This window comes from Cupressus sempervirens, chromosome 5, assembly GCF_028749045.1.
Source record: "Cupressus sempervirens isolate cs-2001-9-10 chromosome 5, ASM2874904v1, whole genome shotgun sequence".
Taxonomy (NCBI): Eukaryota; Viridiplantae; Streptophyta; class Pinopsida; order Cupressales; family Cupressaceae; genus Cupressus; species Cupressus sempervirens.
This window is the reverse complement of record NC_143122.1, coordinates 841690687-841762775: the sequence shown is the minus strand read 5'-3', so window position 1 is coordinate 841762775 and position 72089 is coordinate 841690687.

Genomic DNA, 72089 nt, shown 5'->3' with positions numbered 1-72089 from the left:
TTTGTGGGGACCCTTGTTTGTGATGTTGTATCTTTGATCCCGTGATTGGTAAGATCGAACGGATTATACCACTATGTTGTCCTCTGAAAATACTCCAAGTGTGTTAGTTTTTAAGTCTTGATGAATTCATTTGCACACTTTTCTAGGTCCATTCCATTTGCAAAAATTGCTTTTCTGTCATTGTTTCCAGTTGTCAAAATCCAAGTAGCCCACTTTGATCGCTCACCATTTGTGTCATGTTATTTTTCATGAGCCCAAATCATAGATTTACATTCACCTCATGATAGAGAACCAATGCCCTAGTTTTCATTTTCCCAAGTGTCAGTTAGCCCAGTTTTTGAAGCTAATTTCGAATGGAATTTAGTGGTTTTTTGACATGTTTTCTTGCAGGCAATTCTGAGAGATCAACTTTGGTGGTCAATATCTTTTGACCCCAAATTCATCATGAGACGAGATTTGACAGGGTGCAAGAGTGGAACAGAGAGTCAGTATGCTAGTTTTCAGAGCACAATCAGGTATTTGGGTAAGTTTTTAAGGCCAATCAATAGACCTCCTAACACAAAATTGACAGTTTGCAAATCAATGAAAAAATGAGTTTTAATGATGTTTCAATGATGGATTTTGTTTCAAATCAGTGCTAGATAATCAATGGGCTAGTTTGAAGGTTCAGTTGTTTGGAAACGAATTTTTTTTTAGCCGGGCCCACTTTGGGGCCCGACTAATTCAACTTGGATTGACAGGTTTTGAGGCAAATAGAGGATGTTTTAAAAATAAAAAGTTATTCATAATTAGATAAGAGGAAAGTGCATGTAACTAGAGAAGCAATATAAAACATCCATGTCCTGAGTATCATGAGATTTTAAGATGCTAGAAAATGGACAACAAAGAGGCTTTGCGAGGAAACAAATATAGAGGTTGTTTGTAAAAACCTTGAATAAGATGTACCTTTGAGAACTGGATTTAAGATGTAGAAAGGAATGGTAGGGAGTATGATGAAGAATGCTTTTGAGCATTGATGTTACCTGCTCATTTTGAAATGGATATGAGGGATAAAATAGATGAAGTGCCCATGTTATCAAATAGCTAGTTGCAAGATTCTTCACAAGTAGATGTGGAACTACAATTCTTTCCAATGAATGGGAGTGCATCCTTGTCCTTACCTACATTGAGGGGCATGAGATAAAAAATAGAGGAACACACGTGGTTGGAGAAAGCCACAAGTTCGAAGCAAAAACATATGAATGGAAAGGGAGAACACATCCATAGGCACCATGGAAGGAGCAAGTAAATGCATGGGGAGTTTTCAAATGAAGATGGTATCTATATTGGGGACAATTAAGTCATTCATTTCATTTGAGGAAGATATGAAGAAGTGACAGATTGGAGTAATGGTGTCAAATCGGCCCTGTTTGTTGCAAAAGTTCATGGAGGAACTTGCACACTTGTAGAGACAGACTCTACGAAGATAGTCCTACACAGGGAAAAATGCTTTTTTGAGAGTGGATTTGATTGCTTGATTTATCACCTGCTAAGTAGAATCATGGTGTTGATTTATCAATGGTGGTGTTAAGTTTCAGGATTTGCACCCAATACTGAACTAAAAAAGTTCAATAATCCTGACTTAACATGGGAATCACTTCAGTTCGTAGGACATGCAAATGAAATGAGACCTCTAGATTCTAGGCTGGCTCCTATTGGATATTTAATGATATTTCCAAGATCCTAACTTAAACTTCAGGGAAAAGGGAAGAAGTTTCTTAAAATAAACCTAAACCTACAGCCTAAACTAGGAGATGGTGATACACCAAAATGATATGGAAAACTCAAACACACTTAACATAGAAGGAGTATACAGCTACTTGACGTACAACAAAACACATGTTTCTGTAAAGATCTGCACAAGTGATTTGTAATAAGGTTTAAAGGATAAATTAACAAAAGTAGGAAAACAAATGCCTCTCATTTACTAATTTCACCTTTACAACACATATTATAACCTACAAATAAAATTACTTTCCTACAAACAGGTGTTGGAATGATATAGAAAGACAAGGAATAATGAACATTCTCAAGTTAATCTATCAAATCATTCAAAAGGATGCACACATAACTTGTAGAAAGAAAGAAGGCTAAATAAGTAACACCAAAATAACATGAACAAAATTCTATCACCTGTATTGAATTTCCCAAGTTGAATTACAAATTCTGCAAAAAAGAATAAGGATTGAAAATAGAAGTCACATCCACTTCTCTACATAATCAGAACTCCCCTTGGAGACCATGATATTCTTCCTCGTGTTCAATTTTGGTAGTAATTGCACCAGCATAAGCTTCCAATAAAACATCTATCAACTCTTCAAGTTGCTCAATTAATGCTGACTTCTTTGAAGGCTCTGAAATATCTGCTTCTGTTTTCAATTCAAAAATGATTGAAGCCACCTTCCATAGTCTAGCCCTCATAGTTAGTTCATAGTACCAAGGTGTCAATCCTTCCGGTGATGGATACTATGAGTGTTGAACATCTCTATAGTGAACGAAAAATTCGTACAACACCTGTACAAGCAATTGAGACTTGACAAAGACGTTCAATTTGCAGCCTAAGTGGCATCTCCCTTCCAATGACATAAGATAGATGCTGGTTAACACACAAAAAGAGCTCCTCCAAGTATGAAACTTGATTGTAAAACACTTTGGCCTTCTCTCTATCTATCAGCATTACATTTTCACGGTGAGCTTTCTCCCCAACTAACTGAACATGATCCCAAAGAGAGCTATTGAGTTCAATGGGCTTGGAGTCTATAATTATCAACCATGCTAGACAAATTGTTTATGGGAGCTTAACTAGTTGCTAAATTATTCAAGTTTTAATTCAAATTTGAAGCTTGCTCTAGAATATAGAACTAAAAGCTCTTTGCTGCTCTCTTGCTGTTACTACTACATTACCCTTCACTATTGTGATATTTGAAAGAGCATTTCATAAGGTTTGAGCACGAGCTCGTGACACTCATGAACTATCTTTCTATAATTTTCATTTGAGCACTGAGACTACTATTTTGATATGTATTCAAATTAAGAGAAATATGACATATGCAGGTACATAGTTATAGATTATCAGTCATTGCTTATATCGTAAAGATCTAACCCCACTTTTTCCAATGCAAGAGAACAAAGACCCAAAGCTTATTGGATGAAGAGCTGAACCGGGAGTGGCAACAAACGACATTTAACCAGTCAAAGGCTGAAAGAAAATGATTGGTTATCTCTGACTTTACTTGCTTGTGCTATGTTTTTCTTATTTTAAATATGTATAGAAGCAGTAGTCAGACTCATGACTTGTGTGAGATTTTTTCCTTTTAGCATATCAATTCATTTCATTGTTTTGAAAACATCAATGTATATTTGAAAGTAAATAATACAAGGACACTTGTATTGCTTTTTTTTTTAAAAATGAAATGAATGGCACTACTGTACTTTCATTGCATGTATACTTAAATTTTACACATGCAAAATTTTAGTAACAGGTGGACAATGAAAATAAATGCTTGAATGCTACTACTAAAACAAGAAGTGGATCTAGAGAAATTATAGAAGTAGCAAAATAGGTGCAAGGAAAGGAAGCTACGGTAGTCCCCAATGGGGTAAATACACCTCCAACTACACCTGCAGGCAACTTTGCTCAAGCAGTTTTGAAAGCATTCGTTGGAAAAGTTTATGTTGACTACAACATTCTAGAAGATGAAAGGGAAGATGAGTATGCAACAGACTTAGGTGATGACTTAGCTATTTTGACCTCTTCAGTAGCCAAAGGAGGCAGGAAAATGCATTAAGGTAAGCTACACGTATGAAGAAAGGAAACATGCATATAAAAATAACTTGCAGCAGGACCCACGTATTAAAAAATTGACCACACAAAGGAGCTAAAATTGAAGCATTAGCCACATTGAAGAAGATCACAACAAATAAGGCACAGAGGGAATATGAGGAAATAAAGGAAGGGCAATTTTTGTGAAGCAAAAAGTTGCCATGGAAGTTAAAGAACAGGGTAGATCCATGATGGTAAGGAAATTTAAAGAGACGATCCACGCAGGATTATAGAGAAACCAGTTTGCAAACATAAAAAGCCGCGGCTAAAACAAGGAGAAGTCCTAACACAACACAATACGCTGATCAAGGAATCAACAGCCATGGCAAGGATAGAAACCCAGGACAAAGTGACATAACAGTCAATGGCAGATGAAGTTGATTTTTTTTTTTAAAGAGATACAAGTTAAAAAGAAAGAAGCCACATGCAATCAAGATGGAACCACTACACACAAGGCTAGAAGTTGTGTTTTATGAGATCCTTCAATGCACAATAGAGCCCATGTGAAGAGATAAGGGTAAGTACTTGGAGTTGAAGTTGTAGAGTGTTGGGGGTTGAAAAAAGTTTTAATGATAATAATCCCACATTGCTCGTTCGAAGTGTTTTCTCTTTGTTTAAATATAAGAATACATATATCATTGGTTTTCTTTGGGACAACACCTTTTTAAAAGGCAAGTGTGTGCTGGTGGACCCCATAGCCAACCTGTATGTGGGTGATAGCTGGATTGGACATAAGCAAATTTTGACCAATGTGGGTGACAACTAGATCCAACATAAGCAAATTTTGACCAAACATGCAGGTGCAATGAGGTGGCAAGTTCAAACCAAGTGCACAGGATTCTGACACATGTCTGCATCTAACAGTGGGGGCATGCCCGCAAAAAGAAAGTGCTCGACCAATAAACAATGCGGGATTGTGAAAATTTGACACATGGCAGTGGGTACCAGTTGGTAGTGATGTGGAAGAGACATGCAAATTCAAACACAAAGCACAGGATTGTGACATGTGTCACAATTTGATAGCTTGCGCATTTCCACAAAATCAAAATGTGCACTAGTTAAGTCATGCGTGTAAGTTGGCATGTGACATGTGGCATCGCATGTGGCATCGAGTCCAGAACAGATGGTGCTGATGTGGTAGATGATGCATGGGCCCAGACTAATCAGGAAGTGCCATGTGGCGCTCGATCAAACTTGGTTGACCTCGACATTGAAGGGTAGGAGGAAATTTGAACAATAATAAAAATATTATTTTTTATTATTATTTCTCAAAATGGACATCGGTACATTTTAAATAAAAAAGGGCATTAATCTAAAGTTCAAACTTTAGGTTAATTTAAATTTTTCAAAATTTTAAAATCAAAGTTGCAAAAAAACTTGAACTTCATACCAGTGGGGGACTTTTTTTAAACTGACTTCCTGGGCATTTTTGATAAGAAAAATATGCGATATTATATATCGCCAGAACTGAGAGAGAACGAACTTTCCAATTATGGAGTTAGTTTTTGTACAGAACACCACTGGTTCATGTTGTAGGAGGTTTTCTCTCAGAGAATGATCTACATGTTTTATCAGGTGTTTCAAGTCACCAGTTGCAGAATTCAGTGAAAAAACATCATAAAAGTATTTAGTGATTCTTGTGTCAAGTTATGTTGAGTATTTGTGATGTTTTGGCTAAAAATTTATCAATTGGCACATATCCGAGTTCAGTTAGCAGATATTTGTCTTTTGCCGAGATATTTTGCATGTGGAAAAGCAAAGACATAAAGGATATGATTAGCAATTGATGGGAGAAGGTAGAGAGAGGTTACTCAGATGAAAGGGATTAAATTCCAAGTGGACACATTTTAGGCATAGATTATATCCGAGAATTCGTCTTTCTTTCCTATATCTTTCTGTCTTTCTTTCATTGTAGGGGTTCCAATTTTTGGAGAAAAAACCACTCAATACTGTGATACCAAGTTTTGGTTCCAATTTTTGATGTGTTCCCATGACTATGACACCATTCTGTTAGAATTTCTCTTGTATGAACAACATTAGGAAGAAAATATAGCAAGTTCTGATGTGTTAGGTGTTTTCATGTTTTGATTTCATGCATTTGGTTGTATTGTTTCAAGGAAATGAATACAAATGAACATGAATTTCATTAGTTTCATTTTGATTCTCGTCTCTTGTCTTAGTGAATTTCCAATGTTTTATGGTCTTTGAACAAAGAGCCTAAGTCATAGTTGCAGCCCCTTAAGGCTGTATGTTGTTTCATTGTTGCTTGTAACTCAAGGAGTTATGTAAATGCTTCAGGGAAATCAATAAGATTGCAAGTTTACTGAGGGGGATATCATGTAAGAATTAGGTTTAGATTGAGCACAGATGTTTATTTACAAAGTAAATAGATAGATTGTATATCTGAATATATAAATAAGTATCAAATATCCATATGTATGCATTAGATTCATGGATTTGCCCAATGGATTAGGCACTAGTCAGCTACATGATCATTAAAGTCTTACTACTACATATCTGAGGGTTTGTTGAATTCAACATTATTAATTAAAATCATTTCAGTATTTCATGTTTTGTAGTGCACTGAAAAGGATTAACCCTCACTCAACTTATGTGATTCACAGATTTGCATTTAGCTACTATATATCTCTGTTATTGCATGAGTTATTAGGAGATATAAGGGGTTTTCATCTGCAATAATTAGGTTCAGATTTATGTTTTAAATGCACTAGTACCATTCATCAGAACCTCAAGGTTAACCCGCCTAGGTCTAGTAAAGCCTGAAGTGAAGAAGGAGTTATGCCTTATAGTTGGCCCAAGACTGCAGTCTGGTGTATCTATCATAGGAAGTTGCTAGCCTTAGATGCATTTATATGGTTTCTTGGTCATTTTCAAAACTGTTAAATTAGGAGCCAATAGTGGTGACCAACAAATCCTGGAAACTCCTCAATAACAAGGTGACACAAGTAATATTCCTGAGCATTCTGCTCCTAATACTCTGTCCTTTCTATTTTTTAACAAGAAAATGGAGACTCCTCCCATAACTAGAAAGCTATTTGATCCGACAACTCTCAAGTCAACATTCAATGCCCTTCAAGCAGATTCTTGGCTAGAAGATACTATTGATAGGAAGAAAAAGAGAATGGAGGAGAGCGTCCTGCCAAAAGATTTGATTTCATAAGCAATACAACCATCACAAATAACATCTAAGGAAAAGAACCAGAAGACTCTTGCTACTTTGGCTATATATTTGGATATAGGGCACATGATGGTAGAGGTAGCTGAACCTCAGAAAGAAGGAAGAATTAGGAGCTTAGCTCCTAGTGATTTATGAATAACATTAGTTGATATAGGTCTTCCAATTCATGACCATGGTCAATATATGGAAATCCACAAATTATATGGTTGAAGAAAAATTGGACAAGTTGAAAGTAACAAAAGAAATGTTGAAGGCTTTCAATAAGGAATTGGTTCCTTATATTAGAGCTATGTTGGGTCATTTGGCTATCGTACTAGTTTACAGTGCTATGCTAAGAACATTTGATCCAAGTGTAGAGGAAAATAAGAATTTATTGATGAAATTGCATTAGGAGAGGCAATTTGGATAGATTGCCTGAGCTTGGATTAAAGATCTCAAGTCACAAGGTCCCCCTCTCATTGAGAACTTGGGCATACTGATTTTGGATGCACATAAATTAAGGGAGGTAGTGTCTTCACATCAATTCTCAATGCTGACAAAGTTTGAGAAGCTTAAAGATGAATTGAGACTAATCCAAGAAGTGATTTCCATGAAAGTTGATGTTGCCTTCAGTCTTTCCATACTCAGAATTGAAAAAGATCCCTTGCTTCATTGGAAGGAAATAGTTGGGTTCAAATATGAGAGTCTTGTTAAAGATGAACAAGAGTTGAAAAGGGTGTAGGAAGATGTGAAGAAGATAATTGAGAAAGTATACATGTATCTTAATGACTTGCACACTGAGTCACATGTTAGTACAAATAATTAGTTCATCGATATTGAAAGGATGAAGGTAAAGTTCCTTGAACTCATAGATGAGTCAACCAACTACACAAATTTTAAAGATTCTAAGTTTTTGGATTTGGTTGGTATTAATGGAACATTGAAGATGGCACCAAAGAAGCTCCAGTCCTATTTTTTCCATTTCTCTCTCTTTGCTTCCTCTGTTTAGTATAGCTAAATATAACAATTCTCTTTGCATGAATTTATTTTGTAATGAATGATTATCTGTCATTCCTATTTTGAGTTATTCCCATTCAAATGCTATGAAATGTAATCATGCAATATAACTTGACAAACCTAAGAGGTCCTATATATGTAATTTTCAAAGTTGAATAGAGAATCAAAAAACTTTTGGGAGAACAAACTTTTTAGTTCCATGTACATGGTTTATCTAGTTATTTTTTGGTCACTTTCATTTAGACTAGTTTCTCCCTTGAAATTGTAGGAAAAATTCATGGGAAGCTAATAAATTTCTTACTAAATTCCATTTTAGATAAGTTTTCTTAGTTAAAGAAATTATATTTGCCTTTCATATGTATTTTTTCTCTTTTTCTTGGTTGCATTACATGTTAAAGTAGTTATCATGGAATTGAAGCATAAGTGTATGTGAACTTGTTAATATTTTGTTGGATTTTATTTTTGTAAAGTATTGATAGTAAAATAAATTCCAATTGTCCCTCATATGCATTTCTATTTCTTCTCCTTGCTACATTAAATCCTTTCATTCATTAGAAGTACTGATAGTGGTTAAAGTAGCAATAGGAGTAGGCTTAGATTTGAAAGAGTTGAAAGATAGCTTTAAAAATCCATTCCACTAGTTATGTGGGTTGTCTAAATCATTAATTTTCCTAGGTTTTTTGTGGTTATAGAAATCTTGGTTTCAACCTCTATTGCTCTCTAGTTAAGAGAATCCCTCCCCAAAACTAATCTACTAAAGACATGGCCAAACAAAAATCTTTGCAAATATAAGGTAGCTGTGTCTTTTAATTCAGGGGTGAGTGACATTAAATTGCACTAAGCCATTCTATCATTAACGTCATTTTGTTTCTTCACACATTGGGCATTTTTAGAGTTAAGGTATAAACCAAAACAAGGAGGGACAAACTGTTAACTAACATGAACAAAATAACAAAACGGTCTAAGTAAGAATGAAATACTCCATTCATTAAGCACATGAATACTAATGGAGCATTCATCAAACCAAATGGACCCACTATAAACTCATAGTGTCCATATTGAGTGTGGAAGGTTTTCTTATGTATGTCAACATCATGAATATGTAGTTGATGGTACTTTGACTTCAGATCTATGTTACAGAACACTTTGTCTCCTTTGATTTGGTCAAACAAGTCATTGATCCTCGATAAAGGGTACCTATTCTTAATTGTTACCTTGTTCAATTGTCTGTAATCAATGCACAATCATAACGACCCATCCTTCTTCTTCATAGCAAGCACATGTGCTCCCCATGGAGAAACACTCAGTCTAATACAACCTTTAGACAAAAGGTCCTCTAGTTGTAGATGCAATTTATTCAACTTTTGAGTGGTCATCTGATAAGGAGCTCTAGATATGGGCTCTACTCATAGGATGAGATTGATGTGAAAGTCAATTTCCCTCTTAGGTGGCATACTTGGGATCTCACTAGGAAAAAACTCAATGTACTTATGTAGGATAGGATGATATAGGGTCTTCCTCCTCAAGTTCACTCATATTAATGACAAATACTTGGCATTGTGAAGATCATACAGAGGGATATAACTCTTTGGATGCCTACAATTTCATAGTCCTCACCCTAATCATCCTTACACTAATAAATTTTCCTCCTACAATCAATGCTAGCTCTATGCGAGCCTAGCCAATTCATGCCCAACACTATGTCATATGACCCAAGGTGAATGACTCAAAGGGCTACTGAAGTAATGAATTCTCCTAGGCGCATCTCACATTCATGCACTATAGAGTCTATGACTATCCTAGCTCTTAAAGCTAGTTCCACCTACTAACCTATGTCTTGCTTAACCACCTCAAGTTCAAACTTGACTATGATAGAGGATAATATGAAGGAATATGTAGCAGCTAAATAAAATAAAATAGAAAGGGGTGCACCTCTGATCGCTCTTGTAGTCTCAACTACATTACCTTGATGATCTTCCTAGCAGTGATCTATCGCTACAAAAACTCTATGTGATATCCCAACATCATCAAATTTAGGCTCATATGTTGTTGGCCTCTGCCTCAAATATTGAGAAGTACATTGTGGGTAGTTGGTTGGAATATGCCTAAATTGTCTACATGAAAAACTCCTTGTACCTCTACTAGAACCTCTACCTATTGGAGGTACACTAGACTGCTGATGGTCTTCCCTACTAGAAATATAGTGGTTACTCTGGGTAGGTTGACTATACTAATTACACATATTGCACTGAGAGTTATAGAAGTTTTGAGAGTTGGAACAGCTGCCACCACTATGTACTGGACAGTAAGATCCCATCTGCTGCTATTGTTGACCTTAATTGCCTTTGGAGAAAGAAGGCTTCTTGTTACTACATGTACCTTTGTTTTATGTATTGCTAGACCCTGATGCTACATGTCCATTAGTAGGTACACCCACAAAACCACCATGTCCTGAAGTGACATTTTGCTCAAAAAGTATGGCTGATGAATCACTTCCTTAAGGGTCTTAGGCTGGAATACCTTCACACCCCCAATGTGATAGTTTTTAGTCTTGTATAAGGTGCTATACCATAAGTGGAAATTTTTCACTAATCGCTAAGTAGGGAATTAGTTCAAAGAACTTATGATCAAACTCTACCACATTCACGATAAACTATCAACTTATGATCAAACTCTACCACATTCACGATAAACTATCTTAGGTTATGAAATTCATATGCTCTCTACTGACTCCACTCCTTAGCTAAGAAATACTCATAGAAGTTCCCCATAAATAACTCTCATGTGACATTGTTCATATCTAGGCTGATGTAGGAGCATCTTGCATGGGAAAATTATTGAAAAATAAAAATAAAAAAATCTGGAGGAGAGAGAAAGTGACAAAAATTAGAGGAGAAATAATAAAAAATATTAATAAAAAGGAAAGGAGAAAAGAAAGGAAAAGGGGATTTCTATTTTCGAGGTGCATAGGTGGCATAATAGAAAAAAAATAAAAAATAAATGGTTGTCATTCCATTTATTGAGGTGTGTGGGAAGAATTCTAGAAAGTTATGAATATTGTAGAAAGTTGTGGATATTGTATAAGGTTATGGAAGTTATAGAAGGTTGTGGAGGAATTCTAGAAGGTTGTGGATAAGTCATGTATTGGGTGGCAAGTGCCTATTTAAGCAAGGCATATGAGCATTTCTAATCAAGCTCGAGAAGGAGAAGCTCAAGAAGGTGAAAGGTCGAGAAGTAGAAGCTTGGAAAGGTAAAGCTTTAGAAGGAAAGCTTGGAAAGGTGAGAGTTTTGGAAGGTGAAGCTTGGAAAGCTTGGAAAGTTTCAAGGTGTGAAAGAGGAGGAGGAAGTGAAGAGTGAGTTTTCTTGAGTCTATGGACAGAGTGCCGAATGTGAGGCAGTTTACAACAGGATTGTGATGCACTTGTGAGTGTGTATACAGAGTGCCGAATGGGAGGCAGTTTACAGTTGGATCTTGGATAAAGTTGGAGAAGAGCTAGTGACTGTGGTTTAGAAACAAGGAGGTTTCTTGGTGGCTTGCGAGCACAAGTTGAGATCTCAGAGGTTTCTACCAAAGTGTGGATCTGGACTAGCTTGGGTTTGGACTGGATCTTGAGAAATCTTGGAGAAATGTTATTGTAATCACTATTGGATTTTCAAGTATAATAAAATTGCTTGTGAAGTATTTTGTCATCTCTTTGTCTCCTTATTGTGGCATTTTCAGTTATGAGTTGGTAGGGTGGTGTGGCCCTTCATCAAGTGGTATCAGAGTAGTAACTTTATCAAGTGGTATCAGAGCAGTAACTTCATCAAGTGGTATTAGAGCAGGAGTTCCTGAGTGTACAAGCAGATCACCGAAGTGTGAGGTAGTTTGTACCAGGACCTTGGTTGGGTGGAGTTTATTAGAGTGGGAGTTCTTGAGCATGTAAACAGATCACCGAAGCTGAGGCTATTTGCACTAGGACCTTGAGAGGACATGCAGATTGATCGATTGATGTGGAGATGGAAGACTGAACTTGTTGAGGCATGATTCTGGAGAGTTGGTGGATTGCAAATCCATTGTCCTAGACTTGTGATGTGGTTCGTGATTGTTCGTGTGAGTTGGCAGGTTGCGATCTAACTTGCAAACAATTTGGTTGTCACAAGGAGCGTGGGAAGGATTTGTTGCAGAGGGTTTACGAAGATCTTGGGAGATGGCTCCAAGAGGATTGGACCCTAATATGATTGCAAAAATCCATGATATAGTGGAGAGGAATTTTTCTAAGATGTTTTCTCGGTTGGATGCGAGATTGGCTGATCAAGCTAAGAAGGTCAAGGTGGAAGAGGATGGTTTTGCTGATCAGTTTGTGGAGCCTGATGTAGAACCTATAGAGAAAATAGAGGTTGTTGCTGAGGATATTCCTAACCTTTCTGATGTTGGGATGGAGATTGGTTTTCATGATCAGTTGGTTGAGTTTGACATGGAGACTACAGAGCATTTGGTCATGGATGATCTAGTTGATGTTGGTGGTGATTTGTATGTTGCAAAGCACTTGTTCATGGATGATCCGATTGTTGTTGGAGGTGAGTTATGTATTGCTGAGCATCTTGTTATGAGCAATGATATTGCTAGTTTGGCATGTATTGATGGAGATCTACATGTTGGTGCTGATACGGAGTTTGTTGTTGCTGATGCGAGGTTTGTTGCTACTGGTGTGGATTCACTAGTTGCTGATGTGAATGAGGGTTTTTTGATGAAGAATTATGTTTAGTTTGTTCCTGGGAGTGAGCATGCTAGTTGGATGGTTGAGATTCTGGTGTTTGATAGAGTAATGTAGATGTGGAGGATTTGCATGGCGGTTTTCTTGTCCCCATTGAGGTGGAAACCTTTGGTGAAGATGAAGATGGTGGTAGATCTTTCTTTTTGGCGTCAAAGTGTGGGACACACTTTTCTATCTATTGGGGGAGTCTGATGCAAGAGCATCTTGCATGAGAAAATTATTGAAAAAATAATTTAAAAAATCTAGAGGAGAGAGAAAGTGACGAAAATTAGAGGAGAAATAATTTTAAAAAATAATAAAAAGGGGAAAAAAAAGGAGAAAAGAAAGGAAAAGGGGATTTCTATTTTCGACGTGCATAGGTGGCATAATAGAAAAAAAAATAAAAATAAATGGTTGTCATTCCATTTATCGAGGTGTGTGGGAAGAATTCTAGAAATTTATGAATATTGTAGAAAGTTGTGGATATTGTATAAGGTTATGGAAGTTGTAGAAGGTTGTGGAGGAATTCTAGAAGGTTGTGGATAAGTCATGTATTGGGTGGTAAGTGCCTATTTAAGCAAGGCATATGAGCATTTCTAATCAAGCTCGAGAAGGAGAAGCTCAAGAAGGTGAAAGGTCAAGAAGTAGAAGCTTGGAAAGGTAAAGCTTTAGAAGGAAAGCTTGGAAAGGTGAAAGTTGTGGAAGGTGAAGCTTGGAAAGCTTGGAAAGTTTCAAGGTGTGAAAGAGGAGGAGGAAGTGAAGAGTGAGTTTTCCTGAGTCTGTGGACAGAGTGTCGAATGTGAGGTAGTTTACAATAGGATTGTGATGGACTTGTGAGTGTGTAGACAGAGCATCGAATGGGAGTCAGTTTACAGTTGGATCTTGGATAAAGTTGGAGAAGAGCTAGTGACTGCGGTTTAGAAACAAGGAGGTTGCTTGGTGGCTTGCGAGCACAAGTTGAGATCTCAGAGGTTTCTACCAGAGTGTGGATTTGGACTAGCTTGGGTTTGGATTGGATCTTGAGAGATCTTGGAGAAATTTTATTGTAATTGCTATTGGATTTTCAAGTATAATAAAATTGCTTGGGAAGTATTTTTTCATCTCTTTGTCTCCTTATTGTGGCATTTTCAGTTATGAGTTGGTAGGGTGGTGTGGCCCTTCATCAAGTGGTATCAGAGCAGTAACTTGATCATAGGCCCAACTTATTCTCCTCAATCTTCCACCAAGTTGCTGCAAAGATCTCTGAGTGGGTAATGACATACTTTTCTTTGACATTTGACACCATGCATTGCTCAACATACTTAGTAACATCTCTGACTAGTTTTGGCCAATAATAAAATCTTTGGACTAATTCTAAAGTTTTATTCACCCCAAAGTGACCACTTAGGCTACCATTGTGCTTTTCTTGAATTAGGTTCTCCCTTATTGATCCCCTTGGTACACACAATTGATTTCCCTTAAATAAAAATCCATTCTGCAAGGTAAATTCAAAGAACTTGCTAAGGAAATGGTTCTCAAAGTTAGAACATACCTTGTATGCCTCTGTAAAGTCTTCATCCTCCTTATAGAGACTCTTGAAGCTCTCTATCTAAATGTTATATAACTAAACTTCTTGGATAGTTAACAATCTTTTGCTCAATGCATCTACTACCTTGTTCATCCGCCCTTTCTTATGCTTGATTGTAAAAGTGAATGCTTGTAGTTATTCCATCAATTTCAAATGCCTATCACTCAACTTTTCTTGAGTGTTGATATAGTTGAGAGCTTGATTGTAAGAAAATACAACAAATTCCTTGGGCAGTAGGCATAGAGCTCAATGTCATTAGATGAATACTTCATTTTGACTTCATTTAACTTTTCACTAAAAAAGGCTAAAAGGATTTCTCTACTTCTAAAGTCCACTTGAACTTAGACTTGACTCCACCCTTAATGGTATCTAGCAAAGGTGCACTTATGCCACTAAAATTCCTAATGAATTTTTCATAAAACTAAGCTAGACCATGTAAACTTCTTACCTCATTAGATGTAGTAGGTGGTGGCTAGTTGAGAATAGCTTCTACCTTCTCTTGATCCATCTTCAAGGACCCCTTTAAACCACAAAGCCCAAATACACAAGTTATTGTTTGAAAAAGTTACACTTATCAAGATTGATGGCAAGCTTCTCCTCATGCAACCTTTGCAATATAACCTCAACATTTTTGATGTGTTTCTCCTTTTTTTTTTTTGAATATTAGTATATCATCTAGATACACAACCACAAACCTTCCAGTGAAATCCTTAATCACTTCATTCATGAGCCTCATGAATGTGCTAGGAGCATTTGAAAAGCCAAATGGAATCACAAGCCATTCATATAACTCATCTGTTGGCTTGAATATTGTCTTCCATTCATCTCCCTCCTTAATCCTAATTTGGTGATAGCCACTTTTCAAATCTAGCTTTGTGAAGTACATTTCCCCTCCAAGACAATCCATGAGATCCTCAATCCTAGGTATGGGGAACCTATACCAAATTTTGATCCTATTTATAGCCCTTGAGTCTATGCATAGCCTCCATTTTCCTCTCTTCTTGAATGCTAGTACAACAGGGACTGCACATGGGCTTACACTTTTCTTTATCAACCCTTGATCCAAAAGTTCTTGTACTTGTCTTGACACTTCCAAATTTTGGTCAAGAGTGAGCTTATATGTTGCATTTTTTGGTAGAGATGCACCAAGAACAAATTCTATTTGGTTGCTTATCACTCTTCTTGGAGGTAAAGTGGTAGGAGTTTCATCACTAATAATGTCTTTATACTCTTCAAGCAATGCTTGTATCTCTACAAGAAGTGGTTCCTTAACTACCTTGTCTTCTCCTTTTGGACTTCAGTACAACTTCATAGCTTTGGCTCTCATCATCTTTGGGATCATTGAAAAACTCTTTTACACTGCATAGAAACACATTAGGCACCTTAGACCGTGGTTCATCTTCATCCAATAGAGATTGGATGTTAAAAGTTATCCCTCCCTTCTTGAAGGGTACATAATTTTCCTTCCCATCATATAATGTCTCTCTATCAAAATGACAGGATTTACCCAGCAATAGATGGAAAGCATCCATGGGCAAGATGTCACACAATAACCTATCCTTGTACCTTGCTATGGATAAATCAACCCAAGTCTATTCATTTACTAGTATACTTTGACCCTTTTTGAGCCAAGTCATCTTATAGGGATTTGCATGGGGCATCTTGATCAATTTGAGCTTGTCGACTACCTCTTCTAATATTATGTTTTCAATAGAGCTAGCGTCCACCACTACCTTGTAAATCTTCCCAAGAATCTTACATCTTAAACAAATCCCTCCTATGCTTAGGTTCATATGGAGATGGTTTCTTGATCAATACCATCCTAAACATGAGGTTTTCTCCCTTCTCATATTCTAGGTGATCCACTTCAAGTTCCATGCCACTAGAATTATCCTCTTGAGCATATGCCAGTCTTTAATCATGGGTAGAAAAAGAAGGCTTGTTAAGGAAACTATATGTTGGATGACCTAGTTGACTATAGTTATAACACCTCATGCTAGAAAAGTAAGATTTAATTCTACTTGATGCTTACCTCTATTGGAGCCTCCTTGGTTACCCCTTCCTCTACTATAACCTCCTCTAAGAGTATTTTCAGTGGTTTTCTCAATGAGTTTGGTCTCATCTTGGTTCCTCTTCTCATTACCTTTTCCTTGATAACCTCCTCCTTTTCCCCTCTAATTTATTCCCTTGCCTTTTTCTTTGAAGTTGGAGTCCCCCTTCTTCCTATTATTTTATTCCACATTTAGGGATAGTTGGTGGCACCTTTGAATAGTAGTACGTGTCCACAAGCTTAGCTCCTCTTGGATATTCCACTTTAAACCACTCAAGTACCTAGCCACTTTTATTGGCTCCTCTTCTTGCTTGTTAGACCTAAGATATAACCTGTAAAAATTCTTTGTATAAGAGGCCACAACCATGTCTTTCTACCTTAGTCCTTGTCTCCTCTTGTGGAGTTGAATCTCATAGTCCTTTGGTAGGATATTCTCCCTCAACTTGGTTATCATGGAATTCCAATTGGCTATAGGCTTCTTGCCCATCCTAATCCTCTCATATTGGACATATTTCCACCATGTCAATGTTGATCCTTTGAGTCTTGACTTGGCTACTTTGACCTCTTATGCCTTTGTCACTCCTTCACATTCAAAGTGGTTCTCCATCCCATTTATCCAATCCATCATTGCATCAATGTCCATCTTCCCACTAAATAGTGGCACACCTTCCAAGGCCTTCCATCCTAGGGATTTTATGGATTTCAAGAAAGTCTCTTCATTCAAGATAAGGTCTGGTTTAGGGACAACATTTTCCTCTGTTATATACTTACACCTAACATTGCTCTCTTCTTCCTTTTTCTTGGCTACATCAACAACTGCATCCAACTTTATCTTTACCTCTTCAAGGTATTCTTCAAGGAGTCTATTCTTCTCCTTTTTCTCATCAACCTATTTGGCTAGCTCTGCATTTTTCACCATACTCACGCACTGACTCTCTAGTAGCTACACACATACACTTCCTTCCCAAGTCCTCAACTTTCTCTGATACCACTTTGATGTAACAACTAGTCTTGCTCCTACCCCAGTTTCTTCTAGGGTCTCCTTAGATCTTTCTCTTGACCTAATAGGATTTCTAGCTACCCTACTCTCCTTAGGATCCTATCTATGAGGTCCTAGTCCATTCAACTAGTGAACAACAATTAGGTAGAACAACAACTCTTTCCCTACTTCCTAGGCTTGTTTAGCCCCTTCTTGCTTTCTACACACCAACTCCACAATCAACCCCAACAACTCAAATGGAACTCCAAATAAATGAATGGTCATCTAGGAAGGCATCACAATTCCTTTAAAGACCTAGTACCACAATTTGAATTGAAATCTTATTTGATTTCCAAGAATCATACAAAATTGCACAAAAATGCTTGCAATAGGTCTACAAGCAATTAGCCGTCCTATTGAAGAAAATCTTGAATAACTTGAAAAAAACCTTAACAAGTGGGTAAAATAAGCATGGATTCAAAAAAAAATTTCAGAGTACTAAAGGAATCTTGAGGTCTTGGGTTCCTAAACCATCTATATAGTATGATCTACAATTATGCTTAAAAATAAGGTTTTACAAGGTATTGAGCCTGTTTGACAAGAAACAAGTTTCACCCTTTACATTTGGGGCTTCACCACACATTTTCCTATCTCACTCCAAGCTTTGATTGAAGTAATCCAAGCATTCAATCCCTCTTAACACCTCTGTAATCCACTATGATCCCTAGCCATGCAACTATTTCTCGCTTAGGGCATCACCTTAAAAACTCCATCCATTCTTTCCACGCCCCCTCCTTCATTGTACAATATGTACATGGAGTCATTTTTCTAATCTAGAACTCCCATATAGATCTTATAGTAGAAGAGGCTCTATGGCTCGATCTTGACAAGTTGCCTGGTTCAGAATAACAGACTGGCAGAACACAAAATAATTAAAACACCCAACCAGAACTCAACCAAATTCCAAACTAATTACACATAGAACCTTAAGACCAATTAATATGACATTTCTATGGCCTAACACACTTCATCTAATCCATCAGCATACTCCAAACTCAACAAATCAAGAATTGTAACTATATTTCCTATTGTTCAGTCCATACATACAAATCCAACAAAATTGGCAACCCCTTGAACATGTTGAGAATGGTATTAGATAGTTGTCCCATGGATGATCCTAACTATTTTAGACAGTTATTAAGCCCCATTTATAAATTTTCTCGTATGCAACATAAAGTTGTCAATGTTGTCAATGACAACATTGACAACTTTTTAGGAACTTTTACATCTTTTTGAGTTCGGATTTCAAATTTGTTCCAAAGGCTATCAAACTTCATCGAAAGCCCTAAATGGACTTAAAACATGTAAAAAGGACCTTAAAACACTCATTTGACCATTCTACCCTCCAAAACACAAAGATGCCCTATTTGACCTAACATGCAATTAGGAGAAACTAAGGCCTAATAAGGCTTCCCACGCTTAACCTACCTCACCTTAGGATGAGGTTAGTCCCATTATTATCCTAGTGGTGTTTCTAGCATCACTACAAGAAAAAAAATCCATAGGATCCCTAGATCTATCATGAGCCTACCTAGGTGTCCCTACACCAAAGACATCTCCTCTTTTCCTTATACTTCTTGTAGCCTTCTTAATCATACTCATACCTCTTCTTTCTTGATTCACTTCGATACTTTGGATATGATAAGATGTATTACATATATACCAATCAAATAAATTTCCTTTTGGAGTCAACTATGACACCTAATTCAAACAATCCTCACTAAGTTGGCTTCATGTTGTAACTCAGGTTTTGAAGACCACTCAGATGATAGTTTGACACTCAACAACACTGCTAACTCAAAAAAATTTAGAATTCATTTGAGACTAGTGCTTGGTCCACATTGATCACTCTAGAGTAGTAGGAACTTGGTTAGCATTGGGTGACTCAGCGAATACTGAAGAACTCGATAGATTCAGTTGACACTGAAGCTTGGTCAACACTATCTTCATTCTACTTTCTTAACACTCTGTAGCTCGGTAGTCATTGATAGAATCAATAGAAAAAACATAGCTCAGTTAACAGTAAAACTTTCATTGATTACATTGATGAACTAGGTAGCAACTGTAAATAAATGACTAAGTGTTATGTCACTAATTGACAAATTATTTGACAATAAGGTCAACAATCTCCCCCTTTGGCATTAGTGGTAAAAAAACTTATCATGGCAAAAATCTAAATACTCAAAATACAAGTCAAAACTCCCCTTATCAACATGTCTGGGTCTGCAACTCAATTTTGACTATTGTCTATTGTTGTTGCTTGGTAACCTCTCATTCTAATTTTTTTATTTTTCAAAATTGATTTTGTAAATATATTTTCTATTTTGTATATATCTCTCTTATTGTACATATATTTTCTCCTTGTATATATATATTTCCCTTGATTTATATATGATACACCTTCCCCCTCGATTTTGACACAAATGCCAAATTGCATAACTACAAGGTAATGCAAAAATGTGAAAGGAAATCACTATGTACCTTAAAAAGTATGGACACTATCTTATCTCAATTCTCTTGCAAAAAATTTTGAATTGTGCAAAGCTATCTACACCTCAGCTAATAATTCCATCATGTGATCAACTATAGAGAAATTGTTGTCATGGATCAATTATTTTGCATGTGCAATATGTTTTTTCATTGCATCCATGTTAGGAAGTGTCATGCCATATATTTTTGCTAGTGTGGACCTTATCTTAGCTTCATCCCTCACAATTATGCTTGTAGATCTATCAAATATTTGATTTCCACAAAATGTGCAAAACTACTACTAGGATCAAGTGACAACAGATGTGCACTTGCCTTTATATCTGCATCTATCTTAGATAACTTATCCTTTATTTTGTTAGTAAAATTTTATGTGTCACTCAACTTCACAAATAAAGTAATAACAATATTCACATAATCTTCAAATGTAGCAAGAATGGTAGATTATCCAACTTGATCAATGGCAAGTTTCTAAGCCCAAAACTTTATTTTCAAATTTCCTTTCAACCCTCTACAGAAGTTTGTCTTGTCTATTCACTTCCTCATTATATTAGTGAACAATGTCAACAAGTTGATCCAAAATTGATTATTTTTCATCAACCTTAATTTTCAATGCATCAATAAATATGCCTTGGATATCTTCAAGAACTTGATTTTTCTTTTTCTTTTCTTCTCTAGGTTTTTGTTGTTTAGCCCTTTTCTTCCATAGCTCACCTAGGGTATCCATTTGATCAGGGGTTAGATTTGAAAGATCCCAATCTGTATTTTAATATCTTCCTCTATATCAATTTCCTCATTAGAGGCTTCCATCTCTTTACCCTTTTTAGAAAAAGGAATAATATCGTTTCCTTTTCTCAATTCCTCTGTGCTTGGTTGAGGCTTAATCTCAACTATCATTGCACTTATTGTAGATACACTCAGTAAAGAAAAGATGTTGCTTAATGAAGAAACAATAGTTATAACAGGAAAACTTACTAATGTTGGCTATGAATCAATCACTAAGTCTTTGCTCAGAGAGACTGGGAGGGAGGCCATTACCTCTGCTACTATCTTTTTTGAGTTTGAGTCTTGAATATTGTAAATATCAGGGAAGTCTCCACTAGTAGTTTGATCCTCTTCATCCTCTTCATTATTGACCTCTTCATCCACATTATCAATTTCATCAATTCCATCATCATCTTTCTCAACATCTTCTTCATCATCTATTTCATCATCTATTTGCACAACCTCCTCAGTAGGTTTGTGCAGACCATAGATTTTCTTCCATGTAGTTGTGTTAGATTTCAGGACAATTCAATGTCTTGTAATAGGATCAAGAATGCATTGAACTTAGGCATCATTTTTTGTTCATTGTTCTTCAATGATTCCTTCACTTCCTTATTAGGTAGACTCGACATAAGTGTCTCAAGGTTTTTTCTTTGATGTCCTTGGCAATGTTTATTGTATTATTTCATTGGTGCAACTGCCTTCAGTAAGACATCAAGAACTTTCTTGGTTAGTTCCTTTGGAGAGAACTTCCACTTAGCCATCTTATCCACTAAGGCTTCTTCAACTAGTTTCTGGTCTTCCTTAGTCCTTGTTTCATATTTGAGGGATTTGAAATCTGCCATGCCTTTTCTATTTTGCAATTCTTTTTAGTCTTTCTTCAAAGGCAGGGTAGACCTCTTGAAGACTACTTCCTCTTCTTCATCTTCATCCTATAATTTCAATTTCTTCCTAGATTTTGTAGATCTCCTTGTGAAGATAGTAGGAGAGATTTTGACAGGTTTGCTTATGATGACCTTCCCCTTTTTCTCGAGAGGCTCCTCCTCTTCAGGTTCTTCTTCCTTTTCATGTTCTTTCTCTCCTTCTTCTTCAATGTCATCTCCTTTTCTTTCTATCAGCAAATGAGGAGAGCTGGTCTTCTTGGTTTCCTTCAAGATTTTCTCAACTTTCTTTCTTCCTCTCTTCAAGGCTTGAGGAAGCTTCATCTCCAATGAAATCCTAGCCTTGACTTCTTCCATTGACAATAGCCTCAATTATATCCCTTTTATCATCAATTTTAACCTCATATCCAAGAGGCTTAACCCATGCCACTCTTGGCCTTACTACCTAGATATGTGCTTTGTCACAATCCACAAGAAAACAAATATCTTGCTCATAGTCTTCCACTAGATTCTTGGGAATTTTGTATCTACTTTTCATTTTCTCCTTAGAAGTCTCAAAGTATGCATCCATTATACCTTCAAAATTCTCTCCCACTTCTTCTATGAACTTATTGATCTGATATATAATGGGTGTGTCTTTCTTCCATGCCACATTTCCTTTAGAAGGGAAATGTTTTTGTACATTAAAGAAAAAATAGGTCAAAAGTGATCTAAACTTACATGGATTATATTTCAAAACTTAGATGCTCTCCATGTTTTTCCTTAGTTGGTTCAACAACAACTTGGCAAGGTTGAAATACAACTTATTCTTCACAACCTTGTATGCTAGGCCAACACCTTCACACAAAATGTTGTTCAAAAAGCTTGAGCTATAGATCTTGTGGAAAATAATATGGGTACCAAATTTTATCGCCATGTCAATTACACCATTCAATTTAATCCCTCTATCATCCACTCAACAAGAGTCCTTTTTATCTAGTTTGACTCGACCTAGGGTTTTAGTGGTTTTTGCCTTGTTAAGAATATGCAACCCTGTGATTCTATGAATCATCTTCTTGGTGATCTGAATTGGTTGATCCAACCATAAATGCATGTCATGAACTTGTCTTAGAATAAACCTAATCCACTTTCCTTGAAAATCTCTTAACATATGTAGGATATGTGATAAACCTTTTGTTTCCAAATGCTTGTGCCTAGGTTTCAAATTCCCATCCACACATAGCTCATTATATGCCTGGTTCATTTTTAGGATTCCTAATTCTTGTATAGAACAATGATAATACGACTGAATATCATGAATTATAAGTACCTTAGGAGGAATCTATGATTCAGCTCTAATTGGGTCAAGTTCTTTTGCAATTTCTAGACTTAATTTGAATGCTATGGATTTACAGTCGACACCTCGAACCAACATCTCAAAACCTTTCTTCACTTTTCTATTGGAAGATGCCATACTACTTAGTAATATTTAAAAATTTGATGAAATTTATTTGAATCACTTGAGGGCTTTGGAATACTCTTCACTCTTAGCTCTAGAAGTTTTGTGGTAAGAAAACATCCTTTGATTTCTCTTTTTTAATGAAATTTTATCTTTAAGTCATCATTAATTTGTTATACAATAGTTAGTTCAGTGATAGGCTATCCAATTCGATTAAGTCTTCAACACTTGGAAGATAACTTCGACTCGGTAAGGTCTCTAAACTTAGAAGGAACTTCAACTCGATAAGAACTTTGAACTTGGTAGAATCTTCAACTCAAGAACGAATTATGATCTTGCCATTTGCATCCAAGCTTAGTTAGGTCTTGCAACCCAACCATGCTTGGTAAGATCTTGAACATTACTTCAGTTGTAATTCCAACTTGGTGATCCTAGTCCATCTGAAATGTTGATATGGATCTTTTTCTTGCTAATAGGAACTAATGTGAGATACCTCCTTCTAAATCATAGTTCCAATAATCTCCATGAATAACTAATTTGAAATGGTTGAGTCACCCAACTCATTGACTTTTGTGTCAACACGTTCCTTACTATGGCTTACATTCTCTAGAGGCTTCTTTACCCATTTTTGGCTCATTTGACTTTTGATATTATCAGCCTTTGATTTCTTTTCATCCTCAACTCTTCCTTAGTTCATACAGTTCTTGGCAAGATGTCCAAGTTTTGTACATAAAAAACATCTCTTTGTAGTATCTCTCTTCCTTGTGTGATGTTTTATGCAATTTTCTACAATGTGCCCATACTCACCACAATAGTGACATCTGTACCATGTGTTATAATCCCAACCAAATATAGCTTTGAAATTTTTTTCTACTGGGTTCCATTTCTTGGTCTTACATTCTACAGATTTGTGCCCTTGTTTATTGCAATTGAAGCACTTTCCTTTAAACTTAGGTTTCTCTGGGCATTCGCTTTCTCTATGTCTAGGTTTTTTGTAACTGTAATACTTTCCATTAAAATTTTATTTATCATTTCTCCAACACTTGCTTGATGTATGTCCTATCTTTCTACAATGGTTACATGTAGGCTTTTTGTTCTTTTGAGCTCCTTGCTAAGATGATTCACCTTCTTCTGTGGATCCTAATCCAACTTTTCCTTTGTGTCTAAATCAAGTTTTCTCATTCAATTGATTCATTCTTTCTTGAGATTTGATCATCCTCATTGGTTTTCTTCTCTATGTTGAGATCATTACGAAACCTTTCATTCTCTATCCCCAAGTTGATAAGCTCTTGATATTCATTATTGAGTTGATCAATCAGATCTATTTTCTGAAGAGATAGTTGATCAATTTCATTTTCCTTTTCTTCTATTTATTCTTTGGATTTGTCTTTTTGTTCCATGACTTCACACATTCTGACTAATTTAATTTCTTGTTCTCTTTTCATCTTTCTCACTTCTTCACGAAGAATAATATTCTTTTCAAGTAGTTCTATGATTATTGCGTCAGCTTTATCTAAACTTATATCTTGACAAATGTATTCAATTCTTTCTTCAATGAAGAGATTGTCATTCATCTATGTTGCAAGGTCTTTTCTTCTTTTTAGGGATCAAGAGAGTTGCTCCTTCATTTTCTTGAATTGGTCCATGGCCAATTACGTATCCAACTTTTCATTTTCAATAGCTTTCACTAGTCTATATACTTCCATTGCCTCCAATTTTTTCTTAAGCTGCTAAACTTATGATGTGAGAAGAATTTCTCTAATACCAATTATTGAAAATGTAATTCACCAATTAAACCTTCACAATATAATATGATCTAATTACATGCATGAAACACTAGAAGCAATAAAACATTCATAACACTTGACACAATATTTGGTAGCCGATAAACCTTCCAAATAGAAAGTAAAACTAAGGTGGGAATGACACTCACAAGCTTTATTACTACAATATAAAGTTGGCCTATTAAAGCTTACAATTGATCACTTCTAATGATCTGCCTTGTTAGGAGAAATAAAGACTATTAGGTCCACCTTATGAAAGGATTTACAACATACAATGAAGTATGCACTTTTTAAAGAGATTTAGAAAAGACTGTTAAGTCCACCTTGTTAGAGGATTTGGCTGATGCATCTGTTAGGATGAATCAATGGTTGATCTCTGATCTGTAACTCAATTTGCTGAATGAGATTCCTTTCAAATACAATGATCACATGACTATGATAGATAAGAATCTTCTTTTCCTTATACTTCTTGTAGCCTTCTTTGGATATGATAAGATGTATTACATATATACCAATCCAATAAATTACCTTATGGAGTTGGCTACAATACCTAATTCAAATAATCTTCACTAAGTTGACTTACTACTGTAACTCAGGTTCTGAAGACCACTTGGGTGATATTCTGAAACTTAGCAACATTGTCAACTTGGCAAACTCAGGTATTCATTTGACACTGGTGCTTCATTCAGATTGATCACTCTGTAGTAGCAGAAGCTAGGTTAGCATTGGGTCACTCGACGAATACCAAGAACTTGGTAGAATCAGTTGACACTGAAGCTCAGTCAACACTATCTTCAATGTTCTTTGTTAACACACTCTAGCTTGGTAGTCATTGATAGACTTCATATGCACACTAGAGTTTTGTTAACACTAAAACCTTCATTGATTACATTGATGAAGTCGGTAGCAACTGATATCTGATTCTAGAGTTTGGTAGACTTGTTGAAAATTTGCTAATGAACATATGTAATTTTTTTCATTTATGGCAACACATGATGTACGTGCTTGTAGGAAACCTTGAAAATAAAGATACTTAGCTTTTGGTACTTAGATAATTGTCTAAGTATGAAATTGGTTTACAACAATGTATTGTTTTGTATGTAACTTGTTACTGACATCATATTATGATTAGCAAAGTTAGATGGAGATTGTATACATGTTTATTATGACATGTATAACCTTGGAAGTTTGTACAGACTATGAAAAAGAGATATTTGTGTTTTACCAATGAAGCAGAACAAAAAAATTAAAGGTAAGATAATTATTTTGTTTACAAAATAAATTCTTGACCAATTAGGGCCGGCATCCTAGATATTTACTTAAGTTAGAGAAGTATATTATGGTCTTAGCTGACCTAGCAAAAATTTGTGAAAAGACATGGTATTTATGCAAAGGACATCTTGCGAATTAAAAAGTGTAAGCGTAATTTGTGCAAGTTGTGAAAGCGATATGTTGTATTGAGTAATTTTATGTGAACTTTTGTGAAGCAATATATGCAAAGTTTTGAGAAGCTATTTTTGTGATCTGAGATCGAACTGAAGATCATAGATCAGTCAAGAAAGAAGTCACAACACCTATATACCAAAGGAATAATTACTTGTTTTGGTAGTGAGCTCTTCTTGTAATTGGAAGTGCTTGTTAGGGCAGTGGGCTCATCTTCCATCTACTGTACTACAACTCATAATAGGGTTGGAATCTCCTAATAAGGATTCAAAGTCTCCTAATAGGAACTCTCTATACTGAATTTACCCATTGACTCCTAATAGGGTCCATCCTCTAACAAGGAACATATATATCAATATATTATCTAGTGGGTATCATCCCCACTGGGGTTTTCCCTTGGCCAAGGTTCCCCTAGTTAAAAAAATATGGTGTTATGAGTTATCTTTGTGCATGGTTACTATTACTGTTCAACATTAGTTCTTTACTTTCTTATGTATGGTTCAAAGTAATAAATAATATTTAGTTGATGACTAAAGTTTGTAAATTACTGATTCAACCCCCCCCCCACCAAGTAATTCCTACTTCTAACAAGACTCTGCTACACTCAACAAATACTGCTATTTGTAAATGGAGCTTGCTAGAAACTATAAACAACTAACTAAGTGTTAAGTCACTATTTGAGAAATGATTTGACCATAAGGTCAAAAGGAGTGAGTATGGATGAGAATCAAAATGAAACCAAGGATATTATTTAATTTCTCACACTCCTATAAGTTTATGTTGAGATGTTGTGTTGCCATCAATGCAAAACAGGGGTATTGTTGGAAATAATTATTCAATTTTATATCATTATTGATGTTTACACAAATGTTAGTATTAATTGAGCAATGTAGAGTTTGCAGTATTAACCTTGTGTATCTGAGTATCAACCAACTAGTCGAGTTTTCCTGTATTAACTGAGCATTCGGTTAATGAAATTGATTCCCGATTGTAGTATTGACCAAGTGATAGGGCATCAAAAGAGTACAGTGTTGATCAAGTGGTCAGGCATTAAAGAAGTCATAGTGTCAATCGAGTGTTTAGTCATAGTGTTGACTGAGTGACAATATAATGTAATTGTCAAATATTTTATTAATGGAGGCTGACTATTTGGATATTTATTGATGTTTTACAAAGGTATTCAAGCTAACTTTTCTTAGCTTATGATATATAAGAAAGGTCAAAGTTGCAAGGACAAGATGTAACAAGTGGAATATGAAAATGATGGATATGTGAGAAAAGGAAAAAGATAGAGCAGGAAAGTGTAAAAGATAAGATGCAAAGAAACATCTGATCGGGAAGGATCTAGAGGTCAAGCCAGAACAAAGATTTGAATATGAAAAGAATGTTTCTTCACAAATTAGGTCAAATTATTGTTGCTTTCTAACCATTGTAGCAGTAAAGAAATCTCTTAATAGAGTTGACTTAACAATCATTTCATAAATCCTCTAACAAGGTAACATTTCAAGATTGAAGTGTTCAAAGACCTCTAACAAGGCCACTCCTAACAACGTGATCTAAATCCTCTATAGGGTCATACTTAATAGTATGTTTTGTAACCTTTAGTAGGGTTGGCTCCTAATAGGGCTCACTTTAGAAGAGTAAAAATGATTGTGACTAGTTGCAAAGTGTTTTTTCCCAAATTGGGTTTACATGTTAAATCTTGGTGTCATCTGTGTTCATGTTATTTTCTTATGCTTTAAGTTTCTATAACTAACTTACTAAAGGATAAAATAGATTAATAAATCCTAAGATTTCTTTGTTAACCAAGTGATAGTAAAATTCTAATGTAAACCAAGCTATCTAATATTGCATGATAAGTGGAAGTTTATATTGACATCTAAGGAACACGGATTTTCTTTTGTGGTAATTGATTCACCCCTCCCCTCTCAGCTACTCCTCTTACATTTCCAACAATCTTCTCCTTATCATTGTCTCTTTATCATCTATCCTATATAAGGAGGCTATCATGTACATTTCATTCATGTCTATGAATGTTTATGTAATCTATTGATGTTCATTATCAATAATATCATTTTTTCATCTTAATGAAATTGTCTTTCCCATCTCTTGCGAAAGTTATCATGGTCTTTCATTTGATCTTGGAGGTGTTGTAAAGTCATCTCAAACTCTAACAAATTTTAACATCACTATCCCACCATTGATAATGATACTCCAACATTATGTTGGATTGTATCTTTCATTTGGTGTGAAAATAAGCATATTCTCTTGAGGTAGAAAAAATGTGTGGTTGAGAAAGAGTTTTGTTGTGCAAGGAATTAGAATTTTGTGTTTGTGCTCATTCCTACACCTATGCAATTTGCTGATGTATGGATGAAGCAATTTTTTTTCAATTTGATTTTGTTCTTGTCTAAGTGTTAATTTTTTCACTTCTCTTTCATTGTTTATAATATTTTCCTATTTTGTTTTGGATTTTTAAATTTATTTATTTTATTTACAATATGTACAAATTTTCTTACTACAGGAACTACACAAACATTCACCTCTTCCTCCATTGACACTAATGAGCAACAAAAAATAGATCAAAATTTCGATTCTCCTTTCTAGAAGTATGTTGATATTATAAGATCCCATCCAAAAAGTGGTCCATTCTATCAAAAATGTTAGGGTTGTGATAAATAAAGAAATATTTCATATTATTAGATGGTAGGCCATTTGTATGGATCCCCTAGAAGAGGAGTCATAAAATACCCTTTAACAAAGTGAAACTATACCAAATGAAATATTATTAAAATATTTTGAAGCATGAGGAAATATAAGAGAGAAGAGCATTAACAAAATAAAACCACCATGCATAAACAAAATACAACAAGTAACACTAAAAACAAATCAAAAGGAATGCAACCACAAGGGAACTCAACGGAACAAACGATCTAACTACTAAAAGTGCAGGTAAATTATTTATAACCAATAAGATGTGCATAATTTCTAATACATAAACACTTGGTTACAAAAATAAAATGTGAATAATCAACCTATATTCTCACAAGTTCACTAATATCACTACTAAAGTGACATCATCAAACATATTCATATCCATAAAGATATACATTGAATTGTAGTCTTTATTAATCTATGATTGTTTCAATGTTCATATATCATCTAAACATTAGTTAATCAACTATCATTATTTGAATTATCAATTCAAACCATTACTCCAAAATTAACCAGTGAATTTATAACCTCTACTAGTCTATGATTAATATTAGTTTTATTTACACATTTAGGAAGAGATAAAAATTCATTGGTGTATGCATTGTCTTAATAGTGTAATATTAAATGCATTAAGTAAACATAAACCAACCATTTATGAAATTAAGTTAAAAGATGAGATTTTCTTTCCTTTCTCTCATTCATTTAGATACATCATAGCATAACTATTCCTAGGTTTTAATCATCAACATAAACATATACTTTAAATAAATACTGTTATTGAAATGCCATGTTTTAATGCTCTAAAATAATACAACATTTCACCTTTCCTTTTCTTTTCTCCTAGAGATACCATTTCCCTTTTACAATGCTTTAAAATGGAATTAAATCAAAAAATTATCATTTCTATTAGAGTTTTAGGTGACTCTACAACACCCCTAGGATCAAATGAAAGACCAAGATAACTTCCACAAGAGATTGGCAAGACAACTGCATGAAGATGTAAGAATGTTATTATTGATAATGGACTTGATTGACATCCAATGGATTGATTTTGAATGTACATAATAGGCCTCCTTATATAGGAGAGGCGATAAGAGACAATGATTAGGAGAAGATAAGCTATCACACACACAAGGTGGAATCACATGTCCACGAAAGGTGGATCATCCTCCATTATGCAATGAAGTATGCGCGATGATGAGGATGATAATGTGATAAGTATACTAAAGGTGAAATGAGATAACAACTATGACCACCACCTAGAGTGGAATTCTCCTACACCATGTGTTTAATTGAGGTGCAAACTCCCAAGTATCTCAATCACAAACTACCATGCAATGCATTATCCTAAGTAAGCTTAAGTAAGTGTAATTAGTGAATATTTATTTAGACCAACACCCCACACCCCCCCCCCCCCCCTTTTAATTACAACTTAGGGGAATGCACTTAAACTCTCAATGCAAGATGGGTCTCGGCTACTAGGCCATTTCAAGTACCCATGTACAATATGCAATGCAATACATGAAATGTAATCTCTCATAAAGTGGAGAAATAGAGAAAACCTCATGGGAAAAACCCTCCTCCAAAATGAGAGATGAAAACAAGATGCATGGATGGACGGAGTACTCAAGACCCCCCAAAAATTACATACATCATGTATATACAAAGTGATCCCCTCATAGGAAGGAAATAAGGAGACATGATATCCCCCCCATAATGAAGAAGCTCCAATGTAGATGAAGAGTACCTGGAAGAAAAATACAATACAATGCCTACAAGAAACATGTTTGTCCTTAGGAAGAGATAAATACATCAAAAGATGAAGAAGCCACTCCATGTAAAAAGTGAGGAAGGAGGAAGAAGGTCTCCATGTATGCATATCTAAAGACTGAATAGGTGTCTCCAAACTCAAAGATTTTGTCACACCATCAAGTTGACCTATGAGATGTGAAAAATCAAGAGAACATGAAGAGTTGGGAAATCCAATCTCCAAAGAAGGTGAAGAAGTATCTCAAAGAGAAACCTCCTTAGACATATTAACCAAATCTGCATTATGAGACTCATCTAAAAGAGCATCCAGGAATTCATCCCATACTGCAAGATTTGAAGCATAAAGATCATCCTACTGAATAGTAGAACTCATGTCTGAAGAAGTAGGAGGTGGAGGAGTAGGAAGTTCAACACTTGTCTCAAGAACAAAATGATTCAAGTGTCCAATGTTCTCCTCACATGAATTATTTATGCTTGATAAAGGGTTAGGTACATCATGAATATCATCATCATTATCAACAAAATGTGCAAAAGAATACAAGCATGATGTATGATCAACAACTCCCATAGCTATGACATCTCTAGTCTCCATGTCCCTAACATAGACATAATCAAGAGTGGACTCAACAATTTTACCTTGTGTCCCATGAGTAATTTGGTAAATGGAAAGGATATTAGTGGTCAAGGATGGTACACAAAGAACATCATTAAATGTACCCTCTACCATAGGAATAGAACCTTTCCCAAAAACCTTCATGAATGTATTATTACCCATCAATATAGGTGGAGAAGTACAAGGCTCAATAGAAGAAAACATATCCATAGAAGATGCCACATGATGTGATGCACTTGAATCAAGAAGCCATTTACCTTGCTCGGGATGTATGAAAGTAATGTGTGCTTGTCCTTTACCTCTAGATGATGATGTAGATGAAGAAACTACCTAATATTGAGAAGAAGGAGAAGACATTGATGAGGAAAATTGGATATTTTTCTTTTGAAGAATGCAAGTGAGTTCATCAATCTTCTTATGGAAACATTTATGATCATCATGTCCTAACTTTTTGCAATAAGAACATTTATCTCTCTTTCTTCTAGATGTTTCCTCTCTTGAAGAGGACTTGGATTCAATATTATGTTGTGAAGGAGAGTCATCACCTTTGTCATGCTGCTTAAGATCCTTGTGTTGTTTGTTTCCTTTTCCTTTGGGAGCCTTTGGAGAGGAGTCATTTGCAACCAATGCTTGATGCTTTAAAGGCTTCAATTGAACCATGTGTGCTAACTTTGCTTGTTCCCTTGTGAGATAAGTTGCAAATTCATCAAGAGAAGGCATTTTGTATGCACTACCAAGAGCATCCATAGTAGCATAGAATGTGGAAACAAAGATTGAATTTTTAGGACCTAGCTTGGAAAGAATAGATAATATCAATTGCTCATCATCTTTAGTAATGCCACAATTAGAAAGCTCCAATATAATGGAATTGAACTTAGAGAAAAAGTCTTGAATATTGTCAAAATCACATGGACTTAGACCTATAAGCTCATTCTGTAATTTGAATTTTCTTATTCTATCAGGTTTTCCAAAGATTCCTTCCAGTGTAGTCTAGGCATCATGAGGATGTGTGCAGGATGCAATATGATATAACAAATCATTGGAGATGGTAGATCTAAGATATTCAAGTGCTTTATCCCTTCTATCAAACCATTTCATTCTTTCTGCAACACCTATAACTAGTTCTAGATCCTATCCAAGAATCATTCTAAGAAATCTAATACTCATCAATTGATTAGAAACTGCTTGTTTTCATTCATGATAGTTATATGGAGTGAGAAATGGAACTTTTGAAAAATCCATAATAAATCAAAGAATGAATGAAATAAATTAATAACTCCTTCAAATTACTGATTCAATTATAGAAATTGTAATCCAAGTATTCACCAAGTGCAAATATAGCCACAAAAGACCTATTTCTAAAAGTGATATGCCCACTCCAAATCATTCAAACTTGATTACAGATCTAAAAAGTAGAGGAAAAATCATGCACTTTCAAAAAAAATTGCACCTAAAAATGTTACCAAATATGCCCAAATAGGGCATTGAAAGTTGCAAAAAATGGGATTTGTGATTTTCAGAAACATTCAGAGACTGCGATCCAAAATCACCTGTACTATTGTGTCAATTTTGAAATACTACCCCAAAACAAAAACAATTTCTCAGAAAAAGGAGTTCGTATGAGGAAGATATCACTGTTTGAAAATCACCTCTAAAATTATTTTTTTTGAACTGCCACAGTCGCACCTTCAAAAAATGAATGGCTCTAGATTTGGCCTTAGATGTCTGATTTGGATGAAAAAAAATTAAATTTAGGGGTTTTTGGACCTCCTCTATATGATGCCAACCTCTTATTTGCACTAGCAAGATCTAATTTTTGCCTGCAATAGCAGGTCACAAAAAAGGACTCCCAAAATCCCCTCCAAATTGTGATGTCCAAATTGCCAAATGCTGCACCAACAATGAGTCAAGCCAAGATTAAACTTCTTGAGAAGAAGTCTTCACACCATGAGAGCTCTTATACCATGTTAGAGTTTTAGGTGACTCTACAACACCCCCAGGATCAAATGAAATACCAAAATAACTTCCATAAGAGATTGGTAAGACAATTGTATCAAGATGAAAGAATGCTATTATTGATAATGGACTTGATTGACATCCAATGGATTGATTTTGAATGTACATAATAAGCCTCTTTATATAGGAAAGGCAATAAGAGACAATGATAAGGAGAAGATAAGCTATCACCCACACAAGGTGGAAACACATGTCCACGAAAGGTTGATCATCTTCCATTATGCAATGAAGTATGGGTGACAATGAGGATGATAATGTGATAAGTACACTAAAGGTGGAATGAGATAATAGCTACAACCACCCAAAGTGGAATTTTCCTAAACCATGTGTTTAAATGAGGTGCAAACTCCCAAGTGTCTCAATCACAAACTACTATGCAATGCATTATCCTAAGTAAGCTTAAGTAAGTGTAATCAATGAATATTTAATTACACCAACAATTTCATATACTTACGAATCCTTTTCGGAGACTATAATTACATGAATATACATCCATACATTTCAACATGAAATAATGTACTTAAATATAAAGCCTTCAAAAATTAAACTAGAATGAGACATGTTCAAGGATCATCCATGAGACCATGAATGATAACTCAATAAATTTACCACCTAACCACATGGAACCAAAAAGATCAACTCTTCCAAGCTAGGATATAGAAACTAAAGTCCATGCAAGAGCTGACAATTAGGATATTACTAAGGTGGTAGCACCCTTTCCAAAATAAAATACAATAAGATAAAGAAAACAAAATTTAAGAAAAGGACTACTAGAGGCACACAATAAAAGCATATGGGTTATACAAAAATAATTAGGTGAGTGTCATCAAATGTCCTTTCTTATTAGGATCCATCCTACTAGTCATTGGCCTTGATGCTCTTCGACCTTCTCTAGTGGCTACAGATTACCCCAATACTCCAACGTGATATATGTAGATATTAACTTGATTAATATTTTATTACCATCCCCCCTTTTCCTAATTTATTATTTAATTAGTATTTTTTCTTACTTTAGAACTCACTGGTAGGTTCTACCCTATTAGCCATTCTAGGCCTCAATCTCCCACCATATAAGATCTCCTAGTGGCTGCATTGGGTCCTAACACCTATTGTGATCCACTCAACTAGATAACCTAGATTCCATACACTTAAATAACATTACAAAAGTATAAATAACTTGTCAACATAGTTACACAATTCATAATAACTTCAATGCATGCATAGATTATGTTTAAGAAACCTTTGGTTGTCCCTAGTCCTTCAAACAACCTTAAATCCTAATCTAGCCTTCAAAACTCATGAGGAGGCATGAAATAAACCATACATGATATCAAAACAATATTAAATTTAATAAAAGACTAAATGTGTAAAAGCGTAAGGTCCTAAAAGCCTATGGTAACCTACAAGCCTTTAATATTAAACAACCTAAACAAATAGTTTATTTCAAATAATGTTTAAATGTCAAGAACAGTCATCAATAAAAAATAAGCCATATATCTCATAACACATAATTATGCCAATCAATTCAATGAGAATCAAGAAAACATCCCTATATACTTTCCCTAAAGTTTTTATGAATATCCAACAATGAGAATGTAAGTTATGACTTCTAATCTAAACTAAAAAACCCTACCTAGGGTTCATACCTACCTTCACTAAAATAGTTATGAATTTTGTAAAGCTTAACAAAAATATATTAATAGTGGAAAATAAAAGATATAATAAAGGACCATCTCTGTTATAAATTTTAGCTTTTTACATGATCATACTAATCCACACCATAAGAATACATTTGACAAAAATGATGAAACAAAGAATGAACATGAATAGTCTACCAAATTGTCTATAATAGGGCATTAATTCGATCCTAAAGAGGAATTAGAGAGATTACATTTGGAATATTTGAATTTACATTCAAGAGTATTGACTAAGAATAGACCTAGACTCAATTTATATTATTCAATTAATTGATCTCCAAAATTGGGTTGCTTAAAATAACTTTTATTAACCTTATTAAATCTGAAGCATGTAATCAAAAAGTGCAATAACCATACACAATAACACCAAATTTGTTAACTAGGGAAACCCTTGATTAGAGCAAAAACCCCGATGGGGATGGTACCCATGAAAGGATGGACCCTATTAGGAGAAATACATTTAGTACATATCAATCCTTGTTAGGAGACTTTGAATCCCTGTGGGGAGATTCCAACCCTATTAGGAGATGTGCCAACCTTGTTAGGAGTTGTAGAAGTTAGAAGGACCCACTATCAAAATAGCTTTAGGGACAAGACCACTGAACTCACTATTTAACTGGCCTTAATATTATTCCTTTCAGAACAATACCAAATGAACAACTATCCACTAGCACTCTTTGCCAAATATAATTACTTCACTCTTTCACTTTGCCTCTATTAGACTAGACACTCTCTAATATGAATACAAGATATATGAACTGACACACAAATCCCCTAAATTACTTACTCACAAATCATCCACAATTACAATTTTCTTACATTTACTTACTTAGTCACAAGGAAAATAGCTTTCCTTTATACCAACTCCTCAAATTAATTTATTGAGTCGACCTTGAGGATTTCTCAATTTTTAATTACAATAGGACCTCATCAAGATAAATAAATACATGTTACATTACATCTTTTCATAATTATGAAATATTGTTTGCTTATAATCTTCACAAATCTTTACACGTGCAACCTCAGACTTTGTATGCTCAATCACGTCATCAAAATGATGTCTTCTACCCTTGTCTAGCTGTGCTTAGCTAGAATCTATCCCTTCCAATTACCATAAACTACTTCTCAGGAAATCTGTCTAATACTATCATCAGTATTTGACTTTCTACATGCACTCGTAACCTTGTCATCAAGAAAACTTGTGGAACATATCCTTAACTGATCTTGACCTCATATTTAATCCTTGAACCTTAAGATCTCAATCTCTATCTGTTGCTTTATTAGTCTTCACAAAATAACTAGTATGTTGACATCAATGACAAACACTGCCATGAATGCAACATATAGTCATACCAACAATCTCCCAAATGCTCTAGAAATTCTAGGATATTCCCCCATAGGTATATCATCAACACTCATGCTAACAATCTTCCCCTTTGGCATTAATGACACTATAGATGAAAAAAATCTAAGTTCCAAGAATACCAAACATACAAATCAATTGTTGTACTCTTTCTTTTTAAATCCTCTTCATCAATCAAATAAATCTCTCACACGAACATATCTCCCCCATTAATATACTTCCATTTCATCAATCTTTAAGTACACTCTTTTTTCAATAATAGAAATAAATTCTCCCCCATTTTTAGAAGATGTTTTTCATGTACTTCTCTCCCCCATTGACATAAATGAAAAATGCATAATTATGTCAATTATGTTTCAAATAAGTCTTTAACAATCTCAAGTGTCCAAAGATACTGTTAAATATGAACAATCAAGAGTCCTTCATGACTCGGCTCATACACAGATACTCCCCCATAGAAAAAGTGTCTAACATCCATTTGAGACAAATAATAGTGCTTTGTATTACTGGACTGATGCAATATCTGCAATATCTACTCAGAAGTAGGCAAGGGCATATCCCCAAGTATACCTCTCAAATAATCATATGTATCCTTCAACAAAGGCTTTATAAATATGTCTTCTATCTTCTCCTCTATATTGATGTACTCTAGCCTGATCTCTTGTTTGCAACTCTCTCTTTCTCTCAAAACATGATAATTAATAAATATGTGCTTTGTCTTAGAATGTAACACAAGATTCTTAGACATACCCACTCTACTTGTGTCATCACAATGTATGATAGCAGGCTCTATAAACTCAACTCCAATATCCTTCAACATTCCACATAGTCTAATTGTAATTATTTTCTATTGCTACATACTTTTCTTTTTTTGTACTTAGTGAGATACAATCTTGTTTCTTAGCCAAGAAACCAATTTTCTTCCTAAGAAAAATGCTCCACCACTTGTACTCTTTTTGTCATCCATACTACCTAACCAATCTGCATCAGTATATGCACATAAGGTAAAGTTATTTGATCTTTCATACCACAATCCAAATTAGTTGTACCCTTAAAATATATGAAAACCCTCTTTACTATTGCATAATTTGATTCTTTAGGATCATCTTGAAATCTTGCAATGATGGCAACTACATTTTCTTTATCTAGTCTTATTAGAGTAAAAAATTGTAAACCTCCAATCATAGATTTGTACTTTTTTTGTTCAACAGAAGGTGTCACATATTCTCTAGATAACTTATGAACAATTACCATAGGTGTACTGATAGGTTTACAATGTTCCAAATTAAATATTTTCAATAGGTCTTTCAAATACATAGTTTTTTACAAGAAAATACCATCATTGTTCTGCACAATCTACAGACCCAAGAAATACTTCATCTCACCAATCATGCTCATCTCAAACTCCTTCTTTATTTCACTAGAAAATTTCTTACTTTATTCATCATCACCTCCAAAGATTATATCATCCAGAAATACTTAATCAGTAAACCATTCTCAAATTCCTTCAGATATAGGTTACTATCTCCACTACCTTTAGTAAATCCCAATTTTGCCAAATATTTGTCCAACCTTGCATATCAAGCTCTAGGTGCTTGTTTCAATATATACAATGCCTTCTTCAACTTGCATACAATAGCTCCTTTTGTTAAAAAAAAATCTTTCAGGCTGCTCAATGTAAACTTCTTCTTCCAGCTCTCCATTCAGAAATGTTGACTTTACATACATCTCATACATGATTTGAATTTCTTGTTAGTTGCATATGCCAAAAACATTCTAAATGCTTATTTTATAGAAACAAGTGCATATGTTTCCTCATAATCAACACCTTCTTATTGTGAATAACCTTTCCATACCAATCTTGCTTTATTTCTCACAAATTCACCTTGTTCATTCATCTTGTTTCTAAAACCCACTTTGTTCCTATAACATTTTTGTGCGTAGGTCTAGGAACCAATTCCCATGTGTCATTCTTCTCAATCTAATCTAAGTCTTCTATCATATCTTTAATCCAAAAGTCATCTTTACTAGATTCATCTACACTTTTAGTTTTTACTTAAGAAATCAAACATAGCTCTTCTCTTTGTACCTTGTCCCTTGTCATCACACCTTTGTCCTTGCTACCAATAATATGATCAATAGGACAATTCTTTATCTTATTCCTATTAGGTGGCATTGTCTCAACTCTTACTTCAGCTCTAGGTTCACTCCTTGGTTCTTAGCTCTATTCTACAATATGTATGTCATTCTACAAGTCTGTGTTAGTTTCATAAAACATCTCAAGATTTTATTGGTTAACCTTTAGATTAGTCTCTTAATCAAAATAATAATAAATTATTCTTTCTTGAATTCCAAACTTCTCATCAACTCTAGCATTTGTGCTCTCAACGATAGTCTTAATTCTTTGATTAAGACATCTTTATACTTTACTCTTCAATGAATAACCAAGAAACATAACTTCATCACTTCTTGCATCAAATTTACCAATTTCATCTTCTCTCTCAATGTAACACTTACTTCCAAATTTTTTGAAATACTTAACTGAGGGTGCATGTCCAAACCAAAGCTCATAAGTGGTCTTACTAGTACCTTGCTTGATTTGAACTATGTTCATTGTATACACTAATGTGTTAATTTCTTCTTTCAAAAATGTCTTTGAGAAACTATTCTCAAACATCATAGCTCTTGTTGCCTCTATTACTGATCTATTTCTTCTTTTTGTTATGCCATTCTACTCTAGTGTCTTAGGGGCTGGAAAATGTATTTTAATGCCATTTACTTCACAAAAATGGTTAAACTCATTCAAAGTAAACTCTCCACCTCTATCAAATCTAAAACATTTAATCTTTAATTCAGATTCATTTTCAACTCTATCTTTAAACACCTTGAACTTCTCAAATGCTTCAAATTTCTCTCTAAGAAATGCCGCCCACAACATCCTAGTAAAATCATCAACAAGAATCATGAAGTACCTTTCACCATAGGATGATCTTGTCTTTGTAGGACCACTCAAGTTTGTGTCTTCTATCTCCAGCTTTATGGATGTAGTAAACTTCTTGCTCGAAAAAGGAATTTTCTTCTACTTTTCCATAACACATTCCTTGCATACTAGTTAAGTAGGCTTTTTTATTTTAGGAAAATCTCTTATAGAAAGTGTAGTGCTTACATTCACCATGTTACCAAAAATTATATGACAAAACCTTTTGTGTCATAACCAATTGCTATCAACTTTAGCAACTAAGTGTGTTATCTCTATAGGATTCACCTAAAAAATATTACCTATCGATCTTGTTCCTGTACCAATCATCTTACCATCTTTATCCTTGATAATAAATGTCCTTTATATGAACTATAGATGATAAAACTTGCTATCCACCTATCCAAAACTTAGAAAATTACGTTTCATGCCATCAATAAAATAAACATCATTAGTGTTAGTTTTACCATCAAGCATAATAGATCCTATCACCTTTATATGACAAGCTACATTGTTTCCAACTTTGAAAATTCATCCATCAACATAGTTGAACTCAAAAAATTTATTCATATCACCAGTCATATGATGTGAACAACCACTATTTATGATCCAATCATATTTCTTTTTTTTTTCAACTTGTGACACTAATGCCTTTTCTTCTCTATAACTTCTTTTTTGGGACTTTCTTCTTTAATTGCAACAAATCCTAGCTCATCACTTTCATTATCACTTTCACTCAAGAATCTTTCCACACTATCTTGTAGATCTTCATCATTTGCATAAAGAAATTCTCTAGGCCTCCTAGGCTTAAAATTCCTCATATATTTATTTACTCTCTTAGGGAATTTAGAAACAAAATGACCATATTCATTACAAGTCTAACATTTAAAGATTTTTTTACCTTAAGTTCTCTTTTCAAAAGTAGGGAAATTACTTCTTCAATGTAAGTTTCTCAAGCGATGAAGTCTAAACTAGATTAAGATCATACAGTTATTGCACTTTCAAGATGCTCTCTCTTATCCAATACCAAGATGTGAGATTCCTCTACATAGTAGAAGCTTGAACATAAGGGATTGTGGTGGGAACTTGTGAGTTAGCAGAGTGAATCCCTTTCCCATTAGTCTATGTGGATCCATCTTGGATACAGTGTGGTGGGTCCAACATGCAGTTACTAAAGGAGAAGATCATATGAACATCATGTTTCTAGAAGATCTAATGGAGCTCATACAAAAATACAAGATGATACCACATACCCCCACAATTCTAGGAGCATTGCTTGAAGGGGGACCCTATAGAGAAAATCAGATGACAATCACATTTCTGGGATGTCTGTAGAAGATCACATGAAAAAGTGAGATCTTGACACATGTCTAGTGCTATGCGAGGGAAACACAAGGTGGGACCTAAGGATTTAGAAGGGATTTGAGATTTTATTGGTCCATGAGGATGGTGTTAGTAGGCCCAAATGTAAAATTGATGCATAAGCTTAAAGGAAGAAGGATCGACAGTTCTCACATTTTTTAAAGCTTCTCTTTCCTCAAATGCAAAAATGTGAGATGTTTCCATGTGTCCTCATAGAACTAAGGGAGTTTGAGCCACTAAAGAGGAAGATTTTTCTAAATCAATAGTTGCAACTTAATCATTCATTGATGAAGATTCAATGCTGAGTAGAAATTAGGGATGAAGATCTATGGCCCGTGTGTTTGCACAAGACCTAGCATTTGTCTCACAAAAATGTGAGATATGGACATGTACCCTCTCTTTCCAAAGACATGGAAATTTCAAAAAAGTTCATGCAGCATCATTTCTCAATTTTATTGGCTAAACAATGGGTCCTAGATGATGACAAGGATGGTTAGCATGTGTCAAATGAAGTATTAGTCATCAAATGTAGGAGAAGAAAAGATCGACAATGCAGATTCAAACTTTGTACAGTGACGAGCGAAAAGTTTTTTCATTAAAAAATAAAGTTATGTTGCAAAAATTTAGGAGTAAATGCAAATTTGAAGAACTTAAACCATCAAATCATTCCATCATAGAGAATTTGATGTCCTAGAGATGATTGCATCTACTTATAGAAAAGGAATTTGAGGCAATGTCTTGCATGGAATTTCTCAACAAAAGGGCAAGTAAGTAGTTATATTAACAAAAAACCATCTTCAAATTCTCAATAATTATTTTCACAAAGGATTAGAATTATAGGATTTCTTTGGTGTATTTGGTTACTATTAAAGCCCTAGTTTTTAATTAGCAAAGCCTTGTGAAGCCCTAGTTTTCTTAGTAACCCAAAATTATGAAAATGCCACCCATGAAACATTATGGCCAATTCAATTATAAGGATAGGCACTTGCAAGATGATTTTATTGATCAATTACCCTTTCCCAATGAGGGCAAGGCTACTATAGAGGAATGAAAGACATTGAAGAATGAGGTATGCCTAGGTATGAAGGATAAATATTGAAATATCAATGACACGGTCATGCCATTTAAGAGCTTAGATGTTTTTAGGAGGTGGTATGGTCAAGCTAATGCAGGAAGCCCTTTCTAGAATGTGTGGCAGTATGACCCTTGAAAATTGGTAGTTCCCACTATTTTCTTGGATATTGATCCATTGCTAGAATTGATAGCACAATACAATCCAATTACATAGGCAATTAGGGATTTAGACAGGAAGATTCTAGTGAAAATTGATGTTGAATACATTAGGAGATCTTTCAATCTCTACCCATCCCTAAGTGTGACTGACAAAATTGATTTCAAAATGTTTGAAGATTCTTTTAATAAAGTCGAGCCAAATGTGGTATAGAATTTGATAACTCCTTTCTTAAAAGAGGTGGATAGGATCAAGCTAACACCTACAACTATATCATACACCGTAGTTAATGTGGAAAACTATGATGACATCTTGTTGAATACACATACTACTTTATATCAAGTGCTAGGGTTGACTAGTAGGGGGTTACTAATAGGGGGAAATTCAACAAATCAACAATGTGGATGTGCTTGGGAAAACAAAAATGTGGGATTGCGGTGATTTATGATTTGCCTACATACCTAGAAGCCATAATTAGTGAAGGGTTGGAACCTTACATAGAGGAGAGACAAATGATTTTAGATGGTACTCATTTCTTATGCATATGATCCTCTTCCACAAAAAATACTATTGTGCTAAGAATATCTAAATGGATTTTGAAAGGGATGATGAGATGTTACTAGTGCAATTATGGTCAACCATCCTATCAGTAGATTGGAATAAGCCGAGTTTCACATTATTTGAAAATAAATTTTGGAATTGCTCTTAGGAGAAGAATATTCCCTTTTGTTAGAGGACTTCCTCATTCTTTATTTACATTCTTAAGGGCAATAGATTGTAATGCTATCCAAAAGTTGTGTCACCAATGGGGTGATGTGTATTTCTACCCACAAACAATTCTTATCAAGATTTATGGATTTTCATGAAGACCTTTTGTGTTTCCTAGGTATGTCCCATTGAGAATCAAATTTCTTGAGGTTATGAGGCAGATTGGTATGCTATAAGATACTTATTTTCTTGAAAAAACCAATAAGGGAAATTTATTCCCTAATCTCACAAATTTTCATCATTTTTCAATGATAAAAGGGGGGCAAAAGGATATAGTTCAGTTACTTAGACCATACACTATGGAGTTTAGTTTCAAAAGGATAAATGATATAGAAGGATTTCATCAGATGTTAATGACCATGATTAGGATGACACCAAAGGGTGAGTATGTATTTGATTTTCTATAGGACATATAATCAGAAATGATGCTGATATGGAATCCTAGAAGAGAAAGAAAAGATATTGGCATGATTTCAAAGATTTATTAGATGATATTCTCAAAAATTAACAAATAATCCTTGGAAATTTATCAAGTCTATATGATACTAGGAATGAAAAACTTGGCACAATTAAGGCATTAAAAGTCACATTTGTGGAAGATGTACAAGGCCTTGAATTACTATTGATAGCCTCTTACATGATTCCAAAATAAGGAAAGGGACAAAATAGTTTGAGAGAAGAGCTAGAGCCCCAAGGTGAGGAGCCTAACAAAAAGGATAGGACTGAAAGTGGCTTGAGGGTATATCATAGGGAAAGGTCTATTAAAATCCAGTAGAACCAATAATTCTAGAGAGATAGGATGAAGAACACCTAGTGAGGACTCCTTCTCCACAATCTCCAAGGCTACCTACTCGACCTTCACCATCAAGGAGGTGCCATGACTTTGTACTTGAGGAAAGGGGAGTTTCAAGGAGTGTAGCACCCACCCAAGATGTGAAGTAGCCAGGGGAAGTAGATATACCTAAAGAAGAAGGTGAGGAGGAAGATTACCTCTATATACCAAAAGAATTGTTAAATGAAGGAATTCTTCAAGTACCTAGGACACCTATTTCAAATATTAATACATAAGAGATAAAGGGAATTTTCCCTATAAAATGTATGGACAGAGTCTTGCAAATAATTTGTTGAGGATGATGAGTTCATCAAATCAATGGACTTCAAGCAGTTACTTTGGAAACATTATAGGCTAGAATATCTTTAGAAAATAGAATAAAAAAAACTACAAAGGCCTAGAGCTAATATTGATGAACTCATACAATAAATTTAAGGAGAGATGATAATTAGATTTGAGGCTATCACTCTATAAGAAGGGAGAAAATTTGTAGAGATGGGGGTTCTACTGCTACCAAATCTTAATATAGAAGATGTTGTAGCATTTGACTCAATCATGAAAGAAACAAAGTTAAAAAGGCCTAATATCAAGCAAGTTGGTAAACCTACTAGAGGAATGTACTATAGTGAGGATCTTGCTGTTCTAGCTACTTGGTCATTCTCTATCTCTACTTTTGGAAAGGAAATTGTAGATAAGAGAACTAGTGTAAGAGGTAATATTGTTTTACAAAGATTATAAGATACAAAGCTCTCTAAATCGACAAGTGATTTAAAAGAACATTACACCTATGTACATGATGTGGCTAAGGGAAAGGATAAGAAGTATGAAGAACTACAAGAGAAGTATAGGCATATTTTATTTAGCTATGAAAACCAATCAAAGATAATTACTAGTTTGCAAACTCAAGTGATTTTGTTAGAACAAAAGGTAGTTGAACTAGAAGCAGTTAGGCCACCAAGTGTAGATTGGGAAAGGTCTTTGAGATGGTTGAGTATAATACTAGCCACACCAGCAGGTGCAATAGTGCTAGTTCAACAAATTTTTCCTAAGGAGGATAGAGATGTTAACTCTCTAATTAAGGAGGTGATTGATTTATAGTTAAAGATTGAAAATGATAAAAGTAGTTTTGATTTTAACAAGGAGATTATTGTTCAAACTACATTGATGCACTTGCATGAGAAAATAAATTCTAGAATGTTTAAACTTCATAAAGTGCGTGAATTTTTATACTTAGCTATCAGCCAACTATAAGATGATATAACTTTAGTCAAGCCAACCTATCTAAAGTGGGTAAGCGTAATTGAAAAAAATGAAGCAAATTGAATTGTGTGTAAGGGTGGACCCAAATGCCCCTCCAGATGCCCTATTCACTGTTAAAATTTTCAAATCACTAAATTTTTTTTCAATTTTTCCTAGTTATATTGAAAAAAAATGATGGAGCTAAAAGAAAATTTAGAAGGGTTTAAGGAAAAATTGGTGCCACCTATTCTGAAAGAGAATAAAAGTGTGAAAGAGCTTGCTATCTAGAGAACTAAGGCCATCACCAAGGTAATTGAGATGGTTAAATCAGAAGCACAAGATATGAATATGACACTTTTTCAAAAGTGCATTTCAATGTTGGTAAACTCTTGGGTATTTTATGAAAATTTCAAGGTTACATAGGCCACAATAAAATATAATCCATATAGATAGGTGGCAAATCAAATCATCGAGCACTATTAGAGTAAATGGATAATTTAATTTAATTTATCAAATTACCTTTACCGACTTCTTAAAATTTCCCTTTATGCACTCATATTTCTATTTAATAATTAATTAGTGATTATTAAATGTCATTTACCTCTTAGGGTTTCCTTTTTAGGTTTATCAATCTCCTTAGATAAGGATTATCAATTATAAATTTCATTAATCTTTTCAGTCTGATAATATAATTTTCCATATTTTTAGAGCAAAACCCTTGCCTCTTCTTTGTCTTTTCTTCTTTACATATTCCTTCTAGCAGTTGGGGTTCAATTTTTTACATTGGGGGGGGGGGGTTGTTTTATTGTTTCTATTATTTATATTAGTAAACGATAACTTTTTCAAAAAATAATCCAACACCTTCTAAAACAATGGTCGAGATCTCTTCTTGTCTAAAAATTTTGACCCTTCATGAGTATCGCACATGGAAGTCCTTAATGACACAACTTCTCTAGTCGAAAGGGTTGTGATCTTGTTTAGACACGATGCAACCAATTTTACAGAGGTCTTTTGAGGTCTTGCAACACATAAATAAGATGGATGAGACAATCGGGTTGATTGCTTTATAGGTATCCAACAATCTATAGTTTCATCTTGATGGGCGCAATACCCCTCTAACTATGTAGACCAAGCTTGACGACTTGTTATTGGTCTCAAAATGGTTTTGACAATTGAGTGTCAACACACTTAACCAATTTTCATATAGAAGCCGAGTACACTATATATGTTGAGCCATAGTATGTGTCGAGCCAGAATTCCAATAGGTGCCAAGCATGATACAGGTGCCAAGTGAACCATATGAGCTGAGTGATATGTAGGTGTTGAGTCACAGTTGATGCCGAGCAAGTTGGAATGCCTAGGTGCTAAGCAAACCAGAATCATACATGTGTCGAGCACCAGTAATCTAGTATGTCTCGAGTAACACAGAATCAACATATGAGTTTGTGCCTTTACAAACTCAGATGTAAACTATTTTTTGGGCTAACATAGAAGATTCTCAAAGGATAATAAGGATAAGAACAAATCTTTTATATTTCCTATGCAATCAACATACAACCAATAAGAAAAGTGCAAGGAATGAGTGGGAAATAAAGATTCAATATGGATCATAGATGCATACCTAACCCTAAGTCTTCAAAATCTTTAAAAGGAGGATGAAACCCCATTGTATGCATGGATAAGAACAGTGTATGGGTAAACTATAACAAAATTCAGTGGGAAGAGTGAAAAGACTTAGAGGAACAGATCAACATTGTAGTATTCAGTTGGTTAGAATAGAACAAGGACATCGAATAGATATCAGATCTCAAAGGATCAAGATTAGAGAGAGCAGATCAAGTGCCTGAATTCAACAATCAAGGATTGTACGCTATCAAGTTTATTAGTGTAATACTCTCTAGCAATTGTATTAGAAGGAAAATCTTATGTTGCTAGGTTAGCTTAACAACTAGGTTGTAGATCCTTTAAAAAGGCAATAAAATCCTTTAAAAGGGTGACACTTCATGTAAAGTGTTTGTAAATCCTTTAAACAAGTCACTATTGATACAGTGCAAAGCCTTTAATAGGGTAGACCATCAAAAGTGGTCAAACATTATTACTATAGTGATTTTTTGGGTATCATCCCCACCTCAGTTTTACCTTCTCATTTTGGAGGGTTTCTAGGTTATCGAATTTGGTGTTATGTTTTGTGATGCATGTGTTTACTTTATGGTTGTTTGATATGTTTACATGCATGAAGTTTATTTTTAGTTAAAAGTTTTTAAGGTTAAAAGTGTGATACTTATAATTCACCCCCCCTCTTAGAAGTATTCTTCCCATTTGATTATTCCAACAATTGGTATCAGAGCTCAGTTCTCACAAGGCAAAGCCTAATAGCTTAGAGAAAAGATCTGAAGATGGAAGTCTTCAAACTTTGAAAGGTTATAAAGAATTAGGTGATTGATGTGCACCTCTCCCTACACAACTTGGAGGAAGCCAGAGAGGAATTGACAAAATCCTTGAAAAGGAGGAAGGATATAGCCATAGCTGAAAATGACACACACTACAAGGAGATTGATACCACAAAAGTGTTTGCCAATGGAGATTCCAAAGAGTTTGATGCAGCAATAGCAGAATTGATGGAGAAGAGTAGAGCTCAAGTAGAAGAAATTAGAATAATCAAGATTGAACAAGAATCACAAGCCATAATGCTTTGTGAGATAACTACACAAAACAAAAGAGTTATTGAAGACAAGGCTATGATAGAAGATGACAAGAGAAATCTTACCAATAGATTGAAGGAAAAGATAATTGAGTTTGAAAGAATCTCAAACATGCATCTAGACACCTTAAGCCAAATGATGAATGCACATCATGAGTTGAATATGAAAGACATTGAGATCTCTACACTGAAGATGTCGAATGAGCAACTGCAAAATGACCTAAAAAGAGAGAAGGAAGTTGTAGAAATTTTCAACAAACCCAATGAGGCAATCAAGTACTTTGATCATATACTAAAATCACCAAGAGCCTGTAATGATACTTCAGGACTTGGTTACACCAGCACTGAACAAGGAGAATCTTCCAAAACAACAGAAGAAAGGAGCAACAAAGGTAAGAACACTAAATCCACTTGTCATTTTTGTGGTAAAAAGGGATACATTGCTAATGTATGTAAGCAAGAATTCCTATCAGCATAATAAGCCTAAGAATGCAAGCTAATGTCACAAGTACAATTAGAAAGGACATCAAGCACATGAATGCAGGACTAGGACTATCAGGGCATCAAAATTTGAAAGTCACTGCTACAATTGCAAAAAGTATGGACATAGAGCTTTTGAGTGCAGATCAAAGCCTATATGGACATCAAATTAGGCAACAAGAGAAGGTAACCATGGTCATCACCATAATTGGGACTATAACACAAGATATAATTGTCATTACTGTTAGGAGTATGGACACATTCCTAAAAATTGCAATAGAACACATATCAGAGGGAACTGCAATAGATGGTTATGTCAAACCACATGTTTTAGTTGCTTGAAGACTGGTCATATTAGGAGGAATTTCCCAACAAAGGCAAAGACACCCAAGTCAAAAGTAAACAAAGGAAAAGAGAAGGTAGATGTTGAACACATCAGAGGACAAATGAACAAGACTTGGAAGAAGAAAGATGAGTGTAGCTCATCAAATGAAGGGATCACTTCACCTAACAGGTCAAGTGGTCACACCTCATCCAACTAAGAGAGAATAGGTGTATGAGAATGATATACATAGTTATATCATGCGTCAGTCCCAAGACAAACAAGCACTGCAAAGAAGAAAACAACATGAGAAAAGATGCAAAGTTAAAACTTAAAATTTATGCAAGTGTTTTCGAGTTGTCCTTAGATGCCAGTGCATGCCGAGTAGTTAGTTGTGACTAAGTTTATAGTTGATGCTGAGTTGGGAAATTTCAATGGAAGCTGAGTGATGGAAATCCAGTTGGAGCCAAGTAAAGGAAAACCAATGGAAGTCGAGTTATGCTGAAATCTTTGAGAGTCGAGTGTATAGCTATATGCACTAAGCATTTAATGCTAGGTTCAGAAAGAGTATAAGGTCAAATTTTGATCATTTCTCATCATTCAAACGTAGAGCAAGAATGAGAAGAGCGCAGAAGTGATTGAAGAGCAAGCATTGAAGCCTTTAATTTGCACAGATTTCAACATAGATTCAACATCATTGTCATCGATCTAAGGTATTCTTCAAGTACCAAGTTGTGTAGTCATAAAATTTTATATCTTTTGAAACCCTAGATTTACAAAATGGCTTCCAGTTCTAAAAACCCTAAGGAAAAGGAAGGTTTCGAAACAACCAAACTTTATGCCAATTCTAGAAGTTGCTTATAAAAATGTCCCTACCAGCACAATCTCCATTATTTCACCCAAAGTCATAATGGTGCAAGATGTGAGGAAGTGTTACAATTGCAAGATAGGTGCAATAGGCGATCTTGAAATTTTTCAAACATATGATAAACTGTGCAAAAATTGAGTGGTTAAGGAAGAATTTCAAATAGTTGAGAAAAAGGGTTTAACCATGCCCTAGTTTACCACACAAGTTTTAAAACTGAGTGGATCAGAATTGTTCTTAGTAGAATACATAATGGTTGTTTTTTGTTAGAAGGACTCATGAAGATAACAAAGAGAATAGTGCATAGGGTTACAGGTTTTCCAACCCTAGATCAGCACAAGACCCTACGTAGTGATTCAAAGGAAGCTATTGAAAAGAACACCAGGGCTAAATGGAACAAAAGGGGCATGACCATTGACACAATCACAGATCCCCTTTTGGATTTTGCAGTGAGAGTGATTTCTCACAAGTTCTATCAATCTAACAGATTGAATAGTGTACCATGTATTGCTGTGGATGTGGCATATAAACTTGTCAAGAAAGATCATACATATGATCTAGCAGAGTTCTTGTTGCAACAAATCATGAAGAATCTGGGAGCAATTAGAAGATCTAAAGGTGCTCAATGTAAGTTTGGTTCAGTTTTGATTTGTATATTTTTCTATGTTTTGGAAGAGTTTCCTTCTATTGGGAAAGTCAACTGGAAATCATATAAGTCAACCATTACTCAAATTAATGAGTATATTGAGAAAATGGGTGACAACTTTGAAGCCCAAATGACAAGTTATTTTGAGGATTTTAAGAAATCCATGAAACAAAGACTTAGGATACCAGTTTCCCTAGTGGATCAGCATATCAATGATATCTATTTCTTGGTTGACATTGATTACACCTACATCCAAGCAGTAGTTCCAAGGGTGAGATGGCTAAGATCATTAGGTTATGAGCTAGATGTTGATGAAGCTTCAACAACAATCATAGCATTTCTTGTAGAGGAAATTGATAAGGCTGCTAAAATTTTTGGGACATATGATGTTGTACATTCCAAGGTAGACATGGAGCTGAAGACTAGTTCCACCTTAAAAAAGAAAGATAAACTGGTGAAGAAGATAGAGAAGAAATTTGGAGAAGGAATTGAAGGGGTAGTAGGTGCAGAGGATGTAGATGAGGAAGAAGATCATGATGAACAAGATGAATAGAGGCAAGGCCCACTAGAATTGACACAAGGCTTAGGTGAGGATAGAGAAGAGGAAAAAGGTCTAGAGAAAGAAGAAGCCAAGGAAGCACTAGCTCAAGAACCCAAGAAAAGAAAAGCTAAAGCTCAACCTACAACCCAACCAAAAGCCAAGAAGGCTATAGAGACAACTCAAGCAAAGCCAACTATACCAATGCAAAGAGCCACTATAAGGGCCTCAACTCAAAAGGCTAAGGAGCAAGTGAAAGAGAAGAAAAAAGCTACTGAGTAGACTGGTCAAGTGCAAAAGAAACCAAGAAGAAAATATGTTGCACAACCAAAATCTGAGGATGAGGAAAGAGAAAAATCAAAGAACATCATCTAGTTTAGAGTGGTAAGTCATCCTCCCAAGTCACATATCGATAAAATTTGTGAGAATGTTAAGAATGCAGAATTCTCTAATTTGAAAAGTATTAATTTCAATAAATTAAGTAGAGAAAATTAGAATAAGATAGAAGAAGTAGTATATGCCATGATGGTAGAATTCAAGAACACACCTCTTGAATTAGATAACACTATGCCAAAATAACTATATGAAATTATTGAAAATAAGTGGCATTTTTTCTTAAAGATGGAAAAAGAAATAAGAGAATCCACTTTGGCACAAGTGATGCTAGAATTGACTAGAGGTCAAATTGCTAAGGTTAACAAGAAACATGGTGGCAAGTTTGCACCAAAGTATAAAGCCTTTATCATTTTACAAAATAAAATTGAAGAAGTTGTCAATAAGTTGACAAGATTGTGGAAGTCAATATACAACTTGATAGATGACAAGGAAGAAGAGAAGGATGCAAAAGCAAATAAGGCTGGGGCTAGTAAGAAGGAGAAGGAAGAGAAACAAAATGAGGAAAAAGAAATAGAAAAAGGAGAGGAGAAGACAGAAGAAAAGATAGGAGAAGAAAAAGGAGAAGATAGAAGAAGAGAAAGGAGAAGAAGAGAAGAAAGATGAAGAGGAAAAAAGAAAAAGGAGAAGAGGAGGAGACACAAAAAGGAGATAAAATGGCAATAGCTGATCAAGAACAACAACAACAAGACCATAGTGTGCAAGAAACACAATTTCCACCTCCCAGCCCTCCACATGTCATCACCACATCTGTAGATACTATAACTATGAAAGATGTTCCTGACACTTTTGCTCAGAACATCAATCCACTGACTGCAGAGGATCTCAAGAAGATCCTTCAACAATTAACTCTACAAGCACAATTATGCTCAAATCCAGTATTGGTGAGTGTGGATGAGTTGAAAAAGGTAGTAGCAAAACTAATTAGAGACAAGGTGAATCCACAAGAACCACCTTCTACAGTCTCTACAGCTACTAGTGGTCAACTCCTAATGCTTCCACCACCATTTCCAATAGTAGACACATCTGGAACAGGTGATACCATACAGTAGAAGTTGAGTGCAGAAGCAGATAAAGAAACAACAATAGGGAAAATAGGATAGATTGCTACATTTGATCCTACAGTACAAACACAAGGCACACCCCAACAAATTGTAATTGATTAGGGGAGATTAGATGAAGATAAGGACACATCAAAAGAAGAGGAGTAGGCCACCATATAGACATTAGTTAATCTACCAACTACTGGCACTCTTACACAAGTCCTTCAGAAGCTAAGCACTGATGCAATGCCTTTACAAATATCTATACTAGGATCGAGCTCAACCAAGGTGACAAGGGTACTTCACTATGGAGACCCTAAGTTAGATGAGGAGATAGTCATACCCAGTTATGACTCAAAAACAATAAGCATTGAGAAAATCACTAAGATGCAAGAAGCCTTGAACATGAGAAAAAGGCAAGAGATACTCAAGAAGGAGTATAAACAAAAGAAAGCATTACATGAGATCAAGGACATCTTTTTGGATGCCTTCAACTTGCAGTCACCTAATCAAACCAAGCGAATAACAGAACAATTGTTAGATATAGTAGAACAGGTGATAAATGAAGACCAAGAAACCAATGTAAAACTTATGGAATGGTCTAAGAAGAAATTCCAAAAAAAAGTCAATGAGAAAATAGCCTGTGAAATAGCACTGTCTCAAGTTGAATTGGCAAAGAAGATTGAAAAAGTAAAAAAGGTACTTGAGAATGTATTCTTATTGTACAAAAAGTTTTGTGATTTTTCCTATTTCACACAAGAGACAAGCCAAATAATACTGAGCCTAGAGCAAAATCTAAAGATTTCTAGCATGCAGCTACCAAAAGATCCAACTTAGAGTGAGAAGCATTTTGTCCAAAAACTTCACATACAAAAAGAATTAGCTACACTAACAAATGAAGAGGCCAATATCAAGGCCAAATTGATACAGATACAATCTTCCATTACCCCACACTTGGAAGTACTCCATAAAGAACAAGCCTATGCTAAGAATATGCTAAAGAAAGATCCTAATCTTTCTACTTCAAATGGACTTGTACATCTTGCTGCAAAGACTACCATCCAACACAAGTAATTGGAAATTGCTTTGGAGAATTGGGATGCAACTCTTAAGATGATTATGGAGGTAAATAGTACATTTTTGGCAAAATCTGGTCTTAACCCTTAGCACACTTTGACATTAGTGTCAGAAAGGGGGAGATATGAAATAAAGGGGAGATTAATAACTAAGGGGGAGAATACTAAGTCATTACATTCTTTCATTCTTTTGGAGAATAAAGGGGGAAAGATTGTACATATCCCATGATAGTTAAAACATGGAGAGACATATAAAAGGGGGAGATATGAATTGTACATATCCCATGATAATTAAAATAAGGGGAGACATATAAAAGGGGAAGATATGATTTTTTTTTTGCAAGTGCAGAACAAGTGAAAATAGAATAGATAGAATAGGTTAACAAGTAGGCACAGGAAATAGAAATAGGGAAAAGGCAAAGAGTATTAGATACATCAGCGTGAGAAAAATTTAGCACAAGAATTTTGGCTACAAGAATGGAAATGACACAATTAGCTCAGGGGAAGTTACAAGAATTTTGAGGTATATTATTCTCTACAAAATTTTGAACAATTTTTTGAAATTTTGTACATATGCCGAACAAATTGGATAATCTACTCATAAGACCAAGTACAATGCTTAGTTAAGCATTTTTGACACTCATGTCAAAGGGGGAGATTGTTGGTCTCAAAATGGTTTTGACAATTGAGTGTCAACACACTTAACCAATTTTTATATAGAAGCTGAGTACACTATATATGTCGAGCCAAAATTCCAATAGGTGCTGAGCATGATATAGGTGTCGAGCAATCTTCAGGTGCTGAGTGAAGATCAAGTGCCGAGTGAACCATATGAGCCGAGTGATATGTCGGTATCGAGTCACAGTTGATGCCGAGCAAGCCATAATGCAATAGGTGCCGAGAAAGCCAGAATCATACATGTGCTGAGCACCAATAATCCAATATGTGCCGAGTAACATAGAATTAATATATGAGTTTGTACCTTCACAAAATAAAATGTAAACTATTTTTTGGGCTGACATAGAAGAATCTCAAAGGATAATAAGGATAAGAATGAATCTTTTATATTTCCTATGCAATCGACATACAACCAATAAGAAAAATGGAGAAGGCATGCAACCAATAAGAAAAGTGCAACGAATGAGCAGGAAATAAAGATTCAATATGGATCATAGATCCATACCTAACCCTAAGTCTTCAAAATATTTAAAAGGAGGATGAAACCCCATTGTATGCGTGGATAAGAATAGTGTATGGGTAAACTATAGTGAAATTCAGTGGGAAGAGTGAAAAGACTTAGAGGAACAGAGCAACATTGCAGTATTCAGTTGGTCGAAATAGAACAAGGACATCGAATAGATATCAGATCTTAGAGGATCAAGATTAGAGAGAGTAGATCAAGTGCCTGAATTCAACAATCAAGGATTGTAAGCTATTAGGTTTATTAGTCTAATACTCTCTAGCAATTATATTAGAAGGAAAATCCTATGTTGATAGGTTAGCTTAATAGCTAGGTTGTAGATCCTTTGAAAAGGTGATAAGTTCCTTTAATAGGGTGAAACTTCATATAAAGTGTTTGTAAATCCTTTAAATAGGTCACTATTGATACAATGTAAAGCCTTTAACAGGGTAGGCCTTTAACAGGGCAGACCATCATAAGTGGTCAAACATTATTACTCTAGTGATTTTGTGGGTATCATCCCCACCCCAGTTTTACCTTCTCATTTTGGAGGGTTTTTGGGTTACCAAATTTGGTGTTATGTGTTGTGATGCATGTGTTTACTTTATGGTTGTTTGATATTTTTACATGCATTAAGTTTATTTTCAGTTAAAAGTTTTTAAGGTTAAAAGTGTGATACTTCTGATTCACTCCCCCCTCTCAGAAGTATTCTTCCCATTTGATTATTCCAACACTTATTTGGTATAGTGACTGAGTTTAGGGACTTCAGATTGAGGCAAAGCTTACCTCTCTTGTACCAGATTCTTTTCCTTCAATTGAGGACTTCTTGGTGAAGTTCAAACAATAAAGATATTTATTGCAAGATTGTGGGAAAACCAAGAATGCCACTGACTGTATTTACTTGATTCTTTGTAAGCTTTGTGTAAACTTTCAATTTTTTTCTTCTACCTTCTATTCCACCAAGGATTCTTTGGGTACTAGATTTCCCATGCCATCCTTTGAGGTTTTTTGTGATCAATTGACTCGAGAGCAAGCAAAGCTCTCTCAGTTGGATTCTCTCACATGCTCATAGACTTATGCATTGATAGCTTGACCATCTTCTGGGATGAAGGAGAAGAAATAGAAGTCGCATCCTACAGAGTCTCAGATTGATTCTAGCCCTCATATCACATCAGGCCCACCTCCTCCTAAGGGAGATAAACTAAAGCTAGAAAGAATGAAGTGTACTTATTGTAATAAGCCCAATCATGATGAGTCACATTTCTATTAGAATAAGTTAGATGAATGTGAAACAGGTTTTAGTTTTGATAGCTCTCCTTCATAAGAGAAACATTGATATTCCTTCTACTTCTCACAAATCTTCATCATCATCATCGTTTTCTTATATTGTAAAGAAATAGGAAAGGTTCATGCCCTATGTACAACTACTACTCCAAATTCTTCTGGATGGTTACTAGATTTAGGTGCTTCACACCATATAGCATCTTCTTAGGATTTGTTCCCTTCTTTTGAGGTTTCTCCTACTCCACACATTTTGATGAGGAACTATTATGACTGCATGTGGAAAATGTTATATTGACATTGATGATGGTACATTTCATGATGTACTATGTGTTCCAATTTTGTCCTCTAACCTTCTTTCTATTTATCAGATTACACACAGTGAGATAGGGAAGACAGTTGAGTTTGCACAAGATTGAATGCACATCAGAGATAGTGAGACAAGCAATATTATTGCAATAGGGATTGTTGATCATTATTCTCACCTATACTATTTCTCTCATTTTGGTCCACCATCTCTACTATTGAAGACTCATTCTCCTTCTTCACGAGATACTACTGAGGTGAAGTCAGGTCACTTGAACTTATGTGTTGTTCCTAAGACTAGTGTTGTGACTTCTACACCTCCACCACCTATTCAGATTCCATCTATTGTACGTGATTACTCTTCAACATTTCCTACCATTTTAGCTCTAGTCATCAAGACACCTAGTGTAGTTATTGAGGATATATCAAAGGACATACATCTCCTCTTAGATGAGAGATTCAACACACCTATTATCCCACCTACATTGGAGATTTCATTTTAGGATTCTCATGCATTCTCCTTTGAGCATCAGCTCAGACTTCTAACTTCACCTCACATTCAGGGGTTTCATCCTCCTTGTACACTGCCTTTGTTTCTTTCAGATTGGAGCCATATTGGTTTGTTCATTGATACAAGAGTTCTACCATTCTATGGGGGCTCTGAAGTCTCAAGCATTTATCATGGGGTGTTTCATTGTACTTATGGTTTTGAGAGAGCCTCTTGAGACATATCATTTTTAGTTTTTCTATCTATCTCTTTTTGGAGTAGGGTTTTTCCCATGTGGTTTTCCCTATTTCTCTATTTCATAGAGATTTGGTTGTGATTGGGTACCTCGTCAGGCCTTGTTGCTCGAACCTAAGTTTTCTTTTAAAATTGTAGTTTCCTTGTTTTTTCATGCATTGTTGCTCATCTTATAGGGGGGGTGTGTGGAGGTGTTAGAGTAAAGGGTTAATTTAATTTACTCCCTTATTACTATTTCTCTTTATGCAGTTGCATTTTCATTTAATAATTAATTAGTAATTATTAAATGTCATTTACCTCTTAGGGTTTCCCTTCTAGGTTTTTCGATCTCCTTCTATAAGGATTGATCAATTGTAAATTTTATTAATCTTTTTAGTTTGATAATATAATTTTCCATGTTTTCAGAGCAAAACCCTTGCCTCTTCTTTGTCTTTTCTTCTCTGTGACAGGTTCTTGCATGTAGGTGTTCTTCAGGTTTTGTGGATTTGTATTGCTCAAATCCTTCAAGCATAAATGACCAGCTGATTATGAGTACGAGGAGTGGGTAAAAAGATACAACCTTGCTGATGACTCTAATAATGAGAGCCCACCTAAACAACAATGATTTTCAGAGTTATTCCCTCTTGACAGCAACATGTGGTTAAGAAGCGAAAGCAAAGAGTCACATTAATCAAGCGATGTTACATCAGGCTAGTGAAAGGCTACTTGCACATGCTCTCCTTAACAAGTCACATGTTTTGTTGTAACTAGAATGCTTTTGTCAAATGATCAAGTGACATGTCTTTTTCCTTCAAGTCTGAAGCTTGTTGCAACTCATCTCTATAAATGAGTTCCCAAGACTTGAAGAATGGTCTAAATTTTGAAGTGTAAATATAATATTTTCATGTTAAGTCAGTCTAAAATTGTGTATGGATGCATTTTTTTATTTTTCTCATGAATGAAGAAAGTGGAGTTGAAATAGTTTGAGTCCATTTCGAGTTGTTTTATTTCATTGGTCTAATACTCTAATTGTATTATTTCAAGAAAAGTTAATACAAATGAAGAAGTCATTAAAGTTTCCCAATTTCAATCTTGTCTCTTTTCATATTGTCCTTAAATGTTATGATTCAATAGCAAGTAAATTGAATTTCAGTTATAATTCATTCAGAATTATATCCCATATCATGTTTTATCGTTAGTCAAATTGATTAAGTAAATGCTTAATCTGTTATGAGAGAACTGAAGGGTTTCATGAGAAGATTATGATAAGTATGAGATCTTAATTGTGTATTGATCTTATTAACAAAGTGAAGGAGTAAATATGAGGTTATAGTGTTAGATTTATAAGTAAAATATTAATGGATAAAATATTGACCATGTTATAATTCTAAGAAAACTGCTAGGCTTGCATAGTATCAAAATCTTTAATAAAAAATCTTTTACTTTATGTTGAATTATGGATCCGAAGGAATTTTCCCGTACTTGACTTGGAGACCATTAGATCTGAATTATTAGTTGTTCTTCATTCTTTTGGTTACACTATAGTTAAAAGAATCAAAGGCTTGCATCTACTTTATTTGGGGATACAAATGGAAGTGTAATTTGATAGGAAAATAGATTAATCCTAGGTACACCACCTAAATTTTGTAGAGTTCGAAGGGAAGAAGACTATATTGTCTTATTAGTTGGTCCTATTGGTTTATCAAGATATATTTGTCATGGATTTTAGTTAAATCCTATGAATAGTCCACATTCCAAAAGGTGATTAAAACCTTGTCAAATCACACATGACTTAAACAACACACACTAATCTTTGACTTAGTGGGTGTTGTTTCAATGGGTCCCACTGGCATTTCATTTCCATTTTCAATTCAAATTGGAATTATTTTGGAGGTTATTTGATGTGACGCCTCTATATGACAGGTGGAATAAAAAGAGGTAGTGTTGCTCATGCAATAGTAAAAAAATGTCATGTTGATGAATGATGTGACTATTGCATAATTCTATGTGTTGAGAAATTTTTTTTTATCTATTTTATGTGAAATTCACACTCACTTTGTTTCATTTTTTGTTTTATTTAAAATTTTAAAGAATTTTTAAATGTATGATTTTTTTGATATATTTAGATCATTATAAAATATTAAATTGAAAAATAAAATAAAAGTTAATGTTTTTCTTCTATATCTAAATTATATTGAGAATATTTTTATATAAAATATTATTGAATAAAATAAATAAGACTTTTAAAATATTGTAAAAATATGTATTTTTAATTATATTTTAATATAGTTATATTAATTTGATAAAAATTAATAGTAAAAATATTAATAAAAATCATATATTTTAAGATGTATTAAGATAAAAGTATAGTATATTACAACATAAATCATTATACAAAACATTGAACTAATTATTTTTATTAAAAAAATATTAAATTTGTATTAACTATTCTAATAATTATTTAATTGTTTTAATTTAAAAAAAACTATTAAATCAATATTGAACTAAAATGTTAAATTAATTAAGCTAATTTGTTTAAGAGTTTAAATATTTAAGTTAGGTTACAAAATTAATTAGAAACTAATTAAATTAAAATAATAATTTTGTTTATTTTGTTTAAGGTTTGAGTTTAATTTAGCTCTTTGTTATCATTTTATTAGGGTTAAGATAACTCAAACTAATCTTAACCTAGTACTAATTCACTAAATCCAAAAAGGAACACTACAATTAATTTATAATGTTAATTTAAGTTCTTATTTTCCAATTTTTCTAATGAGTTAGATTATGTCAAACTACTTATATAATGACATCATATTTAAGATGAATCAAAATTGATAAATTAATATTTATAATAAACAAATAATGTCAAATTTATAAATAAAAATTAAGATATATTCTGCTTATTTTAAATATAGATAATTAAATATTTATATAAATATATAGAAAAGTATTACAAATATATTTGAAAAAATATACTTTATAGTAATAAAAATATAAAAATATTTTTATGTTCTTGTAAAGAACATTTTAAATAAATTATATTCTATCTCAAAGTTGTAATTTGAATCAATATTCACATCAAATACAAATTTATATTATATCTAATAAGAAATTTATATTGGAATACATTTGGCACAAACTATGAGACTCTAAATAAAATATCTTAAAAACAATATTTATACTACTTCATTCATTAAACATTACCAAAATTACATTTATTCTGCCATGAGCGTACTATATTGTTGCTGCACATATACACATGAACCATCGATAATATCTGTGAGAATCTCAAACAGAAATGATATTCAATGGAAATGAATTAGGATTCCCAGGCAAGATATGCAGTGAAATAGTGAAATTAATAACTTAGGTATAAACAATTTAGGTTGAATCAATATACAAATAAAGGTATGTCAAAGGACCCTTGGTTTATTGGTGGAGTTGAAAGGCTCACAAAGAGTCACTAGGATAAGTCTTGCTGAGTGCAAGGCCCCTGACATCTAAAAGGGATGAAGCTGGGATCGTGCTCCGAACAAATTTGGCGGAATGGATACCCCTGAGTCCTTGGTTCTTAACCAAAAAGATTGGGTGAAAATCGTTGAACCTCCATAAAAAATAGTTTGTAGAGAGGATAGTTGTGTCCATAAATAACTACATCAAGATCATTATAGATACATTATCCATAGTACAAAATTATATCATAATGATCATTACATAGAATTGTTTACTTTACATCAACAATAGAGTTAACATGACGCCTCAAACATGTGTTCATTTGTGTCCCAGTCTCCAAAGCCATCGAACGCCATCCATTCTCTATCCGAGATGGGAGTGTGGCCTAGGCGCTTTTACCACGCCAACCACAAAGTGTTTAGCTCCCACAGGATCCTTCCTAACACAAAGAATGCCTTGACCCTGAGAACAAGAAGCCTAGTAACTTAGAACAAGAGGATTAGATAGATCTAGTGCAGCTTACTTTCTACATATGTCACCCTTATTAGAGAATGTGGCAGGGAAAAACATAAAGAACATATCTCATATAAGCAGTAATGAAATATCAACATATCTACTCATATGTAGAAAATGAAATCACAACATATCTACAATGAAATCACAACAAATCTACTCATATGGAAAATTGAAATACAACATATCTACACATATGCGGTAAAAATAAAATAGCTTGGCCGAGCATTTCTTGAACCAGAATTAGCTGAAAGAAGAAATAAAATGTAATGTATCCATTCTATCAAAACTGACGGGTAGAAAGAAACAAAAACATAATGTATCCATCTCTAACCCTCCCTTTAAAGCCACATTATACCCAACTGTGAAAGAGTCTAAAATACACTCAAGACAACAACCAGGCAATTAAATGCATAACTCAGAGATTATATGTATCTACATCTGGGATAGTCATAACATTCAGCGCATGTACTCAATGGAAGGATTGATTCAAATTTCCCAACATTATATAATTCACTAAATAGCATTGAACTCAGAATTTTTGAAGAATTACTTATAGACATCCATTGAATCAGTTGTTTCAACCAGAAAGTATTATAACAAAGGAATCAATCATGATGCACATAAATGCCATCGTTAAATGAATTAAACCCATTTTCAGAACATTATATAAATGTTTCCAATCACTTTACAGGTTCTTGTTTGATATTTCCAAGGGTACATTCGGATTATAAGCAATACACAAAGTGCTACAGCCAGTGAACTTATGCAGAGAGCATATAATTCTCAAGAGTTTTCCATTCACCTATAGGCACTTTGTTAAGGCAATCAATTTTTAATTCAACCTATTGTTTGAGTAGCAAAAGATCATAATTCTAAGGTTTTTCCATAATGCAATGACCTTCTTAATATGAATTGAGCAGAACATTACTGATGAAATAACTACACATATTATGCAGTAAGCTTTAAACATACGAATCACTTAAATAATAATTGTTAAGAAAGAAAGATTTCATAGATCAGGATATCATGCAGATTTCTCTCCTAACCATATAGTGTATGAACAAAAAATAATATGCAACTAGCTACTCCTATCACATTTAAGAAGTTTTTCCTCTCTCGGCAACATTAACCATGAATAAGAGTATTGCACGCTAGTTTGAGTTGTATTGAAACAACAGGGGTCAAGCTAAGAGTTTTAGTTTTTCCTCAATAACTAACAAACTGTGTGATCTAATTTCTTCAATATTCAACCAGTGCCTAGATTCAATCTTCTTGTTCATTTACGAGATTCAACAAGGGAAACAAGTACAAGAAATGCATTGCATTCAAGAAACAAAGTATTATCCACAATGATCAATTTTAATTGAACTACGAGATTTAACATTTTCTGGAAAACAAACATTTAGGAACTTGTGACAGATCCCTGCTGATCAATTCCTTTCCAATGCGCCAATTCCTTCCAATCTCCAATCACTGCCCATTTGCAAGATTAGGTAAGGTATTTGATGGTTTGTTTTCCCCCAATCTTTTTGGGTACGTAACTGACCCAATTTCTTTTAAGTTGCTTCCGCATATGAATAGAAAAGATAATTGTCATCTTTTGTCCTTATGTTAAAGAAGAAAAAGAAACAGAGCATAGAGTAGAGTTAAAGAGGTAATCCTTATATATCACCATTGATTCAACACCTTTTTCTACTTATAGTAAGAATTTGTTGTGTCAATGTTATTATCACAATTAACTCTAAAGTACACAATATTTGTTTAGTATTTCCACTTTTTAACAATTCTATGTAATTTGAGACATGATTGATAGGATCTATAAATACTTATTTTTCGCTCAAGGATTAAAGTAAGAGCACATTTAAATTAAGGTATACTATAGTCAAGAGCACACACACACTATCTAAGTATGACAAAATAAAAGAACTACATAGATAGCATGATTAGAACACAACATTGGCTATGTGTTGCGTGTAGGCAGCTCAAGATTATCCAACCATCCCCTTCTGGGAGGCTAACCCTCTCTACCTCGATCACACTCCCATCTTGTCGAACCTGCAACCACCCAGACACTCATAACAATGAGTAGGTCGATAGAAACCATAAGTCAGTATCCATATGAATCATAATGAACATAATCATAAACATCGTCAATATAATCCTAAAATAATATTACACAAACCATCATCACATAATCATTATAACAAGAAGATGTGACATTCATTACAAACCATACATCCATGCATTGAGTTAACCATTTTAATCACATTACTTAATGCATCCTATAGTTTTATTAACACAATTAAGCTAATCAACTTTAATGTTTTCTTAATCAATGTTCAAACAAAATTTGACCAAGTCAAAGTCAACCAAATTTCCACATAAGCAAGTAATCTAGGAATGTCAAGAAATGAGACATGACATCCCTCCCCTCTAGGAAAGGCATCATCCTGATGTAAAACTAAAATCAAAGAATCACACAACACATCCAAAACTGGTGACTAACTGAAACAAAACATGCTAGACAAAAAGATGAGGAAAGGATTTCTGTTAATCCTCTGTGTCCTCCCAAGTGGCATTGTCTAGTACACTGCTCAATGAGATGGGTAGGCTAAATTTCCACCACTCTTGTATTATGCAGCACATGCCAATGAAGCACACAAGACATGTTTGGATGATAAGGTTTGAATAGAGAAACATGAAAAAATTATGAATTCGGGATAGAGCGGGCGACTAAGAAAGCCAATATGTGATAGGGTTGATAACTTCTAACACCTCAAAGGGGCCAAAAAATATAGATGCAAGCTTTGAACTCTTGCGAAATGAGATTGAGCTCTTCTATGGTCTGACTTGTAAGAAACCTTTTCACCAGCCTGAAACTATCGGAAGGTGCACTTCTTGTCAGTGTAACTCTTCTGGCAGTTAGCTACTTCTTTTAGCCTACTACAAATGAGAATCGTCTACTCTTCTATCTCTTTCAACATTTTAGGATTGAGAATAATCCTATCCTCAACCCTATCTCAATTGATAGGCATATGACACTTATGTCCATAAAGGGCCTAAAAAAGGAGCCATGCCCAAAGAATAATGATAGGAGTTATTATAAGAAAACATCACTAATGGAAGGTATTCCTCCCATTTGTGTTGCCAATCCATATAGTACATATGCAACAAGTTCTCAAGAACATAGTTGAATCTCTCAGTCTGTCCATTGGTCTCAGGGTGATAAGTAGTGCTAAAGTTTAGGCGTGTATCCAAAGATGAGTTCAAGGTTGTCCAAAACTTTGAAGTCATTCGAATATCCATGTCAAAGATGATGGTTTCGGTATACCATGGAGTCAAAATATCTCCTAAAAAAACTTCCTAGCTAAAATAGGTGATCCATCCTTTAGACTTCTAGGAATGAAGTGGGCTATCTTAGTTAATTTGTCAACTACGACCAAGATAACATCATGTTTGCATTGTGTCATGGGTAGTCCTTACACAAAGTACATGCTAATAACTAGCCATTTATACTAGGGAATCTCATGCAGGTAAAGAAATCCTACAGGATGAACATGTTCAAACTTAACACACTGACATTCCAAATACTAGGCCACATACTCTGTCACATCCCGCTTGAGTCCTAGTCGAAAGTATAGTAGCCTCACATTAGCCATCATTTTGTTCCCCCCTAGGTGCCCTAAAAATAGAGTGCAATGCATCTCCTCAAGTACCACTTTCTAAAACCCTTCATGGTCGGGAACATACATCATGTTCTAGTATTTCAGTAAATCATCATCATGAAAAGAGTATCCATCAAAACATAGATAAAATGCATTGGTATGCAATGTCGATTTAACTCACTCATAATGAGTGTCACTGGGAAGATACTGTAGAATGTACTCCCTTATGTGAGTCCTAGAAGTAGTAATAGAAGTAATGTGTTTTCTATGACTGAGAGCAGCTACTACCCTATTCTCTTTTCCTTTAATGTATTTAATTCTGAAATCATAGTAGTTGAGGAATTCTAACCATCTCCTCTACTTGGGATTAGGATTGGGTTAAGACATACCTTAAACCTATATGACCAGTCTTTAGTTCAAATGGTTTTCCCAACAAGTAATGTTGTCAGATCTATAAAGCATGTACCAATATTCTAGCCAGTTCCAAGTCATGTAGAGAATAATTAACCTCATGTTGTTTAAGCTTCCTAGATTCATAGGCTACAACCTTGTCATCCTACATCAATATGCCACCAATTCCATGCCTTGAAGCATTTGTAGACACAACAAAATGTCCATTTGGATCTAGTATAATCAAGATAGGAGCAGAAGTAAGCCTTTTTTTTAGCAACTAAAAGACCTTTTCACATGCTTCATTCCACTTGAATATCTTTCCTTTTCACTAGAGGGAAGTAATAGATATTACAATATTGGAAAATCCTTCCACAAATTTCTTGTAATACCGAACAAAACCCATAAAACTCTAAACTTCACTCACATTTTGAGGAGTTGGTCATTCAATGACGACTTTTATCTTTGTGAGGTCAATTGCTATACCATCCACTAATAAAATGTGTCCCAAGTAATCTATCTATTTCTGATAAAATGAACACTTGGAGAGTTTTCCATATAGTTTTCTCTCTCTAAGACACTGCAAAACTATGCATAAGTGTTCTTCATGACCCTTTAAATTCTTAGAGTAAATCAAGATGTCATCAAAAAATATCTCCACAAATTTGTCAAGACAATCTCTGAAGATGTTGTTCATTGAGTTCATGAAAGCGACAGGAGCATCTATCAATCCAAAAGGTAAAAATATAAATTCATAATGCCATACCTTGTTTTGAATTCTATTTTAAGTATTTCCCCATCCTTGATACGAAATTGGTGATATCCAATCTTAAATCAATTTTAGAGAATACAGTCACTTCCTTCATTTGATCAAACAATTCATCAATTTGTGAGAGGGGATACTGATTCTTAATGGTCACCTTGTTCAACATATAATAATTGATGCATAGTCTTAAGATACCATCCCTCTTCTTGACGAAGATTATAGGACCTCCCCACGGTTGTACACTAGAAAGATGAAACCCTTATCTAGAATTTCATGTAGTTGTGCATTCAATTCATACATTTCTGTGGAGCTCATGTGATGAGGAACCTTTGATTGAGGTTCTGCTCCCAGCACAAGAGGTCTATATAAAGAAATCAAGCTCTCTCTTAGGAGGTAGTTTGGCTAAATCATCTAGGAACACATCTATGAATTCTTGAAAAATGGAGTAGTTCTCTAAACAAGGTGGTATATCTTCCATGTCCTTGACATGAGCTACATATAACTGACATCCTTTTTGCCTTTCCTTCTTCAATTGCATGGTAGAAATTTGTCTCAATTCAAGTGGGTGTTTGACACCACTTAGTATCACTAAGTGACCTGAATCATCAAGAAATTTGATTACCTTTTCCTGATAGTTAGCTAGAGCTTCATGTTCATTTAGCCAATTGATTCCTAGAATGACATCATATGAGCCCAAAGGAGCCACATAAAGGTTGATCTCTATTCATAAGCTAAGGAGTTCCAACTCACTACAGAATAAGTAATACTCTACCCTACGCTCAACCCTATTACCATATTCTACAGTCCAAGGTTCATCCATAAAACCAACCCTAACAAGTATTCTAGCTACTATATTAGGGTCTACAAAGTATTCAGTAGCACTAGTATCAACTAGGATTGGAACAATGTAACCGAAAAATTTACCACTCATCTGTATAGGAGTGGTCTGGTAATCTGTCTATTTGCGATCAACTGCAACATGAATGTGATGCTGAGGTGGAAAATCTTTCATGTCAGATCGCCGAGGCAATTTAGTGGAAAAATGGTTACCATAGTATACAAAACATCTTGTTCTTGGTCCTCTCTTATCATCATTCCTATTGCTTTCATTTCTATAGTTCCCATTTCTTTTCCTATGGTTCCTATTATTTTGGTTCTTGTTGTTGTTCCTATTTCTATCAGGATTTTATTGCCCTTTTCCCTTCATGTTCTTGATTTGTTGTTTCTTTCCATCCCCTTTCTGTGTGCCATCCTGATATTTCATCCTAGTATTTCCTTTTGTAGTTTTGGTTGTGATGGGATTTGGATGAAGTTGCATCCTTTAGTCTCTCTTCCTGTTTGAGATCCTTTCAGAGGAAAAAATCCATGGTCTTAGGCTCTAGCATTTTGACCTCACAGTAAATTTGAGGTCATTGGCCCATAGTAAATTTCCAGGCCATGAATAATTCACCATGTTGATACTAAGGAACATACTTAACCATGTGACATAAATGTTCATGGTATTGCATGGTTGTCATGTTTCCCTCTACTAACATGTAAAAATATGATGACTTCTTGTCATAGAACAATTGAGGTAACCACCTCTTATAGAAAAGTTGTAAAAATTATTCCCAAGTTACCTCACCATGGTGGAGTTTCTTTTCGGCCATAACATTTTCCCACTGTGTAGATAGTTTAACCATCAATTGAAACATTTCCCAAACTTACCTTGATTTCCATTTGTAATTTCAAAAAAGAAAGTATTTTTCCATACTGGTAATCCATGCTCAAGTCAGTTGTGATTTAAATTTGGTCAATGTTATTTATAGAAATTCAACGACCAACTTCTGTCTTTTTCTCTTCCTTTGACCTCTTAAGTTCCTCAGCCAGCTAATCATCCTCATGTTTCTTCCTCTATTCCTTCTCCTACTTGCGCATGACCTCTAATCATTGATCTTCATTGTGATTCCTTGCCTCCTTATCAACATGTCTACCTCTAACATCATGTTCCAAGGTATCTATACTTTGACCTTGCTATTGTAATAAGGCCCCATGTTAAGTCAATAGTTACAAAATTTGATCCAACCTCTAATTGAATTCCTCGGCTTGTGGACCACTATTAGATCCAACCCTTTTGCTAACTCTAGTGCTCATGGTGACAACTCAAACACCTTCACACAATGGCACATATTATCACAGTTTCCCAAGGTCCTAGGGTTTAAACACCACTATGATACCATATGTAGGGACCATATCCTACTTAGCAATTACTACATCATACAATTGCTTAAAATGCGGTATTGACATATAAAACTCAGTTGAAAAGTCAATAATCATTCATTAACCATAATCAAGATTAGTAATAAAGTTTACCATAACAAAATGTAATTTCATTACATTATCTAAGATGTTGACCTACATGTCATCCATCCATCAAAATGCATGATAAATAACTAAATCAAGATCATTATAGATAAATTATCCATAGTACATAATTACATCATAATGATCATCATAGAGAATTGTTTACATTAAGTCAATAGTGGAGTTAACATGACACCTCAAACATGTGTTGATCTGTGTGTCTTGGTCTCCAAAACTATCAAACATCATCCATCCTCTATCCGAGATGGGAGTGTGGCTCGGCCCATGCACTTTTACCACACTAATCACAGAGTGTTTGTCTCCCTCGAGGTCCTTTCTGACATGAAGAATGCCTTGGATATGGTGCAAGAAGCCTAATAACTCAGAATAGGAGGATTAGATGGATCTCGTGCAACTGTGAAACATACTACTTTCCACATATGTCTAAGCAACCTAATCACAGAATGTGGTAGGGAAAAACATAAAAGTATATCCCATATATGCACTAATGAAATAGCAACATATCTACTCATATACAAAAAATGAAATCACAACATATCTACTCATATGGAAAATTGAAATACCACACATCTACATATATGTTGTAAAATTAAAATAGCTTGGCCAAGCATTTTTAGAACCATAAATAGCTGAAAGAAGAAAAAAAATGTAATGTATCCATTCTATCAAAACTGGTAGGTTCTCAAGATAATAACTAGGCAATTAAATGCATAACTCATAGATTATATGTATCTACATCTAGCACATTCGTAACATTCAGAGCATGTACTCATCAAAACAATTGATTCATATATCCTAACATTATAGAATTCTTTGAATAACATTAAACTCATACTTTTGGAAGAAAACTCATTCTCCTATCTTACTTATAAACATCCATTGAATAGAAGTTGTTTCCACTAGAAAGTATTATAATAAAGGAATCAATCATGATGCACATAAATGCCACCATACCCTTATGAGAGGCTAACCTTCTCTACCTTGACCACACCCTCATCTTGTCAAACCTACAACCAATCAAACACTCGCAACAATGAAAAGTCAGTAGCCATCATGAGTCAGTATCCATATGAGTCATAATGAACATAATCATAAACATCATCACATAATCATTATAACACGAAGTTATGACATTCATTATAAAACATACATCCATGTATTAAGTTAACCATTTTAATCACATTAATTAATGCATCCTATAGTTTTATTAACACAAATGAGATAATCAACTTTAATCTTTCCTTAATCAATGTTCAAACAAAATTTGACCAAGTCAAAGTTGACTAGATCGCAACATAAGCAAGTAATCTAAGATTGTCATGGCACCAATTAACAACCACCCACCCAATTATTAGTAGAGTAATCAAAATGCCACTTAGCATCATTCTAACAATCCTTTTCATTATTTATTAGGTTTTAAGCATCATTCTAACAATCCTTTTCATTATTTATTAGGTGTTAATACTAAGTCACGTGTAATCTTGTTTGATTTCCTTATAAATCAATGTGTCGTGTGAATTGTGCAATATACTAATGAACTGAAACATCTGATGAAGGAAAGGAAACAATGCTCTCTGAACCATCATAAATGTTGATCTCAAAATCACACTCTTACTTGGCTACTTTTATGTGTAAAAATTTGAGTCGATCTTTTATGCAATGGATGACGACTTAAATTATGAAAAGTTGTTATCGTGCATGTTTGAATAATTTCTTTCCTTATCTCACGATGAGGAAATGAGTAGTCATCGAGTTAACTATTAAATGGAAAGGTGTCCTCTTCATTCCTTTTACGGTGCACTTCTTACCCGATAGTGCCAAATTATGTGATTAAAGGATCTAACAGTTTGAATAGTCTCACTGAACTGGGAGAGTTATGTTTCCATTTATATGAAATGCTATGTTCATTTTGTTCAATTTGTATTCTTAAGAATGAAAATTCTAACAGTGTCTTGCAATAATGTGAATAGCATAATCTACCAATAAAGGGATGTTAGTTTCTTGTACTTAAACAAATCAATAACTTTGACATAAGTAATTGGATGTTTATTATCTTTTTTATTTTTACGATTCTTGATTTTAGCCTAATATAACTTGTGTTTAGTGAAATGCACATGGACTAGAATAAGTGAATACTAATGTTGTTTATTCATTAAATTAACATTTTCACTACATGTGCGTGTCTTGTTCCCTTATGGGATGGGCATATAGTTGAATAACATTGTTATCGTTTTTATTCTATCTTCCAATTTAAATATGGATTCAAAGTGCTTTGTCCAAGACCACTATTTCATGTAGATGTTAGTAAATAGTTTTTCCTTCCTAGTCACTTTGAAGTTATATCAATAAGAAAAATAATAATTTTTACCACAAATGAGTCCAAAGACTTGCACAGACTCTCTATGATTAAAGGCACAACTCCCTTCTACAATAATTTATCAATGCAGTTCTTGTTTTAGATGAATTATAACAGTCATTCTTTTAACCTGAAAGAACTTAAGGGAAATGAAAACATCCTCTCATAGCCATAAAAGAATGCTACAGATTTAATTACTAACATTTGATATATATGTCATACGATACGTAGCTTAGAACTCCAGAATTATGATCATACTCACCAAACCAACAAAAGGAAAAGAACTACAACACCGCTAATGAAACAACATCCATACGGAAATGAATTTCACATGAATTTCACCAACAACAAGATAACCACACGATTATCAAATAGATACATCAGAAATAACCATCCAATCACTTCTATTATCATTGACTTTACTATTCAACAACCAAAAGGAAATAACTAAAACTTAATAGCAAAATAAAAATAATATTAAGTCTAGACAACTGACCCTTTAGATCAACTAAAACATTACATATATAGCCACACAGGGCTTTCCAAATTCCTCCAATAAGTAACTTCCTTAAGGAAGGTCATAAGTTTTAAAAAAAATAGTAGAGTTATAAAATGAAGATAACTAAAAATAAGGAAAATGATGTAGGTGACTCTTTGATTCTCTTTTAGGCTCCAGTTGTATCATCGACATTGGCACAAGGTTCTTTGACATCAGAGCAATCGCCACCATTTTCTTTCCACACTCTATGCATTGTGAGGAAATTGACCAACTCCCTCTATTGTGGGAGACGTAGCTGTTCCTGGTGAAGTTTCCACATCCTCATGATTCAACAGATATGATCCAGATTTTTGTCTTGTACCTCCAAGTGATTAATAAAAATAATCATCATGGACTCTGCTCTAGTGACAATGGTTAGATCTTGGACTGAGACTTCACTCGTTTCTTTTAGCAGCTTAATTTTGGAGAAAAAGGGTTGTCTCCACTTTCTTAGGGGGCTTTTCACTTCGACCCTCATTTCCCATAATCTTAACATCGATGCATTTTATATCAAAAACCAGTATTTCTCTCAAACATCCTACCTCCTTTAGTAGTTTAGAGCATTCTTCTAACCCTTCCATTAGCATGTTTCTCCATTCTATATTAGCTTGGGCAATGAACATAAAGTTAGCATCGAACATGGCTTATGGATTTTCTTTCATGAATTTGTCTATGCCATATTCCTAAACTTCAAAAATGTTGATGATATACTCATCCCATTTGATCTTCTCGGATTCACAAGCCTTCATTTATGATTTTAGAGCTATTGTCGATTTATCAGTTCTTGCATTAGTATTGGTAAAATGAGAGAAATAGCTGGCCATATAAGTGTGAACAATGTTCAACCACTCACCATAAGGTTGCGCAATGGAGTGATCCCTTTTAACCTACTCAACACAGCTCTTGTTTGAGGGAGACACAACATCAATAACATAAATAACAGTAGGCAGGGCTTCCACATATGGGCTCTGAAGCTCATGAATGTATTTAGTCATACTTCACATTAATTATGTTATCTCTTGTTTATCCCTCTGATCTTTCCATATCCACTGGGAGATTCTAGTATTCCCTACATTCCATATCTTCATATCAGTGGCCCTTGAGGTAGGGTCAAGAATAGTCTTCTCTACCACATAATCGTGGGGATGCATTTCATCTATGCCTTTCTTAGTCATTGACTTCATTGCTTCTGCAACCCACTGCCTTGTATTGTCATCAATGTTCAACAAAATTTCAATCTTTTGCCTTTTGGTCTTAGGAGTCTTCCCAAGGCATTTTCTTACCATGTCGCCCACAAGGAGAGTCGCTGGCATTATGCTTCTTTTCTTACTCAATGATAACTCAAACCAATTAGGGACAGGAGGATTCTCTTTGGGAGGAGGAGTTTGTAACACATGTGATGAAATGAGAGACATTGCACTCAAAGTGTTAGCACCTTCCATCGCTTTTTGACAGCCTTGTTGCATCTCACAGGTTAGGGATTCCCTTGTTTCTTCTATCTCTTCTCTTAAGTCAAGCTTTATCATTGCAGGTTTGTCACGAGTCTCATTAAAGCCCTTTAACTGCTCCTGCTTCCTGCTGCTACAAGAATGGGTCCACTTGATAGATGGAGGGAGATGAACTGAACCTTGAATGGAGTGTTTAGGTTCAACACTTGAC